We start from the raw sequence: 72,089 nt of genomic DNA on the forward strand, positions 1-72,089 counted from the left end.
CAATGACTTCCTCCCTGTCGTTGGACTGGTCTTGGTCTCGTTGCACCAAAACGGGTGCCTTTTCTTGATGCTCTCGCCTGCGCTTGCTCCCTTTGCACCAAAGAGGAAAGGAGGGCACTGCGCGGCTGGCACCCGCCTGGCGCCTTTGATCGTCATGGCTTGCGTCACGGGCACCTCGTGAGGTACCCCGCCTTGATCTCTCCGCCTCCTCGCGAGCCAGCCTGATGAGGCCGTGCCTGAGGAAGCTCCGTGTCGTCCGCCCCGCGAGGCTTGGCCCCTCGCGAGGGTCTTGGGTCTGTGTTGATGAAGATGGGCCGTGCTGGGCCCCCTTTTGAGCCACGCCGCAGGCCGCAGGCAGGCAAGTCTAGGGACCCCCATTCCCAGAACACCGACAGTAGCCCCCGGGCCCAAGGCGCGCCCGGACTTGGCCGTGCAGGGAGGCGAAAGGGCAAGAGCGAAGCGCCGCGGGCCCTAACAGCCTGTGGCCTTGGGTGCCGCGTGGCGGTTGACTGGACGTGGGCGCCTCAGCAACCGTGCGAGTTGATAAGGGAGCGGCATCTGCCTAGGCTTTGCTTTTTTTTGCTTTCTCCGGTTGCTGCTCAGATTCCCTTTCTTGCGCCTCTCCTTCCTTCCTCCAAAATTTCCAGATCTACTCCGCCCGCGTGACCTAGGAAGCCATGGCGCCTCGTCAGTCCCCGGCCGGAGCTTGGTACTCGTCTGCCCTGGACTCGCCGAACGTGTCGGAGGCGAGCCTCGCCCGGTTGCGCCGTATGGCGGCGGCGCAGGGCCTCGACGGGGGGAAGGTGTTCAAGGCTGGCTCCTCCACCCCCGAGGGCCAAGGGAGCACCTTCTATCCGTTCTTTGTAAGCGCCATTGCTGCTGGCCTGGTGCCTCCCTTCTCCGAGTTCTTCTTCTCTGTCCTCCGCCATTATAAGCTACAGGCTCTGCATCTCCACCCCAACTCCGTCCTTCTCCTGGCAATCTTCGCATATTACTGCGAGGCTCACGTAGGGGTGCAGCCCTCAGTGGCCTTGCTGCGCCACTACTTCTACCTCCAGACCTCTCGCGGTCCTGCTTCCGTGTGCGCGAGCTTCATCGCGTATGGTGGCGCCATTGCCATTTCGAACCCCGGGAAAAGGATTGAGGGCTTTAGGAGCAAGTGGGTCTTGGCAGATGCTGGGCGCATCCACCCTCGGCTAATCTTGCCCACGGAGCAACCCACAAGCTCCAGCGATTGGGGTCGAGCGAAGCTCGCGGACCCCCGCGCAAAGCTGGTGTTGGAGAAGATGGACGCGGATCTGAGGCTGGCGAACATGGCGGCGGTGAAGCTGACCGGCGCGTCGCTGCTGAGGGTATTCCTGGAGCACCAGCTGGCTCCGCTTCAGCAGTACTCACTTCCGATGTGGAGGCCCCATCCGAGCCCCGCGGCCTTGGCCGACGAAGATCTGGCTGCGGTCCTCCAATCTCTGGTCAGGGGCGATGTGGCGAGGTTGGAGGGCGCTCCTACGCCCTTGTTCCTCCGCGACGACTGGGAGCAGGTAGTGGAGTCCATGCCCGTTGTCGGTGTCAAATCCGGCGGATCTCGGGTAGGGGGTCCCGAACTATGCATCTAGGCGGATGGTAACAGGAGACAAGGGACACAATGTTTTACCCAGGTTCGGGCCCTCTTGATGGAGGTAAAACCCTACGTCCTGCTCAATTAATATTGATGATATGGGTAGTACAAGAGTAGATCTACCACGAGATCAAGGAGGCTAAACCCTAGAAGCTAGCCTATGGTATGATTGTATGTATATATTGTATATATATCGACTAGCCTGGCCTCGGTTTATATAATGCACTAGAGGCCTAGGATAACAAGAGTCCTAGCCGAATACGCCGGTGGGGAGAAGTCCTTGTCTTGATCGCCAAGTCTTGTGGAATCTTCCTTGTATGTGGTAGCCGTCCGAACTGGCCCATGAGTATACGGCCACGGGGGTCCTCAGCCCAATCTAATAGATCGCGACACGACGTGGTGAGTACCCCCTAGTCCAGGACACCGTCAGTAGCCCCCTGAACCGGTCTTCAAGTTAGGGACGCTACTCGATTCTTCCGAACTGTTCTTCATCTTCGGTTGCTGGTCTTGAAAACTGGTTCAACAAATCTTCTTTATCTTCGATCTTGAGGATCGCCGAAATGCATTCGAGGAGTTTGCACGTCGGGTATCCGAGGAGCCCCTTTAAGTTTCTGGCCTTTATCAATGCCTTGTTTATTTTTATGCCACACCTCGGGTTTGAAGTTGTTCCGGGAGGCAGGGTCCTCTTGCATCTGAGCTCCAATGCCGGACTGCATTCGAGGTATCTTTTGCAGCCGAGCACCAACGCCGGACCGCTTCCCAGCTCTAGCGCCGGAATGTATCCGAGCTCCAACGCCGGACTATGTATCCGAGCTCCAACGCCGGACTGTATATCCGAGCCCCAACGCCGAAATATATCCGAGCTCCAACACCGGACTGTGTCCAGGCTCCAATGCCGGACTATATCCGAGGTGTCATATCACCTTGGTTCAAAAAAGTTGAAGGAGTTTAGCCGAGCTTAATGCCGGAAATGCCCTCTATGGAGCCAGCCACTAGCGCCCGAGCTTTATGCCGGGCTGCTTCCGAGGTGGTGCACCACCCCGAATGTGGTCCGATTTTTGTGAATATTTTTTGTTGGTGCAATTTATTCTCTGCCGAGATATATAGCCAGTAGCCCTCAAGGTGTGTATCGGTCTAAAACCCAAGATGCACATGAAGGATGACATAAGACCGTTGATCCCAGTAGCCGCTGAGACTCAGGTTGATTTGCAAAATCGGCGTGAGGATCAAGTCCTAGCTCGGCAGAATACTTCGGGACACAAAAGCGGCGTGCTCAGTCCTCGAGACTCAGGTTGGGTGTGGCCGACCAACCTGAGGATCAAAATCTCCTCGGAAACTATATTGCACATAAAATTCTCTGCATTGGACAAGCAATGCAGTAGCCCCCGAGACACTGGTCGGGTGGCAACACCAGATCAGGGGATCAATGTGCCCCTTTAATATTTGTAAATAATAAGCCCGAAGCCTAGTAGCCCCCGAGCCTTAATGCGGGCACGGGTGGCCGAATTAAGGATCAATATCCATAGTAAAATCACAAATTATGTGTAATGACTCTATGTATCCAAGTACTTTACGTCATTAATGCTCGGATCCGCATTGTACAAAACTTTGTTGACCGACCATCGGCTTCCACCTCCTTGGCCAGTAGCCGGGGAGTGTTTGTCCTACTTTATAAAGCCTTTATGAGGGCAAAGATTTACAACAAACAAGGCAATCTGGCCATACAGTTTTATAAACAAAGGTACACAGAGGGATATGTTATATTACTGTTTAACAGAAGAAATGTCTTCCAAAGAAAATAGTCCCGCTATCGGTTCCTTTCTTTGGGTTGTCATGCTAAGCATGATCATTAAACCTCAGCTCTAATGTAAGAGCAAAATATCGAGGATTTAGTTTGGGAGGCCAGTTAATAGCCCCCGGTAGTGTTCAGCGACAGTCGAGGTCAAGCCGTAAACACTTCGGCCAATGTTATGAATGGCCCGTCATAGTCATCAGATCGCTGGCCAGTTTACGCTTATTGTGACAGTCAGTTTTTGGCTTTCTCCACTAAGGTACTTAACCATGTGAGCCGGAAGCACAATCGCAGTGGTTCTCCCTTTGCACGCCTAGCCGAACAAAACGGAACGTAGGAAGCAAGTGCAGGAGCCGGGAAACCCAACTATTGACCGAAGACACAATTCGAAACCGATGCATATATAGCAATATCTGAGAATGTTTTTGCCGAATCCCTAAAGGTGTCCGGCGTTGCACTGCGAGACTAATGCTGGAAAAGCACAAATAGTTTAAAAGTGCCAAAAAGCTTGGAAAACCAAGAAACGTTAGTAAAAACATGACGTCCAAACAAGATCAAGTGTTCGGTGCCAATCCGAAAATTGGTCTTAGAAAAAAAGAAGTGCTTCTGTCGTCCTTTAACATGACACATCCTATCTCAAGACTTCGAGCGGGTCAGCCTACGGCTTCAACCTCCTATCCCGAGGGCGGAGTACTTCTCATTAGGCCAGTTTAGCAAACTAAACTCTAGCGGCTTTGAGAGAGAAACTAGGCTCCCCAGCTAGTGACCGCACACTCGCGTCGAAAGAAGGAGTGATAAATAATAATAATAGAACTTTGCAACGACTGAGAAGAAGAACACTTATTATAAAACGTCTCAAATAAACTTAAGAGCCCCCAAGTGACTTGGGTAGAAGAATGATTGCATGTACCGAAGTACTTATATCATATCTATGTTCAACCGAACTTTAAACGCGTCTTAACCGACCGTTGGCTTCTCCCTCTTCGGTTAAGGACCGAAAAGTGTTATGTACTCCATCGGTCGAGAATATCGATGGTGTTTCCAATAACCAGGCAATCAGGCCATAAGGCTGTAATAGACAAAGCGCGCTCAGGGAACTTATGCTATATTACCACAAAGAGTAAGAAGCATCTTCGAAGAAAATAGTACCCCCACCGATACCTTTCTTCGGTGCTCATTGTTACTATGACACTTTTGCAATAGATTTTTTGTACTCATGAGTTCCGTTGTGTGCCGACCATCATTGAATAACTATAAGAGCGCTAGCTTTCGGCTTCACCTAGTCTGAGGTCCGGCTCGGGTGACCCGATCGTGACAATCACAGAGGTGCTCCCTTTACTCCCTAGCCGAACAATCAAGAACGTAGGGGTAAACACAGGAGCGAGGCAACCCAGCTTGCAAATTGCTTAAGTCAATGTGGTGCATATTGTGGCGTAATACACGAACAAGGAACGAAGCCGTACAAGTATAATCATATGCAACAGGAAAAGCTTCATAAAGGAAGCCCCCAAGTAAACGGGGTATTTGAATTTATGCATCACAAACAAAGTTTGGACAAGGAAATTTTTTAGAAGCAACTTTTTTCCAAAAAAGTATAATGCTTGGTCGAACCGAACGCAAGTTAGAAATTAAAGCTTTGAGCATGAAAGCGACTTAGCTGGTTAATGTGTTCGATATTGATGACGCGGTTCGAGCTTGACGCAGGGCAAGGTTCCATCCCTCAAGCCGGTCTCGAGGTGGCGGAGCGGAGAGCTTGACACGCCGAAGTGGTGACATAGCACGATCAATGCAGGCCGGCAGAGTGACGCCGAAGTCCCCGGATCATTTTCCTGTGCACAAAAAATGGTGCAAACCAGAGATAATAGTAATAATGATAATTAAAAAAATCGTTGCATAATAAATAATTTATGCAAAGTGAGTAATAAAAGAAATATGGCCTGGCGCCAAAGTCAAGTCGATGCAGGGCGTCGGCGTGATGCGGTAAAGACGTGGCAAAGCCTGAATTCGCAAGTCGGTCTGAGCTCCAAGTGCGGCGTTCGCCGGACTATGTACGGAAACTGACCGAACCACCATGCGACTGTCGTTAATGCAGCCACCATTTGATAGACCTGTGTACATATGACGGACAAACCAGAGTAATAATTCCTTGGGAAAAATGAACCCAAAAAAGCAAAAAATACTGGGATTAATAGCACCTGGTTTATTTGTTGTAGCAATCCGAAGGAAGGTGATTCCTAAAATTGGGACCCGCTCCGCACACCCATTGCCTGATGGGCGATAAAATGACGGCATGGCAATGCTGGTAAAGGTTGACTCGCCGAGGCAAAGCCCTCGGCCCAGCTAACGTGACGGAGCTGGTCGGCTAGTGACGCCGAAGTGTCCGAAGCAGGTTGATGAAGAGATGGCGAAGCCCCTGGTCCAGCCGAGATGTCGAAGCCTCGATGTCAGCCGATGAGTCGAAGTAGGTCGGCGTGATGGACACTAGCTTGAAGAAGTAATAGTGCGACCATGTCGATGCAGGTCGTGACGTGGTCGATGCCGGCTTGATGAAGTGACCGTGCGGCGATGCCGGTATGCCCACTCCGTGTAATCCGTAGGGCGGCGATGTTGGTGATGATTTATCCTTCGCGATGCCGGGCTCTTGTTCGGCTTGCCGAGATAATGATCCGAAGAAGTTGAGCTCGGCTCAACAAAGTGACGCCGTGTCTAGCGCAGGTCGGCAGCCGTGGAGTAATATTGCCGGACTGGTTTGACACCAGCATGATGTTGAAGATCATGTTCAAAAGATCTTACAGTTAGTGGGATGTGTTCGAGAACAAAACACAATACCCCATACAAAACTTCCTTCAAAAGGGATGTCTGAAATCCTGTTCATAAAAAAGATGAACTCGGGTCGGATTCGTTTTCGCGCAGAAAACAGATCCGAAAAGTGATGCACTAATCAGAAGGATCCCGGAGTTTGGACGGCCGGATCAAGCCAAAATTTTGAGAGGTGGTAGATATAGGAATTCCGCAGCCGATCAACGGTTGGATCTTCCAAAGGACGTCCGAGCTAGAAGCTGGACACCACACCCTAAACTCATCCAAATTCCCATCCAGATTTGACAGGGCTCTGGTATATCGTGGATTGCCAGAGATTCCTCCATCGGAACTCGACCAAATTTTCCAGGGTTGTTGTAGACTCAATTCCGCACAATTCCACCAAAGCGATCGTCAAAGCGATACTCGAGGAGGTGGTGGTGGCAGATACGAGTTCGCTGTCCAGAAAAACAGCACGGTCGCTTGAGGGCAATGTTGACGTTGAGCCCCCGAGCTCCATAGATGATTCCTCCGTGATCTTGATAGAGATCGGAGTTGATGATTGATGAAGGCCCTAGTCCGGACATGGTGATCCGAACACGGGGCGCAATTCTTGGTCGAACCAAGGTGACCAGTCGAGCTGGTGACGAAGATGCCGAAGTCGCAGTTGATCTGCAGGCGAGCCATCGATCCTTTTGTCGATCACACAGCGGAACTCTCAATGAAAGCACCAATGACGGTGTCAAAACCGGCGGATCTCGGGTAGGGGGTCCCGAACTGTGCGTCTAGGCGGATGGTAACAGGAGACAAGAGACAAAATGTTTTACCCAGGTTCGGGCCCTCTTGATGGAGGTAAAACCCTACGTCCTACTCGATTAATATTGATGATATGGGTAGTATAAGAGTAGATCTACCATGAGATCAAGGAGGCTAAACCCTAGAAGCTAGCCTATGGTATGATTGTATGTATATATTGTATATATATCGACTAGCCTGGCCTCGGTTTATATAATGCACCGGAGGCCTAGGATAACAAGAGTCCTAGCCGAATACGCCGGTGGGGAGAAGTCCTTATCTTGATCGCCAAGTCTTGTGGAATCTTCTTTGTATGCGGTAGCCGTCCGAACTGGCCCATGAGTATACGGCCACGGGGGTCCTCGGCCCAATCTAATAGATCGGGAGACGACGTGGTGAGTACCCCCTAGTCCAGGACACCGTCACCCGTCTTCAACGGGGACGGGCCCGTGCCCATGGAAACTCCCGGGGAATCGGTGGACATGTCCTCCGACGACTCCAATGAAGAGGAGGAAGGAGGGGGGGGGGGAAGGGCTTGACTCCGAGGCGACTGACGGAGAGTCGAGGGCTCCCCTCCCCCGGCGCAGGTCCCACGCTCTCCGCCTCTCTCCGAGCGATGACGACGAGGATGATGATGAGCAGGGCGGCGGGAGCTTGCCCCCGATCCCGAAGAAGGACAGGACCGGGCTGATCTCCCGCGGGTCTGCCCCGGCCCGAGGCGGACCGCAGACGCGCCTTCTGCTCCCGAGCTTCCCAAGGTTGACCCTTCCAGCCGGCTTTCAGGCTTCAAATTTGGCCGGAGGCTGCCTGAGCTCACTAGCGACGACCCGTAAGCGCTTGATTCTTGTCTTTATTTCTTGTTCTGCTACTGAGGCTTGACGTCCACATCTCTTGGACAGGCTGGCGGCCGCAGCAAAGAAGCCGAAGGGAGCTCCTGAGGTTCCATCCGTGGCAGTGCCTCTGCCTGCGAAGTAAGGTGACCGCGACGCACGGGCTTCTCCTGCCCGGTCGTCCTCGCGAGGCTTGGCTGAGCTAGCTGGGGCGAGCTCAGCCCCCATGGCCCAAGTGACTCCTGAGGTGCCTTTGCCCGCTGCCACCTCTACAGCCGTTGGGGCGCAGCAGGCTCCGCCTCAACATGCTGTGGTCGCGCTGCTGCCTTCTCCTCCTACTCCACCGCCTGCTGTCTCTCCGACTCCTCCTGCCGTTCTGGATCGTGCTGCCGCTGAGCTGGACCGGCTGCGACAGGATCTTCTTGGCGCCGACCCTCGCTTGGTGGCTTCAGGATGGATTCGCTCTGACGCTTCGATTTGGGCGGCGCTGGTCCAGGCCTCGACGGCTTGCGATGAGGAGAGGTAGGCCGTCCTTGAGGCGAAGGCTACTCGCGACGCAGCCCTGGGGGAGGTGGTCGACATCCGTGGTCGCTGCAATGCGCTGGAGGACGAGCTGCAAGGCCTGCGAGACCAGGTCGCGAAAGAGGCCCGCCTTCGCCAAGAGCAGGAAGAAGGCGTGAAGGCTCGCGAGGCGACCGTCAAGGAGAGGGAGGTCAAGCTCAGGAGGCGCCGTGACCGCCTAGGCGCGCTGGAGCAGGAGTTGGGGGCGAGGAAGGTCGAGCTGGACGACAAAGCCCAGGTTCTTGCCGAGGACCACGTGGCCTTCGCGGAGATGGAGGCGAAGCCTCGCTCCTCGCTGAGGACGCTTTACGACAGCGGCCTGGAGAGCCCGCTGGCTGGCGTCGAGGACGGTCCCGCCAAGCTGCTTCCCTTCCTGGTTCGCGCTCTTGAAGATGTCGCCCTTGGCCTTGGCCCCACGGCCGATGCCGAGGCGCGTGTCCTGTCCTCTACAGCGCTGGAGCGGGTCCTCACCCACATCTACCTTCGTGATCCGGGCGTCGACCTCGACAGCCTGCTGGAGCCAGTAAGCGGCGAGCGTGCCGCTGCCGCTGCCGAGGCCGTGAAGGGTGCATGGAGGCTCTACTGGGGAAGTTCCGGGCCTTCAGCACCAAGCCGAAGCAAGGCGCTGCCGACCCCGCTGCTCCATGAGGCAAACCCACTCCACGCTGCTCCACCACCGACAAGTGACTCCGTTGTGGCTCCTGTCCTGCCTTTAATTCCTGCACAGGTATCATGCCTCGGGGAGGCGTTTAAACTTGCGTTTGGCATTGAGATAATAGTGTGGACTGTAATATTTGCTTTTGAATTCCTTGAAATTTACGATTTTCCTTCCTACTTGCTTATGTTCTACGCCGGCAGAGCCCGGCCCCGCGCATACCTCAGCCGCTGTTAGCCCCGACCGGAAACCAGGACGGGACCAAGGAGTGAGGGGCTACATGACAAGTTAGGCTCCTGAGTCGCGATGCTCAGGAGTCCCCCTTGGCGCGCGAACAGCAAGTAGGGAGGTGTGATGTGGGTGGATCTACCGTTCTACGTCTGCAGAGCCCGGCCACGTGCATACCTCAACCGCCATTAGCCTTTCAGAACTAAGGAGTAAGGGGCTACGTGACCAGTTAGGCTCCTGAGTCGCGATGCTCAGGAGTCCCCCTTGACTCTCAAACGGCCTTCGTACCTTGGCTCCGCTCGGGGAGAGACGCGCGACGAACCAGGCCCGGGGGGGCCTGGCTGGGTGGCGTGCGTCTGGGCGTGACCCAGGCGCAGCCCCCGTGCCCAGCCCCCTCGCGCGGCACTCCCGAGGGGAGGCGTTACGATGAGGCTAGACACTGAGCTCTGGGCTCCCTATGGTTGATGCGGCCCGGGGGCCGCCCTCAGTTGTTTATCACCAGCGCGGAGCATAGCGCTTCTGTATGTGTACGGGCATAGCCGCTCCTCGGCAGTGTCGTCAGCCAGCACGGAGCATGGTGCTTCCACTGGTACGTGGGAGGGGGCTCCCCTACGGGAGGAGCCCCCGGGGCGTGTACAGCCCCGCCCTGACATGTGGCTGGCACGGTAGGGCCTGGCGAGGTGTATCTTGGCACCCGTGAGCCAACGCGGGACTCACGGGGCCCTACCTCTAGGCGGGTTGCGCCTGGCACTGGGCCTTATCTTGTGATGTGTCCCTGCAAATTTGGTTAGATGCCGGCACTCTACGTCCTCGGGTCCCGTCCCTCGAGCTGGTCTCAGTCGTCGCTGGTATGCCAGGTCGCGATGCCGTGGACAAGGCCCGAGGGTGAGGGCTGGAGAGCCAGTAAGAGACCTGAGTCGCGATGCTCAGGTACCCCCCTTTAACATGCAAGTGGTCGGCATGGATAAGAAGAGGTGCCGTGGACAGGCATCAAATAATCAAGCATGGTGGGTCGAACGCATAGCCGGGAATAAATGCAAAAGGGATACATGCCGCTGGGTCTGGCCTGAGTGACTTGGGGGATGATGCAGCCCGAGGGGCGCCCCCAACAAGGTAAGCTAACAACATGAAATAAAAGGGATACATGCCACAGGGACGGACCCACGCGTCCTGGGAATAATGCAGCCTTGGGGGGTGCCCCAGCTGGAAATGAAACTTGAAAGATGTCACCTGATGATGTTGAGGACGAAGGAGTGTTGGTGTAGCAGACTCGGTGGGCTGCGGAAGCCGATCCTCATGAGCCCCCAGGCCCAGGGGCCTCGGGAGGCTCCGGAGGCGCTGGTGGCTCCTCGCGGACCATCTCCATCTCCGCCAGGGCTGCGGAACGCCTGGCCTCTTGAGCCTCCATGATACCCCTCATGAGGCGCTGGTACGTGGCAACCGCATTCGGCAAGCCGTAAGGCATGTGAACGTAGCTGTGGGGTGGACCTTTGCAGCGCCCCACTCGCGAGGGCCAGAAGCGCTCCAGAGAGGCAACTCGATTGAGCCCTGGTATGTCGATGCAGACGTGCAGCCCACCATCCTCGCTTGGATGGGGAGCCATAGCTGGTAGGCGGCAGCCGCCTTTCATGACTCTTGACTCCTGTAGCTCCTGAATGGCCTTGCTGACGAACTCCTGAGGGTCTGGCGCTCCTTGCCTTACTCCTTCTTGAGGGAAACGTGTTTCGAAACACACCTCCATGTGGTGCCCAAGCGCCTCCCTCGTGACCTTAGCCAGGTCGGTGGCCCTCCAGGGGAGAGCCCCCGAACCTTGCCCGAGGAGGGCACCGGGCGCGCTTTCCTATGCGATGGAAGGAGGTTCCCCCTAGGCAGGCGCGGGCCCTGAGGGGCCTGCCTCATGAGGGGCCGGGCCGGATGATGTCTTCTTCTTCTTGGGGGCGGTCTCGGGAAGCCTCCTGCTCCCGCGATCCGGGTCTTCCAGTGATGCGGCCTGAAAGGCTCGTTCCAGGGAACACACCGCGTCCTTCTCTTCACAGGGCACCGTGATGACTCCGCCACTTCCTGGCATCTTGAGGACGTTGTAGTTGTGGTGAGTTACGGCCATGAACTTGGCCAGCGCTGGGTACCCAAGGATGGCGTTGTATGGCAGGCGAATGTGAGAGACGTCGAAGTCGATGAGCTCGGTGCGGTAGTTGTCGCGTGCCCCGAAGGTGACAGGGAGGCGGACCTGCCCAATCGGGACCGTGGAGCCGTCGGTGACTCTGGAGAAAGGCTTGGTTGGTTGAAGCTGGTTGTAGGGCACTTGGAGATTGTTGAATGTTTCCATGGACAGGACGTTGAGCCCTGCCCTGCCATCGATGAGGGTCCTGGTGACCACCATGTTGCTGATGATTGGGGAACAAAGCATCGGGAGGACTCCGACTGTGGCCGCACACTTGAGCTGATCTGCTGAGCTGAACGTGATGGCGCACGCCGACCACCTGAGAGGGCGCGTGGCTTCGAGCTTGGGGAGGACTGCACTCACTTCGCGGGCGAACTGCTTGAAGATGCATTGAGAGGCTGGGGCTTGAGCCCCGCCCAGGATGCAGGCGATCGTGCGCGGCTCCTGGAAGCCCCCAGCCCCCTCGTCCTGATGGCGGTCCTCGTTTCTCCTTGGCTGCGGCGGCAGCGGAGGGAGGCCTGCGTTGCCTTGTGGGCGATCCTCACGAGGCTGATCCCTCCAGTCTCCCTCACGAGGCGGGTCTTGCCAGCGATCCTCGCGAGGTAGATCGCGCCACCCTTGGCACGGGCAGCGGTCTTCCCAGCATCCTGCGTTCCTTCCTCCTCCTCGACCGTAGCCCCGGTCACCGCGGTCGGGGCGACGGCCGATCCTTCCTTCTCGCACGGCTCGGAGCTCTTGACATTCGTTGGTGTTGTGGGTGTGGAGGTCGTGGTACACACAGTACCGACTGCCCTTGGAAGATTCGGGCTGATCTCTGCCCCGCTTGGTGTCTGGTTCTGCCGTGAGCACAACATCCCCTTGCGCTTCACATCCTTGCCCTTGGGCTTCTTCTCTTCTGGGTCTGCGGCAGGCAGCTCGAGGAGGGAGAGATGCCCTTCCTCAGCCCTGGCGCACTTGGTTGCCAAGTTGAACAACTCCAAGGAAGTGCACATGTCTTCATGCATCGCCAGCTCCTCCTTCATCTTGACATCGCGCACGCCGTCGGAGAAGGCTGAGATGGTGGCCTCCTCGGTCACCTTGGGAATCTTGAGGCGTGCGTTGTTGAAGCGCTGGATGTACTTCTGCAGAGTCTCTCCGGGTTGTTGCTTGATGCGGCGCATGTCGCTCACGGCAGGTGGCCGGTCGCGAGTACCTTGGAAGTTGGCGATGAAGCGGGTGCGCATCTCGTCCCAGGAGGAGATCGTGCCTGGAGCCAGGTTCAGGAGCCAGGTGCGGGCCCCGTCCTTGAGCGCCATGGGAAACCAGTTCGCCATGACCTTCTCGTCTCCGTTGGCAGCTTCGATGCCCAGCTCATAGAGCTGGAGGAACTCCGCAGGGTTGGCCGTGCCGTCGTAACGAGGAGGCAGGTCTGGCTTGAACTTGCCGGGCCACGCGACGCTGCGTAGCTCGGTGGTGAAGGCACGACAGCCTGCTGTGGCCACGGGAGGCCTTGGGTGACGGAGAGCTTGGTCTTGCATGTCCCCATGCGCTGCAGCTGGGAGCAGCACGGGGTCTTGACGTGCGGGAGCAGGAGCATGGTCGCGACGTGCTGGAGCAGGGAGCGCTCGGGCAGCTTCTCGCGGGTGAGGGACTTCTTGACAGCTCTGCTCTTGCCGCGCTGGCACCTGACAGAGCGGGTTCCGCCCAGGGGCCACGCGCCTTGGAGCCATGGCGCCTTCTTGAGGAGGAGGCGGCTGGGGCGCCCTCGGAGCTTCTTTGCCCGTGCGGGGCGGGGTGCGGTGCAGCGGAACGGACGGCGCAGGAGAGCCCCCTGTAGCGCGGACGAGCTTGGCGATGCGGTCGAGCCATTCTTCGTAGACGTCGTCGACGGGATGGTAGCGCAGGAGCTCGTTTGCCGTGATGAGCGCAGCTTGAGCCTCCATGGGTGCGCGGAGCGCGCGGGACGAAGAACCAGCTGGGGTGAGCGAGGGAGTAGCGGTGCGGCCGTCTTGCCGCACGGACGGATGCTGAGACGACGCTTGCTGCTCGTCCCCCACCGGGCCGGTGGCGGCGTTGACGGCAGGTGGTGGGGAACGGCAAGGACGCCCGCCAACAGGAGCCGTCTGGGCGACGCGGGAAGCGAGAGCGGCCGGGCGCTCGGCGCGGGCCCGACGAGCGTCAGACATGGACGCGATGGTCGGAGGAGAACGGGGTGGTGGAAGACGAATTCCGGCGCACCCCTACCTGGCGCGCCAAATGTCGGATTTCGGGTTCCGGCAGACCCTTGAGGTTCGAACACTGGGGTGCGCACGGAGATTTCGCCTTCTACCTACCTGCACCCCTCCGCCTCGCTAAGATCTAAGCTATGTAAAGAACATCACAAGAGACATAGGGTTTATACTGGTTCGGGCCACCGTTGTGGTGTAATACCCTACTCCAGTGTGTGGTGTGGTGGATTGCCTCTTGGGCTGATGATGATGAGCAATACAAGGAAGAACAGCCTCACGAGGGTCTGTTCTTGGCTGAGGGGATGAACTGCTAGGAGGAGTTCAGTCACCCTTCTCTCTCTCTCTTCTCGATTCTCTCTTCTTGATTCCGATCGTAGCTAGTTTCTCTCTTGGCTTCTAGATTCTCCCTTCTTGATTGCCATCCTCCTTTCTTGATTCCGATCCTCCTTTCTTGATTCCGATTTCCATCCCCCTACCCTGGGGGTGGCTAGTCCTATTTATAGGCAATGGCCCTGGGCCTCTTCCCAAATATTGAGCGGGAAGGGCGCCAACAATTGGCCATTTTGAAGGGGAACATCTGGTACACTTATCCTGACTAAAGTTGGTCCTCGCCTGCCAAAGGCTCTGGTGGTGATGCTGGCTTGGGCTCCACAATGACTTCCTCCCTGCCGTTGGACTGGTCTTGGTCTCGTTGCACCGAAATGGGTGCCTTTGCTTGATGCTCTCGCCTGCGCTTGCTCCCTTTGCACCAAAGAGGAAAGGAGGACACTGCGCGCCTGGCGCCCGCCTGGCGCCTTTGGTCGTCATGGCTTGCGTCACGGGCACCTCGTGAAGTACCCCGCCTTGATCTCTCTGCCTTCTCGCGAGCCAGCCTGATGAGGCCGTGCCTGAGGAAGCTCCGTGTCGTCCGCCCCGCGAGGCTTGGCCCCTCGCGAGGGTCTTGGGTCTGTGTTGATGAAGATGGGCCATGTTGGGCCGCTTTTTGAGCCACGCCGTAGGCCGTAGGCAGGCAAGTCTGGGGAGCCCCGTTCCCAGAACGCCGACAGTAGCCCCCGGGCCCAAGGCGCGCCCGGACTTGGCCGTGCAGGGAGGAGAAAGGGCAAGAGCGAAGCGCCGCGGGCCCTAACAGCCTATGGCCTTGGGCGCCGCGTGGCGGTTGACTGGACATGGGTGCCTCAGCAACCGCGCGAGTTGATAAGGGAGCGGCATTTGCCTAGGCTTTGCTTTTTTTGCTTTCTCCGGTTGCTGCTCAGATCCCCTTTCTTGCGCCTCTCCTTCCTTCCTCCAAAATTTCCAGATCTACTCCGACCGCGTGACCTAGGAAGCCATGGCGCCTCGTCAGTCCCTGGCCTGAGTTTGGTACTCGTCTGCCCTGGACTCGCCGAACGTGTCGGAGGCGAGCCTCGCCCGGTTGCGCCGGATGGTGGCGGCGCAGGGCATCGACGGGGGGAAGGTGTTCAAGGCCAGCTCCGCCACCCCTGAGGGCCAAGGGAGCACCTTCTATCCGTTCTTTGTAAGCGCCATTGCTGCTAGCCTGGTGCCTCCCTTCTCCGAGTTCTTCTTCTCTGTCCTCCGCCATTATAAGCTACATGCTCTGCATCTCCACCCCAACTCCGTCCTTCTCCTTGCAATCTTCACCTATTACTGCGAGGCTCACGTAGGGGTGCAGCCCTCAGTGGCCTTGCTGCGCCACTACTTCTACCTACGGACCTCTCGCGGTCCTGCTTCCGCGTGCGCGAGCTTCATCGCGTACGATGGCACCATTGCCATTTCGAACCCCGGGAAAAGGATTGAGGGCTTCAGGAGCAAGTGGGTCTTGGCAGATGCTAGGTGCATCCACCCTCGGCTGATCTTGCCCACGGAGCAGCCCACGAGCTCCAGTGATTGGGGTCGAGCGGAGCTCGCGAACCCCCGCGCGAAGCTGGTGTTGGAGAAGATGGACGCGGATCTGATGCCGACCAACATGGCGGCGGCGAAGCTGACCGGCGCGTTGCTGCTGAGGGAATTCCTGGAGCACCAGCTGGCTCCGCTTCGGCAGTACCCACTTCCGATGTGGAGGCCCCATCCGAGCCCCGCGGCCTTGGCCGACGAAGATCTAGCTGCGGTCCTCCAATCTCTGGTCGGGGGCGATGTGGCGAGGTTGGAGGGCGCTCCTACGCCTTTGTTCCTCCGCGACGACTAGGAGCAGGTAGTGGAGTCCATGCCCATTTTCAACGGGGACGGGCCCGTGCCCATGGAAACTCCCGGGGAATCGGTGGACGTGTCCTCCGACGACTCCAGCGAATAGGAGGAAGGAGGGGAGCGGGAAAAAGGGCTTGACTCCGAGGCGACTGATGGAGAGTCGAGGGCTCCCCTCCCCCGGTGCAGGCCCCGCGCTCTCCGCCTCTCTCCGAGCGATGACGACGAGGATGATGACGAGCAGGGCGGCGGGAGCTTGCCCCCGATCACGAAGAAGGACAGGACCGGGCTGATCTCCCGCGGGTCTGCCCCGGCCCCGAGGCAGACCGCAGATGCGCCTTCCGCTCCCGAGCTTCCCAAGGTTGACCCTTCCAGCCGGCTTTCAGGCTTCAAATTTGGCCGGAGGCTGCCTAAGCTCACTGGAGACAACCCGTAAGTGCTTGATTCTTGTCTTTATTTCTTGTTCTGCTGCTGAGGCTTGACGTCCACATCTCTTGGACAGGCTGGTGCCCGCAGGAAAGAAGCCGAAGGGAGCTCCTGAGGTTCCATCCGTGGCAGCGCCTCTGCCCGCGAAGGAAGGTGACTGCGACGCACGGGCTTCTCCTGCCCGGTCGTCCTCGCGAGGCTTGGCTGAGCCGGCTGGGGCGAGCTCAGCCCCCATGGCCCAAGTGACTCCCGAGGTGCCTTTGCCCGCTGCCGCCTCTACAGCCGTTGGGGCGCAGTAGGCTCCGCCTCAGCATGCTGTGGTCGCGCTGCCGCCTTCTCCTCCTACTCCACCGCCTACTGTCTCTCCGACTCCTCCTGCCGTTCTAGATCGTGCTGCTGCTGAGCTGGACCGGCTGCGGCAGGATCTTCTTGGTGCCGACCCTCGCTTGGTGGCCGGGCACTTGGAGCTGGCTTTAGGATGGATTCGCTCTGACACTTTGATTCGGGCGGCGCTGGTCCAGGCCTCGACGGCTTGCGATGAGGAGAGGCAGGCCGTCCTAGAGGCGAAGGCTGCTCGCGACGCAGCCCTGGGGAAGGTGGTCGACGTCCGTGGTCGCTGCAAGGCACTGGAGGACGAGCTGCAAGGCCTGCGAGACCAGCTCGCGAAAGAGGCCCGCCTTCGCCAAGAGCAGGAAGAAGGCGTGAAGGCTCGTGAGGCGGCCGTCAAGGAGAGGGAGGTCAAGCTCAGGAGGCGTCATGACCGCCTAGGCGTGCTGGAGCAGGAGTTGGGGGCGAGGAAGGTCGAGCTGGACGACAAGGCCCAGGTTCTTGCTGAGGACCGCGTGGCCTTCGTGGAGATGGAGGCGAAGCCTCGCTCCTCGCTGAGGACGCTTTACGATAGCGTCCTGGAGAGCCCGCTGGCTGGCGCCAAGGACGGCCCCGCCAAGCTGCTTCCCTTCCTGGTTCGCGCTCTTGAAGATGTCGCCCTTGGCCTTGTCCCCACGGCCGAGGCCGAGGCGCGTGTCCTGTCTTCTGCAGTGCTTACGCGGGTCCTCACCTACATCTACCTTCGCGATCCCAGCGTCGACCTCGACAGCCTGCTGGAGCCAGTAAGCGGCGAGCGTGCCGCTGCTGCTGCCAAGGCCGTGAAGGGTCGCGCGGAGGCGCTGCTGGGGAAGTTCCGGGCCTTCAGCATCAAGCCGAAGCAAGGCGCTGCCGACCCCGCTGCTCCATGAGGCGAACCCACTCCGCGCTGCTCCACCGCCGACAAGTGACTCCGTTGTGGCTCCTGTCCTGCCTTTAATTCCTGCACATGTATCATGCCTCGGGGAGGCGTTTAAACTTGCGTTTGGCATTGAGATAATAGTGTGGACTGTAATATTTGCTTTTGAATTCCTTGAAATTTATGCTTTTCCTTCCTACTTGCTTATGTTCTACGCCGGCAGAGCCCGGCCCCGCGCATACCTCAGCCGCCGTTAGCCCCGACCGGAAACCAGGACGGGACCAAGGAGTGAGGTGCTACGTGACAAGTTAGGCTCCTGAGTCACGATGGTCAGGAGTCCCCCTTGGCGCGCGAACAGCAAGTAGGGAGGTGTGATGTGGGTGGATCTACCGTTCTACGTTTGCAGAGCCTGGCCACGCGCATACCTCAACCGCCGTTAGCCTTTCGAAACTAAGGAGTGAGGGGCTACGTGACTAGTTAGGCTCCTGAGTCGCGATGCTCAGGAGTCCCCCTTAATGCTCAAACGGCCTTCGTACCTTGGCTCCACTCGGGGAGAGATGCGCGACGAACCAGGCCCGGGGGGCCTGGCTGAGTGGCGTGCGTCTGGGCGTGACCCAGGTGCAGCCCCCGTGCCCAGCCCCCTCACGCGGCACACCCGAGGGGAGGCGTTACGATGAGGCTAGACACTGAGCTCTGGGCTCCCTAAGGTTGATGCGGCCCGGGGGCCGCCCTCAGTTGTTTATCACCAGTGCTGAGCATAGCGCTTCCGTATGTGTACGGGCATAGCCGCTCCTCGGCAGTGTCATTAGCGAGCGCGGAGCATGGTACTTCCACTAGTACGTGGGAGGGGGCTCCCCTCTGGGAGGAGCCCCTGGGGCGTGTACAGCCCCGCCCTGACACGTGGCTGGCACGGTAGGGCCTGGCGAGGTGTATCTGGGCACCCGTGAGCCAACGTGGGACTCACGGGGCCCTACCTCTAGGCGGGTTGCGCCTGGCACTGGGCCTTATCTTGTGATGTGTCCCTGCAAATTTGGTTAGATGCCGGCACTCTACGTCCTCGGGTCCCGGCCCTCGAGCTGGTCTCAGCCGTCGCTGGTATGCCAGGTCGCGATGCCGTGGACAAGGCCCGAGGGTGAGGGCTGGAGAGCCAGTAAGAGCCCTGAGTCGCGATGCTCAGGTACCCCCCCTTTAACGTGCAAGTGGTCGGCATGGAGAAGAAGAGGTGCTGTGGACAGGCATCAAATAATCAAGCATGGTGGGTCGAACGCATAGCTGGGAATAAACGCAAAAGGGATACATGCCGCTGGGTCTGGCCCGAGCGACTTGGGGGATGATGCATCCCGAGGGGCGCCCCCAACAAGGTAAGCTAACAACATGAAATAAAGGGGATACATGCCGAAGGGACGGACCCACGCGTCCTGGGAATAATGCAGCCGTGGGGGGCACTCCCAGCTGGAAATGAAACTTGAAAGATGTCACCTGATGATGTTGAGGACGAAGGAGTGTTGGTGTAGCAGACTCGGTGGGCTGCGGAAGCCGATCCTCACGAGCCCCCAGGCCCAGGGGCCTCGGGAGGCTCCGGAGGCGCTGGTGGCTCCTCGCGGACCATCTCCATCTCCGCCAGGGCTGCGGAACGCCTGGCCTCTTGAGCCTCCATGATACCCCTCATGAGGCGCTGGTACGTGGCAGCCGCGTTCGGCAAGCCGTAAGGCATGCGAACGTAGCTGTGGGGGTGGACCTTCACAGCGCCCCACTCGCGAGGGCCAGAGGCGCTCCAGAGAGGCGACTTGATTGAGCCCTGGTATGTCGATGCAGACGCGCAGCCCACCATCCTCGCCTGGATGGGGAGCCACAGCTGGTAGGCGGCGACCGCCATTCATGATTCTTGACTCCTGTAGCTCCTGAATGGCCTTGCTGACGAACTCCTGAGGGTCTGGCTTTCCTTGCCTTACTCCTTCTTGATGGAAACATGCTTCGAAACACGCCTCCATGTGGTGCCCAAGCGCCTCCCTCGTGACCTTAGCCAGGTCGGTGGCCCTCCAGGGGAGAGCCCTCGAACCTTGCCTGAGGAGGGCGCCAGGCGCGCTTTCCTATGCGATGGAAGGAGGTTCCCCCTGGGCAGGCGCGGGCCCTGAGGAGCCTGCCTCCTAAGGGGCCGGGCCGGACGATGTCTTCTTCTTCTTGGGGGCGGTCTCGGGAAGCCTCCTGCTCCCGCGATCCGGGTCTTCCAGTGATGCGTCCTGAAAGGCTCGTTCCAGGGAACACACCGCGTCCTTCTCTTCACAGGGTACTGTGATGACTCCGCCACTTCCTGGCATCTTGAGGATGTTGTAGCCGTGGTGAGTTACGGCCATGAACTTGGCCAGCGCTCGGTACCCAAGGATGGCGTTGTACGCAGGCGAATGTGAGTGAAAGCACAAGTGCTCCCTAGGTGGTTTTGATTATTGATGACAACATATCTCTTGTTGGACTAACATTTCTATCTAGCATGTTTCAGATAAGTTCAACAATGGAGTGGCATGGACTAAAGGTTGTGGGAACTCCTTCAAGATGCTAAGGACAAAGGATTGGCTAAAGCTTCAAGCTCAAGACTCTTCGTTTTACATTTTAGTGATCCAAGATCACATTGAGTCCATAGGAAAAGCCAATACTATCAAGGAGGGATGAGGTGTTGCTTAATGAGCCTCTTGCTTCATGTGCTTAGTGATATGCTCCAAAACCCTCAACTACTTTCCCATATCCACATATGACCTAAACCCTAAGCCAAACTCGGTCATACCGATTCTTTCTATCCGGCGCCACCGAGTTTCACTTGTCATAAGCCACTGCCAAAACCTAGCAATTCGGTTCTACCGATAGGGATCTCGGTCTCACCGAGATGGGATTGCAAACTCTCTGTTTCCCTTTCGTAACTTTTCGGTCTCACCGAAAGAGCAAATCGGTCCCACCGAGATTGCAGTGTAAACTCTTTGTTTCCTTTTTGTAACTTTTCGGTCTCACCGAAAGAGCAAACCGGTCCCACCGAGTTTACCTGACCAACTCTCTGGTTAGCTTATTACCAAACTCGGTATCACCGAGTTTGTGTAATCGGTCTCACCGAGATTACGTTATGCCCAAACCCTAACCATATCGGTCCTACCGAGTTGCATGTCAGTCCCACCAAAAATCTCTAACGGTCACTAGGTTTACCTTTTCGGTCCGACCGAGTTTTTTGATTCGGTCCCACCGAGATTGGAAAACTGTGTGTAACGGTTGGATTTTGTGTGGAGGCTATATATACTCCTCCACCTCCTCTTCATTCGTGGAGAGAGCCATCAGAACACATACACAATTCCAACTCATATGTTCTAAGAGAGAACCACCTACTCATGTGTTGAGACCAAGATATTCCATTCCTACCATATGAATCTTGATCTCTAGCCTTCCCCAAGTTGCTTTCCACTCAAATCTTCTTTCCACAAAATCCAAATCCAATGAGAGAGAGTTGAGTGTTGGGGAGACTATCATTTGAAGCACAAGAGCAAGGAGTTCATCATCAACACACCATTTGTTACTTCTTGGAGAGTGGTGTCTCCTAGATTGGCTAGGTGTCACTTGGGAGCCTCCGACAAGATTGTGGAGTTGAACCAAGGAGTTTGTAAGGGCAAGGAGATCGCCTACTTCGTGAAGATCTACCTCTAGTGAGGCAAGTCCTTCGTGGGCGATGGCCATGGTGGGATAGACAAGGTTGCTTCTTCGTGGACCCTTCGTGGGTGGTTGCTTCTTCGTGGACCCTTCATGGGTGGAGCCCTCCGTGGACTCGCGCAACCATTACCCTTCGTGGGTGGAGCCCTCCGTGGACTCGCGCAACCGTTACCCTTCGTGGGTTGAAGTCTCCATCAACGTGGATGTAGGATAGCACCACCTATCCGAACCACGGGAAAAACATCCGTGTCTCCAATTGCGTTTGAATTCTCCAAACCCTTCCCCTTACATTCTTGCAAGTTGCATGCTTTACATTCCGCTGCTCATATACTCTTTGCATGCTTGCTTGATATGTATTGTGTATGTTGAAATTGTGCCTAAAACTCCACTCAAACCAAAAAGGCCTAAAAATTGCAACTTTAGCACTAAGTGTCTAATCACCCCCCCTCTAGACACATCTACTTCTAGATCCTACAAGTGGTATCAAAGCTTTGGTCTCCATTGCCTTGGTTTAATCACCATTGGAGGAAGATGGATGTGTCTACCTTAGGGAGTCTTAGACATAGAGTGCCTATTCTTGATGGAGAGTATTTTCATGAGTGGAAAAATGAGATGCTTGTAATTTTCAATCAATATCATTTGAACAAGTATATTGCTAGCCCTTGTGCACCCCATATTGATCCTTTGCATCCTACCCTAGATGAAGATATTGACATGATTCGCAATCTTAGAACTACTGAGCTCATCATTAGAGGATTGCCCAAAAATTTGATTGCTAGTTTGCCTACTCTTAATTGTGCCTATACTATATGGAAATTTCTTGAGGAACGATTTCCCGATCATTCCTTGAAAACTTTGGATGAAATTCTCCATAAATCTATTGCCTTGAGTAAGATGAACTCTAGTGATCCTAGTTTTGGTAATTGTCTATTTGAACTTACCAATCTTAAGCATGCTAAAGGAGATGTTGGAATCATTAGTTATATCATATTCGAAGCTATAAGAATTCATAAAAGTGACCACTTTGATGATCATTTATCTAATGAATTACCCTCTCTAGGAAATGATGAGTCACAAGATCATGATGAACATGGATACTATGATGATGATGATGATAGTGACTTCGATCTTGATGATGCAATGAGACATTTTGGTCTTATGGCAAATCTTCGGGGATATGAATCAGGAGGAAAGGAATGGGTTCTTGATAGTGGATGTACTGATCATATGACCAGAGATGAAGAGATGTTTCGTGAGCTTGCTGAAAATGACGGCCCTCGAAAATATGTCACCTTTGGTGATAATTCAAAGGGTAAAGTGGTTGGCCTTGGTAAGGTGGCCATCTCACATGATAGTTCCATTCAAAATGTCATGCTCGTTGAATCTCTTGGCTACAACTTACTTACAGTATCTAGACTTGCTGATTTCGGTTTGAATGTCCTATTTACTGAGGTAGATTGCCAAGTATTTCGTCGAGACAATCATAAAATGGTATTTACGGGTATGCGTAGAGGTGATCTTTACATTGTCGATTTCTCTAAAAAGGCACAACCTAAAACTTGCTTTGTTGCTAAATCCTCAAAAGGTTGGTTGTGGCATAGACGACTAGGTCACGTTGGCATGAGAAACCTTGACAAGCTTATTAAAGGAAATCATATCCTTGGAGTTAACGATGTCATATTTGATAAGGATAGACTTTGCAGTGCTTGTCAAGCAGGTAAACAGGTTGGAGGAAGGCATCCCGTGAAGAACATCATGACCACAAGAAGGCCACTCGAGCTACTTCATATGGATCTTTTTGGTCCCAATGCCTACAAGAGTCTCGGTGGCAATTCTTTTGGTCTAGTTATAGTTGATGATTTTTCAAGATTTACGTGGGTGTTCTTTCTTAATCACAAGTCGCAGGTCCAGAAGATCTTCAGAAACTTCCCTAGGAAGGCCCAAAATCAGTTTGACGTGAAGATCAAGAAGGTTCGGAGTGACAACGGAACGGAGTTCAAGAACGCAAATGTGGACACCTTTCTTGATGAAGAAGGGATTTCACACGAGTTCTCGGCTACGTACACACCTCAACAAAATGGAGTTGTTGAGAGGAAGAACCGGACGCTCATCGAAATGGCAAGAACGATGCTTGACGAATACAAGACGCCGAAGCACTTTTGGGCAGAAGCGGTTGAGACAGCTTGTCACGCAACAAATCGCTTATATCTTCACAAGCTACTCGGCAAGATGGCATACGAGCTTCTCACCGGTAACAAACCCCAAGTTGGATACTTTCGAGTATTCGGCTCAAAGTGCTACATTCTTGATAAGCATCGTCGTTCAAAGTTTGCTCCTAAATCTCATGAAGGTTTTCTACTTGGTTATGGCTCAAACTCTCACACTTACCGTGTCTACAACAATTTCACCCGAAAGGTTGAAGAGATGGTAGATGTGAAGTTTGATGAATCTAATGGCTCGCAAGTAGAGCAATTGCCAATTGATGTAGGAGACAAAGACCCTTCAGAAGCAATCCAAGACTTGTCCATTGGCAAAATTCGTCCAACGAAGGTGAAGGAGAGTACTTCATCCGTCCAAGTGGAAGCTTCTACTTCACGACAAGGTGAACCAAGAATCGACACGGAAGCATCCACAAGTGGGACACACCAAGATGAAGAAGACAAGGAAATGCATCAAGACGAACATCAACAACCTCTTTCTCCACCACGACAAGAGAACGACGACGTCAACAATGAAGAAGGCCAAGAAGAAGAACAAGATGAAGAAGATGTTCAACGAAGACCCAAGAAAAAGCTCTCATGAGTTCGAGCAAGAATTGCCAAAGATCATCCCGTCGAGCAAATCCTCAATGATATACAAACCGGGAGAATCACTCGCTCAAAAACTCGTTTAGCTAACTTTTGTGAAAACTATTCATTCATCTCTAGCATTGAACCTATGAAGGTTGAAGAAGCATTGGAAGATCCGGATTGGATAAACTCTATGCATGAAGAGCTACACAATTTTGAGAGAAACCAAGTTTGGACATTGGTTGAGAAGCCCGACAACAACCACAACATCATTGGTACCAAATGGGTGTTTCGCAGCAAGAAAGATGAAGATGGACAAGTGGTTCGCAACAAAGCACGTCTCGTTGCCCAAGGGTACACACAAGTCGAAGGTATGGACTATGGTGAGACATATGCTCCCATTGCTAGACTTGAGTCCATTCGCATCTTACTTTCCTATGCTAATCACCATAATATCACCTTGTACCAAATGGACATTAAAAGTGCTTTTCTAAATGGTGAAATAGAGGAGGAAGTTTATGTCAAACAACCTCCCGGCTCTATCAATCCTAAGAAACCAAATCATGTTTACAAACTTCACAAAGCTCTTTATGGTCTTAAACAAGCTCCTAGAGCATGGTATAAATGCTTGACCAAGTTCCTTATTACAAGTGGTTTTGAAATTGGTAAAATTGATTCTACTCTTTTTACTAAAAGGGTTAATGGAGAACTATTTGTATGCCAAATTTATGTCGATGATATCATATTTGGTTCAACTAACCCTCTCTTTAGTGAAAAGTTTGGAAAGCTAATGTCAGAGAAGTTTGAGATGTCTATGATGAGTGAACTCAAATTCTTTCTCGGTTTGCAAATCAAGCAAAGTAAGGAAGGTACATTTGTCTCTCAAACGAAGTACACCAATGACTTATTCAAGAAGTTCAATATGCAAGAATGCAAAGGTATGTCTACACCCATGCCTACTAGTGGACATAATGATTTGACCAAAGATGGTGAACCGGTTGATCAAAAGGTTTATCGCTCTATGATTGGTTCATTGTTATACCTATGTGCTTCACGTCCCGATATTATGCTAAGTGTGTGCATGTGTGCACGATATCAAGCTGCTCCTAAAGAATGTCATCTTAAGGCTGTGAAAAGGATAGTGAGATACTTAATCCATACACCAAACTTTGGCATTTGGTATCCTAAGAGATCTTCTTTTGATCTCGTTGGCTATTCCGACTCGGATTATGCCGGAGACAAGGTTGATAGAAAGTCCACTTCGGGTACTTTTCAATTTCTTGGTAGATCTCTTGTGTCTTGGCCTTCCAAGAAACAAAACTCGGTATCCTTATCCACCGCCGAAGCGGAATACATTGCCGCTGGTTCATGTTGTGCTCAATTACTTTGGATGACCCAAGCTCTTAAAGATTATGGGATCTATGTGAAACATGTTCCACTACTTTGTGACAATGAAAGTGCTATCAAAATTGGTCATAATCCTGTACAACATTCTTGAACTAAGCATATTGAAGTTCGTCATCATTTCATTCGAGATCATGTTGCTAAGGGTGACATTGATCTTAAGCATGTTCGCACCGATAAGCAATTAGCGGATATATTTACTAAACCTCTTGATGAGAAAGTGTTTTGCAGGTTGAGAGGAGAATTGAACATCATTGATGCTTCGAACTTGGAGTAGAAACTCCATTGGATACATGCAAGACATGAGCTTATGACTAATCCATGATATATCTCTTATGATAACTATATTATGTCTTGGATATATTTGCACCTTGCATGTTGTCTAACCCATGTAGGTGCTTGGTTGAATCTAATTCCATGAGATTGCGACTCACTCACATCTTGAGCAATCTCTACATCACCAAGACTCTACACAATGGTGGTTGAAGACAAGGAAGCACAAAACCATTCAAACATATCCTTTGACAAATTCTATGTTGAGCTTCATGATTGTCATTTTTGGATACACAAGTGCTCTTCCTTGCAAGAACTAACCCATGTAGGTAGATGAACTCAAACTCCAAGTGGTGTTCCCAACTCTTGATGAGCTACATCAACCTTGAGCACCCACACAAGTTCAACTACATGAGCAAGAACCACACCACCACCCAAGGTATGTTATTCCATCTTAGAGAAGCTTTACTCCAAGACATGAGTCAAAGCAACTCAACAAGATGTGAATACATCAAGATGCTTAAACGAAAAATGGTAACCCCATTTTGAGCTTAAATGATGAGTATGACCTATGATCAAGCGTTCTCACTTGACTCCTAACTCAATATACTCTAACATAGGTGACTATGTCACCGCCCAACTCTAGATGAAGTTCTCTTGTGTTCTTTTCTGTGTTCTTGCATTTGTCTCATGCATGTTTATTTTCTTTCTCTTTTTCAAAAAAAGAGATCACATCAAAGCTTGTAGGAGAGAGAGATCACATCAAGGGAGAGAAAAAGTCTCAAGGACCAAACCTACAAGAGAGAAAGTATTAAGGGGGAGAGAGAGACTTCCAGGGGGAGAGAATACTCAAGGATCCCAGATGTCCCAGATGCTTGATGCTTGATGTTCAAGAGGAGAGATGTCACATGTCTTTTTTGGGGGAAAGACATGTATTTGCATTAAGTTCTATCCATTTGTATCTTTCAGCTCTGATTTTCTGTTCCCTATCTTCTCCCAATATCCCATGTAAGATTCTGGGGGAGCAAGAAAACCTAAGGGAAAGAAATTAGTCAAATTCATTGCATATCTTTATTCTTGGGGACATGTTGAATCCAATGTGGTACCTTGTACTCACTCTCTACATGTCATCCCAGTCTTGGTATTCTTGTGGTTTATTTTGTTTGCTTTGGCTAGTGGATGTACCTGTGTTATCTAACTTTGTTTGTGCAGGTTCATTCCATCCTAAGCCAACTCGAGACCACAAGGTAAGTATATGCATCAAAATCATGAGTATGAGGAGTTCTTGCTTATGTACATACTATTTGCAAGAAGGACTCATGAGCATGAAGGTATTTTCCTTGATAATCTTTTGCTCTGATGCATATGGCCAAGATACATGTAACACATTGCCTACTCTGTCATGGTTATGCTCTCACATGCCTCTATATTTCATATTTACATGAGTGCATACATGTAGGGGGAGCCTATGCTTGTTACATGTCCTTCCAAAGCTTTACTTGTTGTTCTTTATATCTTTATCTAAAGCTTTGATGTATGTTGCCATCAATTACCAAAAAGGGGGAGATTGAAAGCACAAGTGCTCCATAGGTGGTTTTGATAATTGATGACAACATATCTCTTGTTGGACTAACATTTCTATCTAGCATGTTTCAGATAAGTTCAACAATGGAGTGGCATGGACTAAAGGTTGTGGGAACTCCTTCAAGATGCTAAGGACAAAGGATTGGCTAAAGCTTCAAGCTCAAGACTCTTCATTTTACATTTTAGTGATCCAAGATCACATTGAGTCCATAGGAAAAGCCAATACTATCAAGGAGGGATGAGGTGTTGCTTAATGAGCCTCTTGCTTCATGTGCTTAGTGATATGCTCCAAAACCCTCAACTACTTTCCCATATCCACATATGACCTAAACCCTAAGCCAAACTCGGTCATACCAATTCTTTCTATCCGGCGCCACCGAGTTTCACTTGTCATAAGCCACTGCCAAAACCTAGCAATTCGGTTCTACCGATAGGGATCTCGGTCTCACCGAGATGGGATTGCAAACTCTCTGTTTCCCTTTCGTAACTTTTCGGTCTCACCGAAAGAGCGAATCGGTCCCACCGAGATTGTAGTGTAAACTCTTTGTTTCCTTTTTGTAACTTTTCGGTCTCACCGAAAGAGCAAATCTGTCCCACCGAGTTTACCTGACTAACTCTCTGGTTAGCTTATTACCAAACTCGGTCTCAAAGAGTTTGTGTAATTGGTCTCACCGAGATTATGTTATGCCCAAACGCTAACCATATCGGTCCTACCGAGTTGCATGTCAGTCCCACCGAAAATCTCTAACGGTCACTAGGTTTACCTTTTCGGTCCGACCGAGTTTTTTGATTCGGTCCCACCGAGATTGGAAAACTGTGTGTAACGGTTGGATTTTGTGTGGAGGCTATATATACCCCTCCACCTTCTCTTCATTCGTGGAGAGAGCCATCAGAACACATACACAATTCCAACTCACATGTTCTGAGAGAGAACCACCTACTCATGTGTTGAGACCAAGATACTCCATTCCTACCATATGAATCTTGATCTCTAGCCTTCCCCAAGTTGCTTTCCACTCAAATCTTCTTTCCACAAAATCCAAATCCTATGAGAGAGAGTTGAGTGTTGGGGAGACTATCATTTGAAGCACAAGAGCAAGGAGTTCATCATCAACACACCATTTGTTACTTCTTGGAGAGTGGTGTCTCCTAGATTGGCTAGGTGTCACTTGGGAGCCTCCGACAAGATTGTGGAGTTGAACCAAGGAGTTTGTAAGGGCAAGGAGATCGCCTACTTCGTGAACATCTACCTCTAGTGAGGCAAGTCCTTCGTGGGCGATGGCCATGGTGGGATAGACAAGGTTGCTTCTTCGTGGACCCTTCGTGGGTGGTTGCTTCTTCGTGGATCCTTCATGGGTGGAGCCCTCCGTGGACTCGCGCAACCATTACCCTTCGTGGGTGGAGCCCTCCGTGGACTCGCGCAACCGTTACCCTTCGTGGGTTGAAGTCTCCATCAACGTGGATGTAGGATAGCACCACCTATCCGAACCACGGGAAAAACATCCGTGTCTCCAATTGCGTTTGAATTCTCCAAACCCTTCCCCTTACATTCTTGCAAGTTGCATGCTTTACATTCCGCTGCTCATATACTCTTTGCATGCTTGCTTGATATGTATTGTGTATGTTGAAATTGTGCCTAAAACTCCACTCAAACCAAAAAGGCCTAAAAATTGCAACTTTAGCACTAAGTGTCTAATCACCCCCCCTCTAGACACATCTACTTCTAGATCCTACATTGAGAGACGTCGAAGTCGATGAGCTCGATGCGGTAGTTGTCGTGTGCCCCGAAGGTGACAGGGAGGCGGACCTGCCCAATCGGGACCGTGGAGCCGTCGGTGACTCCGGAGAAAGGCTTGGTTGGCTGAAGCTGGTTGTAGGGCACTTGGAGATTGTTGAATGTTTCCATGAACAGGATGTTGAGCCCTGCCCCGCCATCGATGAGGGTCCTGGTGACCACCACGTTGCTGATGATTGGGGAACAAAGCATCGGGAGTACTCCGGCTGTGGCCGCACACTTGAGCTGATCTGCTGAGCTGAACGTGATGGCACACGCCGACCACCTGAGAGGGCGCGAGGCTTCGAGCTTGGGGAGGACTGCACTCACTTCACGGGCGAACTGCTTGAAGATGCGTTGAGAGGCTGGGGCTTGAGCCCCGCCCAGGATGCAGGCGATCGCGCGCGGCTCCTGGAAGCCCCCAGCCCCCTCGTCCTGATGGCGGTCCTCGTTTCTCCTTGGCTACGGCGGCAGCGGAGGGAGGCCTACATTGCCTTGCGGGTCCCTCCAGTCTCCCTCACGAGGCGGGTCTTGCCAGCGATCCTCGCGAGGTCGATCGTGCCACCCTTGGCGCGGGCAGCGGTCTTCCCAGCGTCCTGTGTTCCTTCCTCCTCCTCGACCGTAGCCCCGGTCACCGCGGTCGGGGCGACGGCCGATCCTTCCTTCTCGCACGGCTCGGAGCTCTTGACATTCGTTGGTGTTGTGGGTGTGGAGGTCGTGGTACACACAGTACCGACTACCCTTGGAAGATTTGGGTTGATCTCTGCCCCGCTTGGTGTCTGGTTCTGCCACGAGCACGACAGCCCCCTTGCGCTTCACATCCTTGGCCTTGGGCTTCTTCTCTTCTGGGTCTGCGGCAGGCAGCTCGAGGAGGGAGAGACACCCTTCCTCAACCCTGGCGCACTTGATTGCCAAGTTGAACAACTCCAAGGAAGTGCACAGGTCTTCATGCATCGCCAGCTCCTCCTTCATCTTGACATCGCGCATGCCGTCGGAGAAGGCTGAGATGATGGCTCCTCGGTCACCTTGGGAATCTTGAGGCATGCGTTGTTGAAGCGCTGGATGTACTTATGTAGAGTCTCTCTGGGTTGTTGCTTGATGCGGCGCATATCGCTCACGGCGGGTGGCCGGTCGCGAGTACCTTGGAAGTTGGCGATGAAGCGGGTGCGCATCTTGTCCCAGGAGGAGATCGTGCCTGGATCCAGGTTCAGGAGCCAGGTGCAGGCCCCGTCCTTGAGCGCCATGGGAAACCAGTTCGCCATGACCTTCTCGTCTCCGTTGGCAGCTTCGATGCCCAGCTCATAGAGCTGGAGGAACTCCGCAGGGTCGGCCGTGCCGTCGTAACGAGGAGGCAGGTCTGGCTTGAACTTGCCGAGCCACGCGACGCTGCGTAGCTCGGTGGTGAAGGCACGTCAGCCTGCTGTGGCCACGGGAGGCCTTGGGTGATGGAGAGCTTGGTCTTGCATGTCCCCACGCGCTGCAACTGGGAGCAGCGCGGGGTCTTGACGTGCAGGAGCAGGAGCATGGTCGCGACGTGCTGGAGCAGGGAGCGCCCGGGCAGCTTCTCGCGAGCGAGGGACTTCTTGGCAGCTCTACTCTTGCCGCGCTGGCACCTGACGGAGCGGGTTCCGCGCAGGGGCCACGCGCCTTGGAGCCATGGCGCCTTCTTGAGGAGAAGGCGGTTGGGGCGCCCCCGGAGCTTCGTCGCCCGCGCGGGGTGGGGTGCGGTGCAGCGGAACGGACGGTGCAGGAGAGCCCCTACAGCACGGACGAGCTCGGCGACGCGGTCGAGCCATTCTTCGTAGACGTCGTCGACGGGACGGTAGCGCAGGAGCTCGTTTGCCGTGATGAGCACAGCTCGAGCCTCCATGGGAGCGCGGAGCACGCGGGACGAAGAACCAGCTGGGGTGAGCGAGGGAGTAGCGGTGCGGCCGTCTTGCTCCACGGATGGATGCTGAGACGACGCTTGCTGCTCGTCCCCCACCGGGCCGGTGGCGGCGTTGACGGCAGGTGGCGGGGAACGGTGAGGACGCCCGCCGACAGGAGCCGTCTGGGCGACGCGGGAAGCGAGAGCGGCCCGGCGCTCGGCGCGGGCCCGACGAGCGTCAGACATGGACGCGATGGTCGGAGGAGAACGGGGCGGTGGAAGACAAATTCCGGCGCACCCCTACCTGGCGCGCCAAATGTCGGATTTCGGGTTCCGGCAGACCCTTGAGGTTCGAACACTGGGGTGCGCGCGGAGATTTCACCTTCTACCTACCTGCACCCCTCTGCCTCGCTAAGATCTAAGCTATGGAAAGAACAGCACAAGAGACACAGGGTTTGTACTGGTTCGAGCCACCGTTGTGGTGTAATACCCTACTCCAGTGTGTGGTGTGGTGGATTGCCTCTTGGGCTGATGATGATGAGCAGTACAAGGAAGAACAGCCTCGCGAGGGTCTGTTCTTGGCTGAGGGGATGAACTGCTAGGAGGAGTTCAGTCACCCTTCTCTCTCTCTCTCTCTCTCTCTCTCTCTCTCTCTCTCTCTCTCTCTCTTCTTGATTCCGATCCTAGCTAGTTTATCTCTTGGCTTCTAGATTCTCTCTTCTTGATTTCGATCCTAGCTAGTTTCTCTCTTGGCTTCTAGATTCTCCCTTCTTGATTGCCATCCTCCTTTCTTGATTCCGATCCTCCTTTCTTGATTCCGATTTCCATCCCCCTACCCTGGGGGTGGCTAGTCCTATTTATAGGCAAAGGCCCTGGGCCTCTTCCCAAATATTGAGCGGGAAGGGCGCCAACAATTGGCCATTTTGAAGGGGACCATCTGGTACACTTATCCTGACTAAAGTTGGTTCTCGCCTGCCAAAGGCTCTGGTGGTGACACTGGCTTGGGATCGACAATGACTTCCTCCCTGCCGTTGGACTGGTCTTGGTCTCGTTGCACCGAAACGGGTGCCTTTGCTTGATGCTCTCGCCTGCGCTTGCTCCCTTTGCACCAAAGAGGAAAGGAGGACACTGCGCGCCTGGCGCCCGCCTGGCGCCTTTGGTCGTCATGGCTTGCGTCACGGGCACCTCGTGAGGTACCCCGCCTTGATCTCTCCGCCTCCTCGCAAGCCAGCCTGATGAGGCCGTGCTTGAGGAAGCTCCATGTCGTCCGCCCCGCGAGGCTTGGCCCCTCGCGAGGGTCTTGGGTCTGTGTTGATGAAGATGGGCCGTGCTGGGCCCCCTTTTGAGCCACGCCGCAGACCGCAGGCAGGCAAGTCTGGGGACCCCCGTTCCTAGAACGCCGACAACAACCAATGTCTAAGGCCAGAGCATCCACTCAAGCATCTTTGGAATCTGAACCCAAAGAGCCTGCTGCAGAAGGAAAGAAAAGGAAGGAAAGGGTCAAGAAGACCATGGCCAGAGTGATTGGAAAGGCTTCCGTGATGGAAGAAGAAGAGGAAGAAGAGGTTGCTGCACCAGCACCCAAGGCACATAAGCTTATGGGTGATTCTATCAGGACAGGGGCTGCATCATCAAAGCCCAAAGAAGAACCCAAAGCTGCCTCCAAGCCCAAGACTGCACCAAAGAGAAATACCAGAAACATACCAGCCGCTGAGAAGAACAAGGCCCCAGTGCCTGAGACTGTTGCTGAAGAAGAAGATGAAGAGCACGTTCTGAGAAAATTGAAGCCAAAAATTCCAGACCACAATGATGCTCATCCTGTGGCTGAGAACATGAAGATCAGGAGAGACTCAGGACTGAGGAAATGGAGAGAGACAGACCCATATGCTACAAGGAGAAGGACTGCTGTTGATTACAGGTTCCACACAAAGGAACATCAAGATTTCTATGAGACAGTGCTGCTGGCAAGAAGCCTATAGTGTGTGATATGAGGTGGGTCAACTGGACCTACATGAAGGAAAATGAGGAACACTATCCTGGTGTGTTTGACAACTTCCATGCTTGTGGAGTTGCAGACTTTGTTGGGCAGAAGCTCACAAAGTGGAATGAGGAGCTCATAATGCAATTCTACTCCACAGCACACTTCTATCCAGATGGCAGGATAGTATGGATGTCTGAAGGTACAAGGTACCAATCAACTATTGAGGAATGGGCCAATCTGATCAATGCTCCAAAGGAAAGTGAAGATGACTTGGATGTTTATGCCAAGAAAAAGATGGATCACAATTCTATGTCACAGATGTACAAGGAGATTCTTGAAGATGCTCTTGAGACTTTCAAGTTTGGGTCAGTCCATTTTCTTCTATGAGGACTGCCAACGATCAACTGGATCCTAAGGCACACTCTTTTGCCCAAGTCAGGTGACCACAACATGATCAGAGGGCATGCAATTAACTTGCTACATATATTTGATGTGCCACAGAAGTTCAAGGTCATGAGCCTTATAGTTGAGACTATCAAGAGGACAGCAACTGACTAGAAAAGAAGTTGTGGATATGCCCCACAGATCCAGGAGTTGATAAACTCAAAGATGGGCACAGGCACATACTTGTTGGATAAGGAACACTTGCCCATCTACCCAGACTTCGAGGACAATCAAGTTGTGATGAATGAGAATGAACCATCATCAGTACAAGCTCAAGCAAAGAAGGAGAAGGCAAAGATGGAGAAGGCTACCAAGATGCCAACTCAAGAGGAGGCATGTGAGTACTTTTTGAAAAGCAAGCATGACCAGCTTGGTTACTTGATAGCATCATCTCTGAGGATTGAGAAGAGGTTGGCCACCCTAACTCAAAACCAGAAGAGCCTAGAAAGAATTGTGGAACAAAAATTCTATGATTTATATGTCAAAGTAACTAAGATTCAGTCTGTTGTGGAGTAGCTACAGGATGACATGCAGGAGAGGAAGGGCAAGACAACCACTGATGCATTTGCCAGAGTGCCTCGAGCTCAGAGATCTGCTGTAGTGCCTGTACCAGACACTAGAGCCACTTCATCTACACCAGCTACAGCTTCAGTGCCACCAGCTCTAGCACCTACCCCATCATCTCCATCTACTTCGACTGAAGCCTTTGTCCTTGGAGTTCTCTGGACACCACCACCTGAAGACCAAGCCTGAGAGACATTTTAGTGCTATGCATTTTCTATGAACTTTTTGGTAACTTGTTGCCAAAGGGGGAGAAAAATGTATAGATCATAGGCTTCGAGAGAGAGCATTGCTTTTTATTCTCTCTTGCTTTGGTGGTTGAACTTTGTTTATCTTTTGATTGCTTGAGATACTATGCTATTATATTGAGACATTGATGATCATGTGGTTGATCATAAGCTACACTTATGCTTGTTAGATGATATTATCTTACTTATCCTTATATGATCATTCACTTTGCTTGGTGATGAGTGCATGTATTTAATTCTTATCATTTTGAGCGCTCCACCAAGATGTATGTGACATGGAAGAGTAACCCATGATCCTAACTCATTGTGCATTTGCAGTCCAAAGCAAATCTTAAGATATGCACAAATTTAGGGGGAGCTCTTGCTTTTCACATACTTCTCAAAGTGACGATATCTTTCACTCTTATTATCATTTGTCGAAGCTTTGATCTATATGTTGTCATCAATTACCAAAAAAGGGGGAGATTGAAAGTGCAACTATCCGTGGGTGGTTTTGGTAATTCCTAACAACTTATAGCTCATTGAGCTAACATTATCCCAAGATTAATATTTCAGGAAAAGCTCAATGAATGGCATGGCATGGATGAGGAAAGTGGATCCCTCAAAATTCTAAGGACAAAAAGTTTGGCTCAAGCTTCAAGATCAAGACTCTACATTTTATATTTTATTGATCCAAGATCACATTGAGTCTATAGGAAAAGCCAATACTATCAAGGAGGGATGAGGTGCTGCTTAATGGCTTGCTTGCTCAAAGTGCTTAGTGATATGCTCCAAAACCCTCAACTACCTTCCCACATCCACATATGACCTAAACCAAAAGTCAAACTCGGCCCCACCGATTTTTTCTATCCGGCGCCACCGAGTTTCAAATGTCATAGCCACTGCCACAAACCCTAGCAATTCGGTTTCACCCATAGGGATCTCGGTCTCACCGAGATGGGATTGTAATCTCTCTGTTTCCCTTCGTAACGTTTCGGTCTTACCGAGATGAGCGATCGGTCCCACCGAGATTGCAATGTAAACTCTCTGTTTCCCTTTTGTAACATTTAGGTCTCACCGAGATGAGCGAATCGGTCCCACCGAGTTTACCTGACCAACTCTCTGGTTATCTTATTACAAAAATCGGTCCCACCGAGTTTGTGTAATCGGTCACACCGAGATTACGTTATGCCCTAACCCTAACCATATCGGTCCTACCGAGTTGCATCTCAGTCCCACTGAAAATCCTAACGGTCACTAGGTTTGCTGAATTGGTCCAACCGAGTTTAACCATTCGGTCCCACGAGTTTGGCAAATTGTGTGTAACGGTTAGATTCTGTGTGGAGGCTATATATACCCCTCCACCCACTCTTCATTCGTGGAGAGAGCCATCAGAACATACCTACACTTCCAATACACATTTTCTGAGAGAGAACCACCTACACTTGTGTTGAGGTCAAGAAATTCCATTCCAACCATATGAATCTTGATCTCTAGCCTTTCCCAAGTTGCTTTCCACTCAAATCTTCTTTCCACCAAATACAAATCCTGTGAGAGAGAGTTGAGTGTTGGGGAGACGATCATTTGAAGCACAAGAGCAAGGAGTTCATCATCAACACACCATTTGTTACTTCTTGGAGAGTGGTGTTTCCTAGATTGGCTAGGTGTCACTTGGGAGCCTCCGACAAGATTGTGGAGTTGAACCAAGGAGTTTGTAAGGTCAAGGAGATCGCCTACTTCGTGAAGATCTACCGCTAGTGAGGCAAGTCCTTCATGGGCGACGGCCATGATGGAATAGACAAGGTTGCTTCTTCGTGGACCCTTCGTGGGTGGAGCCCTCCGTGGACTCGTGCAACCGTTACCCTCCGTGGGTTGAATTCTCCATCAACGTGGATGTACGATAGCACCACCTATCGGAACCACGACAAAAACATTCGTGTCTCCAATTGCGTTTGAATCCTCCAAACCCTTCCCTTTACATTCTTGCAAGTTGCATGATTTACTTTCCGCTGCTCATATACTCTTTTGCATGCTTGCTTGAATTGTGTGGAGATTGCTTGACTTGTGCTAAGATAGCTAAAATCTGCCAAGAACTAAAATTGGGAAAAGGCTAGATTTTTATTTGGTCAACTAGTCTAATCACCCCCCTCTAGACATACTTTCAATCCTACAACTTTTCTTGTAGAGCTCTCCGTCGTGAACCTTGTAGGCCTTCGAGCACCGGACAATGCGGCGAGCCTCATTCTAGTCTTCGGGGAGCTCCTTCATATTAATGTAGGCCAAGAATGGTTCGGTTCATGGAGCAATTACTGCCATAATTAGATGGGCCGACGGTGTTACTTCGGTGGCTGAGCCCCCGATACTATCGGTGTGTTCGGGATTTGGAGTTGTATTCGGATCTGGACTATTGTTGCCACCCTCCCCTTACCATACCACAGATGGCTTGAAAAGCCTTTCCAGAAAGATGTTGGGTGGGACGGGGTCGTGCTTAGCGCCGATGCGTGCAAGGACGTCCGCCGCTTGGTTACTTTCTCGGGCGACATGATGAAATTCAAGCCCCTCGAACCGAGCCGACATTTTTAATACGGCATTACGATAAGCTGCCATCTTTGGATCTTTGATGTCAAATTCGCCATTTATTTGAGATATGGCGAGGTTTGAGTCCCCGCGCACCTCCAGGCGTTGTATGCCCATGGATACGGCCATCCGAAGACCATGCAGTAGGGCCTCGTATTCGGCTGCATTGCTAGAGTCTGTGTATAATATCTGGAGTACATACTGGACGACGTCTCCAGTGTGGGATGTTAACATGACTCCCGCTCCCAGCCCTGCCAACATTTTGGAGCCGTCAAAATACATAACCCAATTGGAATATGCGCCGTACTCTTTAGCGAGTTCGACCTCTGTCCATTCGGCGATGAAGTCAGCCAGTACTTGGGATTTGATGGCTCGTCGTGGCTTGTATGTTATGTCGAATGGAAGTAGCTATATGGCCCATTTGGCGATCTGTCCCATGGCATCACAGTTGTTTATTATGTCATTGAGTGGGACCTCAGAAGCCACCATGATGGAACACTCCTGGAAGTAGTGTCGTAGCTTGCAGGTTGCCATGAAGACCGCGTATGCTATCTTTTGGTAGTGGGGGTACCGGGATTTGCATGGCGTGAGCACATTTGATACGTAGTATACTAGTTTTTGGAGCGAAAATTTGTGTCCATCCTGTTCTTGTTCGACAACGAGCACGGCGCTCACCACCTGATGTGTTGTCGATATGTATAACAACATGGGCTCGCCAGTGTTTGGTGCGGCCAGGATTGAGTTGCTTGCTAGGAGGGCCTATATTTTCTCCAGTCCTACAGTCGTTGCATCTGTCCATTCGAAGTTATCAGTGCACCGTAAGAGGCGATAGAGTGGTAGTGCCTTTTCTCCTAATCTGGAGATAAAGCGGCATAGCGTTGCTACGCATCCAGCTAGCTTTTGGAACTGTTTGAGGTCTGTTGGTGTAGCCAACTGTGACAGAGCTCGGACTTTAGCTGGATTTTCTTCGATTCCCCTATTGGGAAGGATGAAGCCCAGCAGTTTTCCAGCGGGGACGCCGAAGACACACTTTTCCGGGTTGAGCTTAATGTCATACGCCCGGAGGTTGTCGAATGTAAGACGTAAGTCGTCTATTAGTGTTTCGATGTGCCTAGTTGATGACGACATCATCGACGTAAGCTTCTACCGTTTTGCTGTTCTGTTTCTCCAGGCATGTTTGAATCATGCGTTGGTATGTGGCGCCGACGTTCTTGAGCCCAAAGGGCATGGTGTTGAAGCAAAATGGCCCATATGGGGTGATAAATGCTCTTGCGGCTTGATCAGACTCCTTCATTTTGATTTGATGGTATCCGGAATATGCATCGAGGAAACACAGTGAGTCGTGTCTTGCGGTGGCTTCAATGATTTGATCAATGCGGGGGAGGGGGAAGGGATCCTTAGGGCAAGCCTTGTTGAGGTCTTTGAAATCGACACATAGGCGCCAGGATTTGTCCTTATTTGGTACCATCACCAGGTTTGCCAGCCAGTCCGGATGTTTGATTTCTCTAATGAATCCGGCCTCGATGAGTTTAGCCAGCCCCTCCCCCATGGCTTGTCGCTTGGGTTCGGAAAAGTGCTGCAATGTTTGCTTAACCGGTTTAAATCCCTTTAATATATTGAGGCTATGTTTGGCCAGCTCGCATGGGATCCCTGGCATATCTGAAGAGTGTCAGGCGAATATGTCCCAGTTTTCGCGTAGGAATTCTCGTAGTGCGGTGTCAACTGTTGGGTTGAGTTGAGCTCTGATAGATGCTGTCTTCTTGGGGTCCGTTGGGTGGACCTGTAATCTGACTATTTCTTCTGCTGGTTTGAAGGATGTGGGTTTAGGGCGTTTGTCGAGAATCACGTCGTCCCAGTCCACCGTGGAGCGTAGTGCGGTTAATTCTTCGGCCGCGAGGGCTTCGGATAGCGCCTCCAGGGCCAGGGATGCAGTTTTGTTTTCAGCGCGGAGTGCTATGTCCAGATCACTAACGAGAGTGATTATACCGTTTGGTCCGGGCATTTTAAGCTTCATATACCCATAATGGGGTATGGCCTGAAAGTGTGTAAAAGCATCCCGCCCCAACAGGGCGTGATATCCACTGCTGAAAGGGGCCACTTGGAAAGTTATTTCTTCGGACTGATAGTTCTCCGGTGTAACACCGTCGATGCGACTATATCTCCCACGTGTCGAGGCACGACTTAGAGGCATAATCGCATGGAAGGCATATGTCGCAAGTTAGGCAATCTTCACAACATCCCATGTAATATAAATCATAAAGGGGAGATAACATAATTGGCTTACACTCGCCACGTCAATCAAGTACATAAATAACATTACATCATTCAAACACTCATGGCCCGACTACGGCGCCAAAATAAAAGAGAACCCAACATGCGACACGGTCCCGTTCACCCCTAACTGGGCACCACTACTGATCATCAGGAAAGGAAATATAGTAACGTTGAGAGTCTTCGTCGAACTCCCACTTGAGCTCATATGCGTCTCCTGGAGCGGAATCATCAGGCCCTGCATCTGGTGTAAGAGTAATCCGTGAGCCATAGGGACTCAGTAATCTCGCACCCTCGCGATCAAGACTATTTAAGCTTTTAGGTATGGCAAGGTAAATATATGTGGAGCTGCAGCAAGCGACTAGCAAATATTGTGGCTAACTTATTCGCAAAAGAGAGCAAGAAGAGGAGGCAAAGCGCGAGCGAGAAACTAGAGAGCAACCTGCGCAAACATTACTCCAACACCGTGTCCACTTCCCGGACTCCGCCGAGAAGAGGCCATCACGGTAACACACTCAGTTGATTCATTTTAATTAAGTTAAGGTTCAAGTTATCTACAACCGGACATTAACAAATTCCCATCTGCCCATAACCGCGGGCACGGCTTTCGAAAGTTCAAATCCCTACAGGGGAGTCCCAACTTAGCCCATGACAAGCTCTCACGGTCAACGAAGGAATAGACCTCCTCCCAAGACGTTCCGGTCAGACTCGGTATCTCGGTTCTTCAAGACATTTCGACAGGTTAAAACAAGACCAGCAACACCGCCCGAATGTGCCGACAAATCCGATAGGAGCTGCACATATCTCGTTCTCAGGGCACACTCAGATGAGCTCTCCATACAACTAAAACCAAACCTCGAGTTTCCCCGAGGGGGCGCTGCACAGGACTCTAGTTTGGACCAACACTCAGAGGAGCACTGGCCCAGGGGGGCTAAAATAAGATGACCCTCGGGCTCCGGAAACCCAGGGGAAAAGAGGCTAGGTGGCAAATGGTAAAACCAAGGTTGGGCATTGCTAGAAAAGCTTTAATCAAGGCGAACTATCAAGGGGTTCCCATTATAACCCAACCGCGTAAGGAACGCAAAATCCGGGAACATAACACCGATATGACGGAAACTAGGGCGGCAAGAGTGGAACAAAACACTAGGCGAGAGGCCGAGCCTTCCACCCTTTACCAAGTATATAGATGCATTAAGATAACAAGATAATATAATGATATCCCAACAAGTAAATAAATGTTCCAACAAGGAACAGCCTTCAATCTTCACCTGCAACTAGCAACGCTATAAGAGGGGCTGAGCAAAGCGGTAACATAGCCAATCAATGGTTTGCTAGGACATGGTGGGTTAGAGGTTTGACATGGCAATTTGGGAGGCTTGAAAGAAAGTGGTAGGCATCGTAGCAATGGCATAGCAAAAGAGCGAGCAAACTAGCATAGCAAAGATAGTAGTGATTTCGAGGGTATGATCATCTTGCCTGCACAGTTGTCAGAGTTGACTGGATCCTCGAAAGCAAACTCAACGGGCTCCTCGTTAGCGAACTCGTCTCCCGGCTCTACCCAAACAAGACAAACAAGCAACAAGGATACAATCAACCACGTGCAAGGATCAAACAAAATGATGCAATGATGATATGCTATGCGGGATGCATATGCAAGATATGACAGGAAATGCACGAACCTGGCCTCAACTTGGAAATCCAAGTGTGCCACTGGAAAGATGAGATGAAATCGCTTGAAAACGATATAAGATCATCGGAATCGGAGTTACGATTTGGAAATGGCAAGCGATTCAAAAATGACACCGGTCTGCGATTTACAGCAAGTAGCCAACTAAATGCAATGAGATGAACATGCTACAGCACCCAAACATGGCATAAAAATACATGACAGGGATGCATTCAAGATGCTTAACAAAAGTCTAGCACTGAGCTACGGCCAATTCATCCATTAACAGGTTCAAACAAACATGGCAAAAATGCATATGGTAAACAGATCTCAGACTTAGTGAAATTAACACTTGTCTGGAATTTCAGATCAGGTAGCTCTCTTCAGAGCAACAAAACTACATGCTACAGGACCTGAACATGGCAAAGTAAAGCATGGCATGGAGCTACTCAAAGAGCTTAACAAAAGTCCCTTAGTGACCTTGAGCCAAAAGGGATCAGAAAATACAATTGCAAGCATGTGAACATAGCAAAAACATAATCAGTTTTCAGACTCAGTGAAAACTGGAACATGCTGAAACATAACTCAAGTAGGCATGTTCACGAGCTCGATGCACTCACTTCGGTGCAAGTCATGGAAAGACAAGCATACACCCATCAAGAAGGCACAAAATGCAAGCTAGACATGGCAAGAACAATAACATAGCATGCACGGATCAACTACAACATCATCGGCAAAATTGCAAACAAGTTGACAATCTGCCCAGATTCACAAAGTAGCAAAAGTAGAGCTTGATTGACTCAAGCTAGGGTGCTCCATAATTGCAAACAAAGACATGGATGGATAGAGCACTACAATATTAGCAAAACTCCCTTACTGATCATCCTCAAAAGAGGCACAGATCACTAGGAAACAACATGAACATATGGCATCATGAGATAAACAGATCAAGGACTTAGTGGAAATGCTAAGTCCCTGAAAACAGAATTAGCAAGTGCACCACTTTGCAAGCTTGCACTAGTCACCACACACATCACAAAAATACATGGGTTGCACCTCTAGAAAGATGACAAAACCCTTAACAAAACATATGTAGAACTCATGGGCATATCATGCACACATTAATCATGGCAAAAATGACAAAAAGGCTAAATGGAGCCGCAGATCTGACAATTATCTCAAGTAGCCCTCTTCTAACAGCATTTCGGGCATCAAGATGAACTCAAATGAAAATGATGCAATGGAATGAAATGATGTACTCTCTGAGGTGAACATTTTGATATGCTATATGCATGAATCCGAGCTACGGATGCAAAGTTATGAGGCTAAGAACATGGCAACATGGATCTGCAATTCCGGGACTTAGACGGAAAAAAAATCACCCCGAGATCTAGGGTTTGACCCGGCGCAGAAATCGAGGCGGGGCCGGCGAGGCACTGTTACCGGTGACGACGAGGACGGCGGCGGCCGGAGGAGGAGATGGCCGGGGTGGTGGGGCGCGGCCGGGCGGCGGAGGCGGCGCGGCCGGGCACCGGGCGGCGAGGCGGACCGCGGCGGCCGGCGTGGAGGCGGCTTGGCGGCGGCGGCGGCGAGGCGCGGGCGGCGGGGAGCGAAGGAGGCGGCGGCGGCTTGGCTACGGGCCGCGGGGTCGGCTGCGGGCCTCCCGGGACGGAGCGGTGGGCTGCGGCGCAGGCCAGTGAGGAGGTGACACGTGGCGGCGGCGGGGCGGACCGGACGTGTTCGGCACCGTCGGACGTGTCCGGCGGCGGCGGATCTGAGATTTAGGGTTAGGGACGAGGGAGAGATCCGGATTTTCGGGATGGGGTGTATATATAGGCATAAAGGGATCTAGGAGAGTCCAAATGAGGTGCGGTTTTCGGCCACGCGATCGTGATCAAACGCTCTAGATGATGGAGCAGGTTTAGGTGGGTTTTGGGCCAAATTGGAAGGGTGTTGGGCTGCAACACACACGAGGCCTTTTCGATCCCTCGGCTAACCGTTGGAGTATCAAACGAAGTCCAAATGGTACGAAACTTGACAGGCGGTCTACCGGTAGTAAACCAAGGCCGCTTGGCAAGTCTCGGTCTAATCCGGAAATGTTTAAACCCCACACACAAAAGAAAGCTAGAAATGGCCACCGGAGGAGAACGAAGCGCCGGAATGCAAAACGGACAACGGGGAAAATGCTCGAATGGATGAGACGAACACGTATGCAAACGCAATGCACATGATGACATGATATGAGATGCATGACAACGATAACAACACACGGAGACAAAGACCTGAACCCGAGAAAAATACAATAACTTAACGCCGGAAACGGCAAGAGTTGGAGTACAAATCGGGAAAGTTACATCCGGCGTGCCGAATACTACGTCAAGTGTGATTTTGCCTACGCACTGCGCCTCCCGAATGGGAATAATTCCTCGGAAGGTTGTGTTACTTCGCTTGATGCGGCTCTTGTCTATTTCCATTTTATGGAGTGTGTCCTCATAAATGAGGTTTAGGCCGCCGCCGCCGTCCATGAGGACCTTGGTAAGTCGAAACCCGTCCACGATGGGACTGAGGACTAACGCAGCTGGCGCTCGTACTGTTCTGTACTTTGGTTCGTCACCGGCGTTGAATGTTATAGCCGTGTCATTCCAGGGGTTTATTGCAACAATTTTGGCAGACTTCGACGAGCTCGCAAAGCGCCCTTTTGCGCTTGTTGTTTGAAGCGAATGTCTCAAAGACCGTCAATACTCTTGAGTTATCGTCCTCTGGGGGATGCCGTTCTGGGTTGTCCTTGATAAGGATGTCCTCGCCGCTCTTGGCTACCTGTCATAGTATCCAACATGCTCTAAGGCTGTAGGTTGCCACGATATCTAGTGTTGTATGTATTTTGCATGGGCCATCGAGCCACCTCACCAGAATGGTGCCGTGCCGCATAGCGGTTTTGTGTTTCTTGACTGTTGGACTGGGCGTGTCATGAGGGTGCGCCCTTTTCTCCTGTAGGGGGAGTTGATTTGGGACTGATGGTTCCCAGTGAGCTGCCTCAGTTTTCCAGGCGCTCTCATCGCGCTGTACTTTTGTATGATGGTTGCTAAGTCAACGAATTTCAGTATGCGTCGGCGATTGATGGCGTTGAGGATTCCTTCATCCATGCAATTGTTGCAGAATGCTGATATTGCGTCCTTGTCAAGGCAATCTTTTACCTTGTCCTTGACAAGGAGGAATCTATCCCTGAAGTGGTGGACCGTTTCCTCAGACTGCTGTTTTATGCTGATGAGAGCGTCTATGTCTAGGTGGGTGGGTGGAATTAAATCCGAACCCCGACCTGACCGATTATCCAGAGTCTGACGACCTTCCAGGCTTAAAAGTCCGGGTTCCAGAATATCTCTGATTGTTTAGGACCGCCGTCCGGTGCTATGTTCGGAGGGCTAGTCGCATCCTTTCGCGAGTGAGTATCCGGCTCTTCCTGATCGGCGATATGAACATAGTCCGTCTTCGGTATAGAAGAAGACTCGCCGTCCTGCTCCACAACTACAGCAATCTGGTGGGTGACCAGTAGGGTCTCGATTTCTCCTTGATCGGTTTTAGGCCCGATCAGATCGTAGTCTGTGGCTATTCCCAAAGCGGCGATGCAATCTAGGAGTTTGTTCCAAGACGAAAAATCTATCGGATCCATCTGCTTGGAGTGCTCGGAGTTGATGCAAAGGGGGTTTCCGATGGCCTGAGAGGTCATTGTCGGCTCAAAGGCCGAACGGGCGATCATAGTAAGGCCGCCCAGCCGGAGGGTTTGGCTTGGGGCCAGAGCTCCCCCGGAGGTGATGTTGTCTTTAAGAACAAGGCGAGCCATCGAGCCTTTCGTCGATGGCATAGTGGAACTCTCAATGAAAGCACCAATGTCGGTGTCAAAACCGGCGGATCTCGGGTAGGGGGTCCCGAACTGTGCGTCTAGGATCGATGGTAACAGGAGATGGGGGACACGATGTTTACCCAGGTTCCGGCCCTCTCTATGGAGGTAATACCCTACTTCCTGCTTGATTGATCTTGATGAATATGAGTATTACAAGAGTTTATCTACCATGAGATCGTAATGGCTAAACCCTAGAATCCTAGCCTGTATGACTATGGTAATGAGTATATCTTTTTCGGACTAACTACTCCGGTTTATATAGACACCGGGGGGATCTAGGGTTTACATAGAGTTAGTTACATAAGAAGGAATCTTCATAGTCGGTCGCCAAGCTTGCCCTCCACACCAAGTAGAGTCCAATCCGGACACGGGTACAGTCTTCGGCCTTCATGTCTTCATGGCCCATCAGTCCTGCCCAATGGATAACAGACCGGACGCCCGAGGACCCCTTAGTCCACGACTCCCTCAACCGTCATGGCAAACTAATAGGAATCACCCTTGAGGTTCACACTTGAGGGGTTGCACGACAGAGTCGTGTCGGGAGTGGTGAAGGAGGAATCACCCTCGATGACCACGACCGAATATCTACAGTACAGAGATATCATCAGGAGTGATGTATGAGGTATCACCCTCGGCACTCGATAGTAATTCTATAGAGCCGAGCAACAAAAAGGGGTATGATGTGATGTGAGTTGTCGGGCTCTGGTCGTCGATCACGTTGATCGAGTCATCGATGATGAAACAGGGGCGACAAGGACAAGGTGGGGGTCACTGATGGGTCACTATCCAACCTATGCTAAGCAGTTTAGAATAAGCAGGTAAGGTACAACAACAGGTTACAAAAGCAGGCTATGCATCAGAATAGAGCAATCAATAATAGTAGCAAAATCTAATGCAAGCATGAGAGATAATGGAATGGGAGATACCGGAGTGATCAAAGGGGGGGGTCTTTTGCCAGGAAGCTCTGCTGAAACGGAAGGAGGGTCGTCGACGGCGTAGTCGATCACAGGGACATCAACAATGGTCTTGGGGTCTATCAGAGAGAAGAAGGGGAAGAAACAATAAATACAAGCAAATAGATGCATGACATGACAACAAGCACAACTAGAGGTGTTCTAACGCAGTGTTAAACAATACCGGCAATGGGGGAAAATGTCCAGGAATGTTTTCCCGAAGTTTGGCATTTTTGGACAGACGAAATGGAGGGGGACGGTTCCATGTTCGCTATGCTAGGGGCATGTGACAGATGAACGGAGAGCGTATTCGGATTCATTTCGTCGTTCTGAGCAACTTTCATATATAAAACTTTTTCATCGGAGTTATGGATTATTTTATATTTATTTCCAGAGATTTAACCATTTTCTAAAATTGCTTTAATTAACAAATTCGAATAATAATTAGAAAAGGGCTGGGTACACCTAGTGTAGTGCACCCAGTGGTGCACCAGGAGCTGACAGGTGGGGTTAGATGGCCCAGTTGACCCAGTCAACAAAGATTGGTCAACATAATGAATAGTGTGTGCGAGTCCCGCATGTCAGTGTCGCATGTGTTATTTCAGTTTTAACTTCTTTTAGTTAGCAGTGGGGCCCATATGTAATAGACAGATGCCTTTATTTTAACAGGGGGGTTGTGTAAAAATAGGGATTAGGCCCCTAATTAAACAGGGACCCAAGCCGGCCACGGTTGGGCTCGCGCGCGCGGCCGCTCAGAGGAGCACCGGTGGCCAGCTCGCAGCCCACCGGGGTTGGGAGGGAAATAGGGAGCGGCCGGCAGCGGGCGGGGCCAGCGGCGAGCGTGCACTGCAGCGACGCAGCAAGCAGGCAGCAACATCAGCTAGCAAGGAGTAGCGGCAATGTAGCAGCAGCAGCAAGCCATGGGAGCTAGCAGCAGCACATCAGCAACTGGAGCAAGCGGGTCATGGCGCCGCGAGCAGGCGAGCACGGGCAAGGGCAACAGTAGGAGGTGCACAACGGTGGGCGTCGACAGGAGCAAGCGGCAGCAGAGGCAACACACACGTGTACGCGGAAGCTCGGATGAGATCCAACCATGGCGTGCAGCGGCTTAAAAGTAACGGGTCGAAGGCGAGATCAAGGGGAATCAGAAGAGGAGCTCACCACAGAGCTCGTGGAGGAGGTTAGGGAGCGCGGGGTTGCCGGAACACGGCAAATTCGACGATGAACAACGTCGGCCGTGGCAGAGAAGTCGACGAAGCACTTGATGATGCGGTGCGTCCCCGCTCGATTCAGAGTACCCAGGCGAAGTAGACGTTGATGGAAACGCTCTTGGACAAGTTGGCGTGGCATGGGACGGCTCCATAGCATGAGATCGACGACGTGTGTGGTGGTGGGGGCTCGGGCGTGTGCGGGGGCAAGAGCTACGGCGCGAGGGAGAGGGGGAGCGGCTAGGGTTCGGCCGAGGGGGTCGAGAGGTACTTGTAGGTCACCGGGGAGGTAGTGGATGGTCGGCACATGGTCGATCCGCAACGTGGACGAGCGCACGAAGGCCAGCGCGTCCTCTGTGAATAGAGGTTGAAGGCAATCGGTGGAAGTTGGACTGGGCCTGCACTGTTGACTTAAGGCCCAGTCCAACAGGTAAGCTTCCACTTACATTTCATTATATATATATTCTGTTATTTCAATTTTAGCCATTGATTTCTTATTAAATGAGTGTCCAAATGTATTTTCTAAATATTAAACTTGGTACATTAATTCTTTGGAATATTCTGAGGTTGCTCAAAAAGTTTGAGGCCAGCTAGAAAAGTTTATAATTATGTTTGCATTTACTGGACCGCTTTATATGTTTTGTTGGGGAATGTAGCATGCAATTTCAAAAAAATTCCTACGATCATAGACTGAAAGTGGAAACGTTAGGTTCACACGGTTGATGTAGTCGAACGTATTCACGACCCAACCAATCTAGTACCGAACGTACGACACCTCCAAGTTCAGCACACATTCATCTTGATGACGTCCCTCGAACTCTTGATCCAGCAGAGGGTCGAGGGAGAGTTTCGTCAGCACGACGGCATGGTGACGGTGATGGTGATGTGATCCGCGCAGGGCTTCACCTAAGCACTACGACGTTATGATCGGAGGAGTAAACTGTGGACGGGGGCACCGCACAGGGCTAAGAGAATAACTGACGTGCTTTGGGGTGCCCCCTACCCCCGTATATAAAGGAGGAGGGGAGGAGGCGGCCGACTGGCCTAGAGGGGCGCGCTATGGGGGGAGTCCTACTAGTAGGATCCCCCTTTCCTTTTACGGAGTGGGAAAGGGGGAAAGGGAGAAAGTGAGAGAGGGAGAGGGAGTAGGAGAGGGAAAGGGGGAGCCGCCCCCTCCCCTAGTCCAATTCGGACTCCCATGGGGGGCACCCCTTGTGGGTTGTCCCCTCTCTCTCCCGTGGCCCATGAGGCCCATGACTTCCCCCGGGGGGTTCTGGTAACCCTCGGTACTCCGGAAAAATACCCGAACCACTCGAAACCATTTCGGTGTCCGAATACCATCTTCCAATATATCAATCTTTACCTCTCGACCATTTCAAGACTCCTTGTCATGTCCGTGATCTCATCCGGGACTCCGAACAAACTTCGGTCACCAAAATGCATAACTCATAATACAAATCGTAATCGAACGTTAAGCATGCGGGCCCTACGGGTTCGAGAACTATGTAGACATGACCGAGACACATGTCTGGTCAATAACCAATAGCGGAAACTAGATGATCATATTGGTTCCTACATATTCTACGAAGATCTTTATCAGTCAAACCGCAATGATAACATACGTTATTCCCTTTGTCATCGGTATGTTACTTGCCCGAGATTCGATCGTCGGTATAATCATACCTAGTTCAATCTCGTTACTGGCAAGTCTCTTTCCTCATTCCGTAATGCATCATCCCGCAACTAACTCATTAATCACATTGCTTGCAAGGCTTATAGTGATGTGCATTACCGAGAGGGCCCAGAGATACCTCTCCGATACTCGGAGTGACAAATCATAATCTTGATCTATGCCAACCCAACAAACACCTTCGGAGACACCTATAGAGCATCTTTATAATCACCCAGTTACGTTGTGACGTTTTATAGAACACAAAGTGTTCCTTCGGTATTCAGGAGTTGCATAATCTCATAGTTAGATGAATATGTATAAGTCATGAAGAAAGCAATAGCAATAAAACTTAACGATCATTATGCTAAGATAACGGATGGGACTTGTCCATCACATCATTCTCTAATGATGTGATCCTGTTCATCAAATGACAACACATGTCTATGGTGTAGGAAATGTAACCATCTTTGATTAACGAGCTAGTTAAGTAGAGGCATACTAGGGACACTTTGTTTTATCTATGTATCCACACATGTATCAAGTTTCCGGTTAATACAATTCTAGCATGAATAATAAACATTTATCATGATATAAGGAAATATAAATAACAACTTTATTATTGCCTCTAGGGCATATTTCCTTCAGTCTCCCACTTGCACTAGAGTCAATAATCTAGATTAGATTGTAACGATTCTAACACCCATGGAGTCTTGGTGCTGATCATGTTTTGCTCGTGGAAGAGGCTTAGTCAATGGGTCTGCAACATTCAGATCCATATGTATTTTGCAAATCTCTATGTTTCCCTCCTTGACTTGATCGCGGATGGAGTTGAAGCGTCTCTTGATGTGTTTGGTTCTTTTGTGAAATTTGTATTCCTTTGCTAAGGCAATTGCTCCAGTATTGTCACAAAAGATTTTCATTGGACCCGATGCACTAGGTATTACACCTTGATCGGATATGAACTCCTTCATCCAGACTCCTTCATTTGCTACTTCCGAAGCAGCTATGTATTCTGCTTCACACGTAGATCCCGCCACGACGCTCTGCTTGGAACTGCACCATCTGACAGCTCCACCATTCAATATAAATATGTATCCGGTTCGCGACTTAGAGTTATCCAGATCAGTGTCAAAGCTAGCATTGACATAACCATTTACGACAAGCTCTTTGTCACCTCCATAAATGAGAAACATATCCTTAGTCCTTTTTAGGTATTTCAGGATGTTCTTGATCGTTGTCTAGTGATCCACTCCTGGATTACTTTGGTACCTCCCTACTAAACTTATAGCAAGGCACACATAAGGTCTGGTACACAACATTGCATACATGATAGAACCTATGCTGAAGCATAGGGAATGACTTTCATTTTATCTCTATCTTCAGCAGTGGTTGGGCATTGAGTCTGACTCAACTTCACACCTTGTAACACAGGCAAGAACCCTTTCTTTGACTGATCCATTTTGAACTTCTTCAAAACTTTATCAAGGTATGTGCTTTGTGAAAGTCCAGTTAAGCCTCTTGATCTATCTCTATAGATCTTGATGCCCAATATATAAGGAGCTTCACCGAGGTCTTTCATTTAAAAATTCTTATTCAAGTATCCTTTTATGTTATCTAGAAACTCTGTATTATTTCCAATCAACAATATGTCATCCACATATAATATAGAAATACTACAGAGCTCCCACTCACTTTCTTGTAAATACAGGCTTCTCCAAAAGTCTATATAAAACCATATGCTTTGATCACACTACAAAGCATATATTCCAACTCCGAGAGGCTTGCACTAGTCCATAAATGGATCGCTGGAGCTTGCACAATTTGTTAGCACCTTTAGGATTGACAAAACCTTCTGGTTGCATTATATACAACTCTTCTTTAAGAAATCCATTAAGGAATGCAGTTTTGACATCCATTTGCCAAATTTCATAATCTTAAAATGCGGCAATTGCTAACATGATTCGGATAGACTTAATGATCGCTACGGGCGAGAAGGTCTCATTGTAGTCAACTCCTTGAACTTGTCGAAAACCTTTCGCAAGAAGTCGAGCTTTGTAGACAGTAACATTACCATCAGCGTCAGTCTTTTTCTTGAAGATCCATTTATTCTCTATGGCTTGCCAATCATCGGGAAATTCAACCGAAGTCCACACCTTGTTCTCATACATGCATCCCATCTCAGATTTCATGGCCTCATCCATTTCGCGGAATCTAGGCTCATCATCGCTTCCTCATAGTTCGTAGGTTCATCATGGTCTACTAACATGACTTCCAGAATAGGATTACCGTACCACTCTGGCGCGGACCGTACTCTGGTTAACCTACGAGGTTCGATAGTAACTTAATCTGAAGTTTCATGATCATCATCATTAACTTCCTCACTAATTGGTGTAGGCATCACTGGAACTGATTTCTGTGATGAACCATTTTCCAATTTGAGAGAAGGTACAACTACCTCATCAAGTTCTACTTTCCTCCCACTCACTTCTTTCAAGAGAAGCTCCTTCTCTAGAAAGGATCCATTTTTAGCAACAAATATCTTGCCTTCGGATCTGTGATAGAAGGTGTACCCAACAATTTCTCTTGGGTATCCTTTGAAGACACATTTCTCTGATTTGGGTTCGAGCTTACCAGGTTGAAGCTTTTTCGCATAAACATCGCAGCCCCAAACTTTAAGAAACGACAACTTAGGTTTCTTGCCAAACCACAGTTCATATGATGTTGTTTCAATGTATTTAGATGGTGCCCTATTTAACGTGAATGTATCCGTCTCTAAGGCATAACCCCAAAACGATATTGGTAAATCGGTAAGAGACATCATAGATCGCACCATATCTAGTAAAGTACGGTTATGACGTTCGGCACACCATTACGCTGTGGTGTTCCAGGTGGCGTGAGTTGCGAAACTATTCCACATTGTTTCAAATGAAGACCAAACTCGTAACTCAAATATTCCCCTCTGCGATCAGATCGTAGAAACTTCATTTTCTTGTTACGATGATTTTCCACTTCACTCATAAATTCTTTGTACTTTTCAAATGTTTGAGACTTATGTTTCATTAAGTAGATATACCCATATCTGTTCAAATGATCTGTGAAGGTTAGAAAATAACGATACCCGTCGCGAGCCTAAACACTCATAGGACCGCATACATCAGTATGTATTATTTCCAATAAGTCAGTGGCTCGCTCCATTGTTCCGAAGAACAGAGTCTTAGTCATCTTGCCCATGAGGCATGGTTCGCAAGCATCAAGTGATTCCAAAAGCCCATAAGCACGGAGTTTCTTCATGCGCTTTACACCAATATGACCTAAACGGTAGTGCCCTTGCACTATCATTATTAACTTTGCATCTTTTGGCTTCAATATTATGAATATGTGTATCACTACAATCGAGATTTAACAAAAGTAGACCACTCATCAAGGGTGCATGACCATAAAAGATATTACTCATATAAATAGAACAACCATTATTCTCTGATTTAAAGGAATAACCGTCTCTCATCAAACAAGATCCAAATATAATGTTCATGCCTAACGCTGGCACCAAATAACAATTACTCCGGTCTAAAACTAATCCCGAAGGTAGATTAGAGGTAGAGTGCCGACGGCAATCACATCGACTGTAACGCCCCGAGACCGACGCTCCAGGCGGCTTCCATGTTTTTCGTTGTTGTCATGTGTTTCGTTTGTTTGTTGCTTTCATCATGTCATCATTTGCACTGCATCATGTCATCATGTGATTTATTTTTGAAAAACTCAACCAAATAAATTGCATGGATCTTCGGTCCATTTAAACCGAGGGAATTCACATGGGGATTCTCTTTATAACAATCCTCCCAATATTAGGGAGCTATAATAAATATTCCATTCTTTTGGAATTAACCATAACACACGTGCAAAAATATTTCCCATGCCTATTCCTCTTTGAGTTTGACCTTCAAATCTTGTCCACAATTCTTTATCTCTTTTATCGAGGTTCCTCTAAAAAATCGAACATTTTTGGACCTTCTTTTTACCAAGTCCTAGTTCAAACCCATTTGAATTAAATTCAAATGAGTTTGAATTTACATCTTTCAATCTTGGCCTTTTCTATTTTCTTGGAACAAACTCATTTTTTATGAGTCCGGGAAACTTAACCGCATGTCCAAATTCTTCCTCTAACCTTGTGTTCTCACTTTTCCTTTCTCTTAATTCTTTGTTATTGAAAATAAAAAAGGAAATAGGGGAGAGGGAGAAGAGAGTCCAGCCCAGCTGGGCCTCTCATCGGCCCAACCTCCCCTTAGGCCCATGGCCTCTTGGGCCTGACTTCCAGGCCGGCCCATCCATCTCTAGGCCCAGCCGACGCCCTTCCTAACCCTAGCCACCAAGGAGCCCGATTCCTCTCTTCCTCTCTCTCTCTCTCTCTCTCTCTCTCTCTCTCTCTCTCTCTCTCTCTGTCTCTCGCTATCCCTAACTCCCTCGCTTCCCATCTCTCTCCCGATAGCGCCGCTACCAACGCACGCAAGAGGAGCCCCTGCGCTCGATTCCTCAGCGCCGCCAGCCTCCAGGAGCTCCCCCCCGCGTCCTTGTTCCGTTGTGCCCGCACCGCTTCTGGCCCTCCTGATGCCGCCTCCACCACCAGATCAGGCCGCCTCTGCCGCCCTTTCCCGTTCCCGGCCGGGCCCTATTGAGGGAGTCCTGGATTAGGGGGTCTCTGTGTTGGGGAACGTAGCATAAATTCAAAATTTTCCTACGTGTCACCAAGATCAATCTATGGAGTCATCTAGCAACGAGGGAGGATTGGATCTACATACCCTTGTAGATCGCTAAGCGGAAGCGTTCAAGAGAACGGGGTTGAAGGAGTCGTACTCATCGTGATCCAAATCACCGGAGATTCTAGTGCCGAATGGACGGCACCTCCGCGTTCAACACACGTACAACCCGGTGACGTCTCCCACGCCTTGATCCAGCAAGGAGAGAGGGAGAGGTTGAGGAAGACTCCATCCAACAGCAGCACAACGGCGTGGTGGTGATGGAGGAGCGTGGTAGTCCAGCGGGGCTTCGCCAAGCACCACGGGAGAGGAGGAGGAGGAGAGGCAGGGCTGCACCAATAGAGGGAGAAGTTCTCATGTGTATGGCAGCCCCAAACCTCAACTATATATAGGGGGAAGGGGGGGCTGCGCCCCCTTTAGGGTTTCCCACCCCAAGGGGTGCGGCCAGCCCTAGATCCCATCTAAGGGGGGCGGCCAAGGGGGGAGGAGTGCCTCCCAAGTCAAGTGGAGGCCTCCCCCTTTAGGGTTTCCCCTCTCCCATGCGCATGGGCCTTGGGGGGCTGGTTCCCCTGGCCCATTAAGGCTAGGGCGCCCCCTTACAGCCCATGCTGCTGTATTGGACGTGGTGGAACAATTTCCGGACCCCTGGACCCCTCCGGAATCCTCCGGAACCTTCTGGAAGCTTCCCGATACAATACCGAAAAAACCCGAACTTTTTCCGGAACCCGAACAACAACTTTCCATATATAAATCTTTACCTCCGGACCATTCCGGAACTCCTCGTGACGTCCGGGATCTCATCCGGGACTCTGAACAACATTCGGTAACCACATACAAACTTCCTTTATAACCTTAGCGTCATCGAACCTTAAGTGTGTAGACCCTACGGGTTTGGGAGACATGTAGACATGACCGAGACGTTCTCCGGTCAATAACCAACAGCGGGATCTAGATACCCATGTTGGCTCCCACATGTTCCACGATGATCTCATCGAATGAACCACGATGTCAAGGACTCAATCGATCCCGTATACAATTCCCTTTGTCTAGCGGTATTTTACTTGCCCGAGATTCGATCGTCGGTATACCGATACCTTGTTCAATCTCGTTACCGGCAAGTCTCTTTACTCGTTCCGTAACACATCATCCCGTGATCAACCCCTTGGTCACATTGTGCACATTATGATGATGTCCTACCGACTGGGCCCAGAGATACCTCTCCGTTTTACACGGAGTGACAAATCCCAGTCTTGATTCGTGCCAACCCAACAGACACTTTCGGAGATACCTGTAATGCACCTTTATAGCCACCCAGTTACGTTGTGACGTTTGGTACACCCAAAGCACTCCTACGGTATCCGGGAGTTGCACAATCTCATGGTCTAAGGAAAAGATACTTGACATTAGAAAAGCTTTAGCATACGAACTACACGATCTTTGTGCTAGGCTTAGGATTGGGTCTTGTCCATCACATCATTCTCCTAATGATGTGATCCCGTTATCAATGACATCCAATGTCCATGGTCAGGAAACCGTAACCATCTATTGATCAACGAGCTAGTCAACTAGAGGCTTACTAGGGACATGGTGTTGTCTATGTATCCACACATGTATCTGAGTTTCCTATCAATACAATTATAGCATGGATAATAAACGATTATCATGAACAAGGAAATATAATAATAACTAATTTATTATTGCCTCTAGGGCATATTTCCAACAGTCTCCCACTTGCACTAGAGTCAATAATCTAGTTCACATCGCCATGTGATTAACACTCACAGGTCACATCGCCATGTGATCAACATCCAAAGAGTTTACTAGTGTCATTAAACTAGTTCACATCATCATGTGATTAAGACTCAATGAGTTCTGGGGTTTGATCATGTTTTGCTTGTGAGAGAGGTTTTAGTCAACGGGTCTGCAACAATCAGATCCGTATGTGCTTTACAAATCTCTATGTCATCTCCTAGATGCAGCTAGCACGCTCTATTTGGAGCTATTCCAAATAACTGTTCTACTTGGAGCTATTCTAAATTGTTGCTCCATTATACGTATCCGGTATCTCTACTCAGAGCTATCCGGATAGGTGTTAAGCTTGCATCGACGTAACCCTTTACGACAAACTCTTTAACCACCTCCATAATCGGGAAAATTCCTTAGTCCACTAGTTACTAAGGATAACTTTGACCGCTGTCCTGTGATCCATTCATGGATCACTCTTGTACCCCTTGACTGACTCATGGCAAGGCACACTTCAGGTGCGGTACACAGCATAGCATACTGAAGAGCCTACGTCTTAAGCATAGGGGACGACCTTCGTCCTTTCTCTCTATTCTGCCGTGGTCGAGCTTTAAGTCTTAACTTCGTACCTTACAATTCAGGCAAGAACTCCTTCTTTGACTGGTCCATCTTGAACACCTTCAAGATTATGTCAAGGTATGTGCTCATTTGAAAGTACCATTAAGTGTTTTGATCTATCCTTATAGATCTTGATGCTCAATGCTCAAGTAGCTTAATCCAGGCTTTCCATTGAAAAACACTTTCAAAATAACCCTATATGCTTTCCAGAAATTCTACGTCATTTCTGATCAACAATATGTCAACAACATATACTCATCAGAAATTCTATAGTGCTCCCACTCACTTCTTTGGAAATACAAGTTTCTCATAAATTTTGTATAAACCCAAAATCTTTGATCATCTCATCAAAGCGCACATTCCAACTCCAAGATGCTTACTCCAGTCCTTAGAAGGATCGCTGGAGCCAGCATACCTTTTAACATCCTTAGGATCAACAAAACCTTTCTGATTGTATCGCATACAACCTTTCTTTACGACTGGTAAGGAAACTCGTTTTGACATCCATCTGCCAGATTTCATAAACGCAGCTTGTGCTAATGTGATTCCGACGGACTTAAGCATCGCTACGGATGAGAAAATCTCATCGTAGTCAACTCCTTGAACTTGTGAAAAACTCTTCGCCACAAGTCGAGCTTCATGGATGGTGACATTACCATCCACGTCCGTCTTCTTCTTAAAAGATCCATTTATCAAATGGCTTGCCGATCATTGGCAAGTCCGCCAAAGTCCATGCTTTGTTCTGATACATGGATCCTATCTCGGATTTCATGGTTTCTTAACCATTTGTCGGAATTTGGGCCCACCATCGCTTCCCCATAGCTCGTAGGTTCATTGTTGTCTAGCAACATGACCTTCAAGACAGGATCACCGTACCACTCTGAAGTAGTACGCATCCTTATCACCCTACGAGGTACGGCAGTGACTTGATCCGAAACTTCATGATCACTATCATAAGCTTCTACTTCAATTGGTGTAGGTGCCACATGAACAACTTCCTGTGCCCTGATACACACTGGTTGAAGTGATGGTTCAATAACCTCATCAAGTCTCCACCATCCTCCCACTCAACTTTTCGAGAGAAACCTTTCCTCGAGAAAGGACCCGATTCAAGAAACAATCCATATTGCTTTCGGATCTGAATTAGGAGGTATACCCAACTGTTTTGGGTGTCCTATGAAGATGCATTTTATCCGCTTTGGGTTCGAGCTTATCAATCCTGAAACTTTTTCACATAAGCGTCGCAGCCCCAAACCTTTAAGAAACGACAACTTAGGTTTCTCTAAACCATAATTCATACGGTATCATCTCAACGGAATTATGTGGTGCCCTATTTAAAGTGAATGTGGTTGTCTCTAATGCCTAACCCATGAACAATAGTGGTAATTCGATAAGAGACATCATGGTACGCACCATATCCAATAGGGTGCAACTATGATGTTCGGACACACCATCACACTATGGTGTTCCAGGCGGTATTAATTGCGAAACAATTTCCACAATGTCTTAATTGCGTGCCAAAACTCGTAACTCAGATATTCATCTCTATGATCATATCATAGACATTTTATCCTCTTGTCACAATGATCTTCTACTTCACTCTGAAATTACTTGAACCATTCAATAATTCAGACTTGTGTTTCATCAAGAAAATATTCTCAACATCTACTCGAATCATCTGTGAAGTAAGAACATAACGATATTCACTGCATGCCTCAGCACTCATTGGACTGCACACATCAAAATGTGTTACTTCCAACGAGTTGCTATCTTGTTCCGTCTTACTAAAACGAGGCTTTCAGTCATCTTGCCCATGTGGTATGATTTGCATGTCTCAAGTGATTCAATATCAAGTGAGTTCAAACGGTCCATTTGCATGGAGTTTCTTCATGCATATATACCAATAGACATGGTTCGCATGTCTCAAACTTTTCAAAAATGAGTGAGTCCAAAGATCCATCAACATGGAGCTTCTTCATGCATTTTATACCGATATGACTTACGTGGCAGTGCCACAAGTAGGTGGTACTATCATTACTATCTTTTGGCATGAACATGTGTATCACTACGATCGAGATTTCAATGAACCATTCATTTTAGGTGCAAGACCATTGAAGGTATTATTCAAATAAATAGAGTAACCATTATTCTCTTTAAATGAATAACCGTATTGCGATAGTCATAATCCAATCATGTCTATGCTCAACGCAAACACCAAATAACAATTATTCAGGTTTTAACATCAATCTCGATGGTAGAGGGAGCGTGCGATGCTTGATCATATCAACATTGGAAACACTTCCAACACATATCGTCAGCTCACCTTTAGCTAGTCTCCGTTTATTCCGTAGCTTTTATTTCGAGTTACTAACACTTAGCAACCGAACCGGTATCTAATACCCTGGTGCTACTAGGAGTACTAGTAAAGTACACATTAACATAATGTATATCCAATATACTTCTATCGACCTTGCCAGCCTTCTCATCTACCAAGTATCTAGGGTAATTCCGCTCCAGTGGTTGTTCCCCTTATTGCAGAAGCACTTAGTCTCGGGTTTGGGTTCAACCTCGGGTTTCTTCACTGGTGCAGCAGCTGATTTGCCGTTTCATGAAGTATCCCTTCTTGCCCTTGCCCTTCTTGAAACTAGTGGTTTCACCAACCATCAACAATTGATGCTCCTTCTTGATTTCTACTTTCGCGGTGTCAAACATCGTGAATACCTCAAGGATCATCATATCTATCCCTGATATGTTATAGTTCATCACAAAGCTCTAGCAGCTTGGTGGCAATGACTTTTGGAGAAACATCACTATCTCATCTGGAAGATTAACTCCCACTCGATTCAAGTGATTGTTGCACTCAGACAATCTGAGCACAAGCTCAACGATTGAGCTTTTCTCCCTTAGTTTGTAGGCTAAGAAAATCGTCGGAGGTCTCATACCTCTTGACGTGGGCACGAGCCTGAAATCCCAATTTCAGCCCTTGAAACATCTCATATGTTCCGCGACATTTCGAAAAACGTCTTTAGTGCCTCAACTCTAAACCGTTTAACTGAACTATCACGTAGTTATCAAAACATGTATGTCCGATGTTCGTAACATCCACAAACGACGTTTTGGGGTTCAGCACACTGAGCGGTGCATTAAGGACATAAGCTTTCTACTGTCCGCATAATCGCTACTTTCAACTTTCAACTATATTTTCTCTAGGAACATATCTAAACAGTAGAACTAAAGCACGAGCTACGACATAATTTGCAAAAGGTCTTTTGACTATGTTCAGGATAATTAAGTTCATCTTATGAACTCCCACTCAGATAGACATCCCTCTGGTCATCTAAGTGATTACATGATCCGAGTCAACTAGGCCGTGTCCGATCATCACGTGAGACGGACTAGTCATCATCGGTGAACATCTTCATGTTGATCGTATCTACTATACGACTCATGCTCGACCTTTCGGTCTCCGTGTTCCGAGGCCATGTCTGCACATGCTAGGCTCGTCAAGTTAACCCTAAGTGTTTTCGCTGTGTAAAACTGTCTTACACCCGTTGTATGTGAACGCAAGAATCCATCACACCCGATCATCACGTGGTGCTTAGAAGCGACGAACTGTAGCAATGGTGCACAGTTAGGGGAGAACACTTCTTGAAATTTTGTAAGGGATCATCTTATTTACTACCTCGTCCTAAGTAAACAAGATGCATAATCATAATAAACATCACATGCAATTATATAGTTGTGACATGATATGGCCAATATCATATAGCTCCATTGATCTCCATCTTCGGGGCTCCATGATCATCTTGTCACCGGCTTGACACCATGATCTCCATCATCATGATCTCCATCATCGTGTCTTCATGAAGTTGTCACGCCAACGACTACTTCTACTTCTATGGCTAACGCGTTTAGCAATAAAGTAAAGTAAGTTACATGGCGTTCTTCAATGACACGCAGGTCATACAATAAATAAAGACAACTCCTATGGCTCCTGCCGGTTGTCATACTCATCGACATGCAAGTCGTGAATCCTATTACAAGAACATGATCAATCTCATACATCACATATCATTCATCACATTCTTCTTGGCCATATCACATCACATAGCATACCCTGCAAAAACAAGTTAGACGTCCTCTAATTGTTGTTTGCATGTTTTACGTGGCTGCTATGGGTTTCTAGCAAGAACGTTTCTTACCTACGCAAAACCACAATGTGATATGCCTATTGCTATTTACCCTTCATAAGGACCCTTTTCATTGAATCCGTTCCGACTAAAGTGGGAGAGACTGGCACCCGCTAGCCACCTTATGCACCAAGTGCATGTCAATCGGTGGAACCTGTCTCACATAAGAGTACGTGTAAGGTCGGTCCGGGCCGCTTCATCCCACAATACCGTCGAAACAAGATTGGACTAGTAACGGTAAGCATATTGAACAAAATCAACGCCCACAACTACTTTCTGTTCTACTCGTGCAAAGAATCTACGCAATAGACCTAGCTCATGATGCCACTGTTGGGGAACGTAGCATAAATTCAAAATTTTCCTACGTGTCACCAAGATCAATCTATGGAGTCATCTAGCAACGAGGGAGTATTGGATCTACATACCCTTGTAGATCGCTAAGCGGAAGCGTTCAAGAGAACGGGGTTGAAGGAGTCGTACTCATCGTGATCCAAATCACCGGAGATCCTAGTGCCGAACGGACGGCACCTCCGCGTTCAACACACGTACAGCCCGGTGACGTCTCCCATGCCTTGATCCAGCAAGGAGAGAGGGAGAGGTTGAGGAAGACTCCATCCAACAGCAGCACAACGGCGTGGTGGTGATGGAGGAGCGTGGTAGTCCAGCAGGGCTTCGCCAAGCACCACGGGAGAGGAGGAGGAGGAGAGGCAGGGCTGCACCAATAGAGGGAGAAGTTCTCATGTGTATGGCAGCCCCAAACCTCAACTATATATAGGGGGAAGGGGGGGCTGCGCCCCCTTTAGGGTTTCCCACCCCAAGGGGTGCGGCCAGCCCTAGATCCCATCTAAGGGGGCGGCCAAGGGGGGAGGAGTGCCTCCCAAGTCAAGTGGAGGCCTCCCCCTTTAGGGTTTCCCCTCTCCCATGCGCATGGGCCTTGGGGGGCTGGTTCCCCTGGCCCATTAAGGCTAGGGAGCCCCCTTACAGCCCATGCTGCTGTATTGGACGTGGTGGAACAATTTCCGGACCTCCGGACCCCTCCGGAATCCTCCGGAACCTTCTGGAAGCTTCCCGGTACAATACCGAAAAAACCCGAACTTTTTCCGGAACCCGAACAACAACTTTCCATATATAAATCTTTACCTCCGGACCATTCCGGAACTCCTCGTGACGTCCGGGATCTCATCCGGGACTCCGAACAACATTCGGTAACCACATACAAACTTCCTTTATAACCCTAGCGTCATCGAACCTTAAGTGTGTAGACCCTACGGGTTTGGGAGACATGTAGACATGACCGAGACGTTCTCCGGTCAATAACCAACAGCGGGATCTGGATACCCATGTTGGCTCCCACATGTTCCACGATGATCTCATCGGATGAACCACGATGTCAAGGACTCAATCGATCCCGTATACAATTCCCTTTGTCTAGCGGTATTTTACTTGCCCGAGATTCGATCGTCGGTATACCGATACCTTGTTCAATCTCGTTACCGGCAAGTCTCTTTACTCGTTCCATAACACATCATCCCGTGATCAACCCCTTGGTCACATTGTGCACATTATGATGATGTCCTACCGAGTGGGCCCAGAGATACCTCTCCGTTTTACACGGAGTGACAAATCCCAGTCTCGATTCGTGCCAACCCAACAGACACTTTCGGAGATACCTGTAATGCACCTTTATAGCCACCCAGTTACGTTGTGACGTTTGGTACACCCAAAACACTCCTACGGTATCCGGGAGTTGCACAATCTCATGGTCTAAGGAAAAGATACTTGACATTAGAAAAGCTTTAGCATACGAACTACACGATCTTTGTGCTAGGCTTAGGATTGGGTCTTGTCCATCACATCATTCTCCTAATGATGTGATCCCGTTATCAATGACATCCAATGTCCATGGTCAGGAAACCGTAACCATCTATTGATCAACAAGCTAGTCAACTAGAGGCTTACTAGAGACATGGTGTTGTCTATGTATCCACACATGTATCTGAGTTTCCTATCAATACAATTATAGCATGGATAATAAACGATTATCATGAACAAGGAAATATAATAATAACTAATTTATTATTGCCTCTGGGGCATATTTCCAACACTCTGGACAGCCAGACTATATCCTTTGGTCGGAATATTGGACTATGAAGATACAAGATTGAAGACTTCGTCCCGTGTCCGGATGGGACTCTCCTTGGCGTGGAAGGAAAGCTAGGCAATACGGATGTGTATATCTCCTCCCTTGTAACCGAGCTTGTGTAACCCTAGCCCCCTACGATGTCTATATAAACCGGAGGGTTTAGGCCGTAATTGATGGCGCGGTTGGGTTACCCATACCCGTATTGATGAGAATCCCATGATAAGGGTACACAATCTCTGCTTCGACTAGACGTGTCAAGAAAACCGCCTCGCGATATGTGCGGTGCTTGTTGAGGAAAACGGTTCGAATAATGACCGAGCCACGACATGATGTGATGTTGCTAAACATGTCAACAGATTAGATTCGTGGAAATATTATTCTCTCTACGGTGGGGTGTGGAACTTGTTTTGCAGAGCTGGCCACTATCCTTGTGTTCAAAAATCTTCCAGGGAGTATTTGGAGAAGAACCCGCCTTGCAATGCCGAAGACAATACTGCGCGTCGGACTCATCATCATTGAAGCCTGGTTCAGGGGCTACTGAGGGAGTCCTGGATTAGGGGGTCTCTAGACAGACGGACTGTATCCTTTGGCCGGACTGTTGGACTATGAAGATACAAGATTGAAGACTTCGTCCCGTGTCCGGATGGGACTCTCCTTGGCATGGAAGGCAAGCTAGGCAATACGGATGTGTATATCTCCTCCCTTGTAACCGACCTTGTGTAACCCTAGCCCCCTCCGATGTTTATATAAACTAGAGGGTTTAGTCCATAGGACAACATACAATCATACCATAGGCTAGCTTATAGGGTTAGCCTCTACGATCTCGTGGTAGATCAACTCTTGTAATACTCATATCATCAAGAACAATCAAGAAGGACGTAGGGTATTACCTCCATCAAGAGGGCCCAAACCTAGGTAAACAACGTGTCCCCTGCCTCCTGTTACCATCCGCCTTAGACGCACAGTTCAGGACCCCCTACCCGAGATCCGCCGGTTTTGACACCGACACCTGTCCACACCTCCGGCGCGCCAAGCTCACCGGCTCCGCCTCTTGCAGCCTCCGCTCGATCGGGAGAGGAGCTCCCGATCCTTGTGCCGCTCGTCCCCGTCATTTTGGCCAAAGCTCGTTGGGGCCCTAGCACCGGTCGCCGTCGTCCTCACCCTGCGAACTCACCATGGCGCCGCTGCACCGCTGTAGCTGCTGCTATGCTCGCTGCCGCACCTCCCGTCGGCCCCTGCCGATGCCTCGGCGCTCATGCCCGCCAAGTCCGTCGCCGCCTCTTGCCTCGTCCATCTCCGCTATGCACATGGCGCCGAAGACGAGCAGCTCTGTCCACCTCCCTGCGCCTCACATGCTGCAGGCCTCTATCGCGAGCGCCTCATCGAGGCCGTGGTTTTCCTGGGGCCGACCATTCCTTTCGTGTGCACGACCAGCTGACCTCGTCTCCCTCCATTCCGCTGCTGCACTAGAACTTGCCAAGTGCCATGACGCCCTGGATACGTTAAGGTCAACTTCATCGCCAAGAACGACTACATGATGACCCTGGATATGGGATTGCAAAATGCCAAGTACCCATCAGTTTAGCAAGACCGGCAAGTACGAATACCGCACCGGGTCGACAAGTTCAGTGATCACCAAGTACCCTCTCCAGATCGCCGAGTTCGTCTACGAAATGTGTACCACTATGCCGGAGACCTCAGATCCATCAAGTTCCATCCCGAACGTGTACGACTGCTTCGACAACACCCCGTGAACGTCTACTTCCCCTACGTCCCATCGAACCCGAACCGTCTCAAACACACGCTCTGAAGGTATAACCGCCGAGAACGACCGCCCGTGGATGAATGCATGTGTTGTATGAGATGCTTGTTAGATGTTGTATCCGCCCATGAACGATTGTCTTTGTCACTCGTTTCCATGCCACTAACCCGTGGGAACCCGGCATCCGGGATCACCCCACCATCCTTGCTTGACACGCTCACATCTACCTCCTTTTGCACCAGTATCTTCGTGAGCTACCAGATCATCGGAATGTTGTCGTGGCACCATTTCCGTTGTCGTTGCCGTGGAACCCCTTTCGTTTCCATCACGATGACAAATGCTTCATAACCTGCTCATGTCAACATTTTCATAAAAATTGCATAAAACTTGCATATGTCATCTGCATCATGATAATAACATTTAAAATGTTTAAAATTGTTGTTTGCATTAAATTGCTATTTGCACATGAGGATTTACCAGAATTGTTGTTTGATATTTCCGGCCTCATTTAAAAGGCCTGACTGTGTATTTTTACTCATGTTTCACCTCTTGCCATGTTAATCAACATTTAATGTTGTTGGGTACATAAACGAGATCGAACTAAATAACTTGAATGTGGTGTTTTGTCAATATGTTGCATATTGAGCTCCACTTAATTTGTAGTAATGTTTGTTGCACTTTGCCATGCCATGCCTCTTTAAACTGGACATGCATCATACTTGATTGTGCATCATGCCATGTTTATGTGATGGTTGTTTACTATGTTGCTTGCTTCTTTCCAGGTTGCTTCTCTCGTTAGCTTCGGTTTTGTTCTGGAGTTGTGAGGATTCGTTCGACTACGTTCGTTTGTTTTCTTCATGGACTCGTTCTTCTTCTTCCTTGCGGGATCTCAGGCAATATGACCATACCCTCGATATCACTTCTATCTTTGCTTGCTAGTTGTTCGCTCTATCGCTATGTCGCGCTACCTACCACTTGTTATATCATGCCTCCCATTTTGCCATGTCAAGCCTCTAACCCACCTTCCTAGCAAACCGTTGTTTGGCTATGTTACCGCTTTTGCTCAGCCCCTCTTATAGCGTTGTTAGTTGCAGGTGAAGTTGAAGTTTGTTCCATGTTTAGAACATGGATATGTTGGGATATCATAATATTTTTAATTAATGCATCTATATAATTGGTAAAGGGTGGAAGGCTCAACCTTATGCCTAGTGTTTTGTTCCACTCTTTCTACCTTAGTTTCCATCATACCGGTGTTATGTTCCTTGATTTTGCGTTCCTTACGCGGTTGGGTGTTATGGGAACCCCTTGACAGTTCGCTTTGAATAAAACTCCTCCAGCAAGGCCCAACCTTGGCTTTACATTTCGCTAACAACCTATACCTTTCCCTTGGGTCGGCCAACCCGAGGGTCATCTTTATTTTAACCCCCCGGGCCAGTGCTTCTCCAAGTGTTGGTCCGAACCGAGTAGACTGCGGGGCCACCTCAGGGGAACTTGAGGTTTGGTTTTACTCGTAGGATGTCTCATCCGGTGTTGCCCTGAGAACGAGATATGTGCTGCTCCTATCGTGATTGTCGGCACATCGGGCGGTCTTGCTGGTCTTGTTTTAGCATTGTCGAAATGTCCTGTAACCGGGATTCCAAAATTGATCAGGTCTTTCCGGGAGAAGGAATATCCTTCGTTGACCGTGAGAGCTTGTGATGGGTTAAGTTGGGACACCCCTGCAGGGTATAAACTTTTGAGAGCTGTGCCCGCGGTTATGTGGCAAATGGGAATTTGTTAATATCTGGTTGTAGGGAACTTGACACTTGAATTAATTAAAATGCATCAACCATGTGTGTAGCCGTGACGGTCTCTTTTCGGTGGAGTCGGGGAAGTGAACACGGTCTTGTGTTATGTATGAACGTAAGTAGTTTCAGGATCACTTCTTGATCACTTCTAGCTTCACGATCGTTGTGTTGCTTCTCTTCTCGCTCTTATTTTCATATGTTAGCCACCATATTTGCTTAGTGCTTGCTGCAGCTCCACCTCATTACCCTACCCTACCCATAAGCTTAAATAGTCTTGATCTCGCGGGTGTGAGATTGCTGAGTCCTCGTGGCTCACGGATACTTCCAAACAGTTGCAGGTGCCGATGATACCAGTGTAGGTGACGCAACCGAGCTCAAGTGGGAGCTCGATGAAGATCTTGGTCGTTGTTATTTGTCTTTGCCGGATGATCAGTAGTGGAGGCTAGTTAGGACGATCGGGGATCTAGCAATTGGGGTTGTCTTCTTTTATTTTGGTTCCGTAGTCGGACCTTGATTGTACTCTAGATGATGTATGTTTAACTTGTTATTTGTGTGAAGTGGCGATTGTAAGCCAACTCTTTATCCATTTCTTATTCAGTACATGGGATTGTGTGAAGATTACCCCACTTGCGACTAAACCACCATGCGGTTATGCCTCTAAGTCGTGCCTCAACACGTGGGAGATATAGCCACATCATGGGTGTTACAATTTGGTAATCAGAGCCATCCCCAACTTAGGAGCCCCCTGCTTGATCAAACCGCTGACGTTATTGAGTCTTGAACAAAATGTTTTGAGTCTTAGTATTATATATCGGAGAGTAGGATTCTTTTTACTCCTCAGTCCCTTCGTCACTCTGGTGAGGCCTCCTGACGTAGAAGTTTTGACTCTCCTCTCCTCAAATTTCACTAATTTTTTTAGGATCACGCAGGTATCTTGGAATCGTTCCGATATTCTTGTGACGATAACTTTGTTCTTGGTGCCTCTTGACATTTAGGGGTTGTGGCAGTGTCCCGGGGAGTTGAGCTCCGAGGTGTTGTCATCACAATTTTATCGTTGCAGTTCTGGAATACCTGAGTTCACCGACATCGAAAATCTCTTTTATGCATTTGTTGGTGAGATAACCTCGATGCCACCCAGTACTGGGGTGGGAGTTCGGGAGTATTCCTATAACTTGTATAACAGATGCTTTTTGAAGGTTGAGGTACATGATTTCCGAAGGTTTCTTGGTTATGTGTTGAAGGATGGATACAGCTGGATGTAGGGATTGTTAGTTTGGGTGAGATATTATGCTTCCCCTGTATCCCCAACACCTGATTGCATAACCAGCAAGTTTTGGGAGTTTTATAGGTGGGAATTCAAGTAGCTCCTAGAATATCTTTCCAACAGACACATGATATGATATGGGATTGGGTAAATCTCTATCATATGTATTTGTTTCCGGCTTATTTTGCAAGCCAATCCTTTGTTTTGTTTTGAGTTGTGGTATTCGAGTTGCTTCTATGTCTAATGTTGATTCCATACCTTTCCTAAGCGGTGTTCTCATATTTCTATGGGAGTACTAATCCTTCTTGATCATCGAGATTGTCATGTCAATTCTTTCCAACCAATGCGGTTCTCTTCAAGATGATCCTATCATTTTCCCATTTGCAAGATCCAATCTCAGTTTTCCTCAACGGTGTTTGTTTCATCCGTCCCAAGTTGCCTTTGTTTTTCTCGCCCTCCCACACTTTTTCTTCAAGGACTCAGATTTCTTATTCAAGTATCCTTTTATTGATGGGAAGTATCTCCATTCTTTTCCGTCAATATCCTTATCCGGTGATTCTCAGGAAGATACTAATGGAGCTTCAAGTTTATTATTCTTCGTTATTTTTTCTTCTCCGGTGGATCCAATTCAAGCTTTCAGTGTTGATCATATTCTTTTCCTTGTTTTAAATGTGTTCTCAAGCCAGTGCACCTCTTAATCATTCACTTCTCGCTATTCATTTGTTCTGGAGTGATGAAGATATCTAGAAGATTCGTGTTTCCACTCTACATTCGTTCATGCTCTTTCGAGGTTGTAATCTCATTCAAGCCATTTAATTTAACCGGTGTCGGAGTAATGGGCCACGGGTAGGCCAACCCGAGTCCCATAACCTTTCAAGACATCGGGGCAGGCTGCGCCCCTCAAGACCCCAGGGCGAAGAGTCGTCTCCTGAGGAGTCGACGGCAGAGCGGCCGACTGCCCGCTCACGACCGAGTTCCAGGGACGACTTCCAGAGAAGCCGGATTTGGGGAGTCGGACGGCGACTCCAGCAAACCCATGACCTCATCAAAGGGGACGAGGCAGAGGCGTGGCTACAGGGAAGCCCACTCCCACCCCTTACCAAGGGCAGGCATGGCCACAGCACGCCGTACCCGGGAAGATCTCTGTGCGGCGTGGCACTGCTGCCCGGCCGGCCCTGACATCAGCACCACAGTACCAAGTCCTGCGCCCACGACGGCTTGTCTGTACGGCCTGGAGACAGCGGGGCCCACCAGTCAGCAAGACCTTGGGAGACGGCGGGATAACCGCCAGTCGGACCCGTCGGGAGTCGGCACGGGGGAGTCGACCGAGCCCTCCCCCGGGGCCCATGCGCCATTAATCAAGATGAGATGGGGAGTGGCCACAGTGATCGCCCGCCAGGCGGCGGGGCTGTTGCCATGACCCTATGACCAAGCCTGCGTCATCAGAAGCACGGCTACAGTAATCAGCGGCCGGCAAGACCCGCCCGCGGCGGACACGGCCTGTCGGCTCCGTACCAGACCAGTTGGCGGGGCCCACCAGTTGGCGAGCCCCAACAGTCGACGGAGAAGTCGGAGGTCGGAGGCACTGACCGCTTGGCCCGCGCCCAGTCAAATTACCATTGTACCCCTGGGGGGGTAGGCCTATATAAATCCCCCAGGGCACCCATGCAAGGGGTTGGATCCCAGTAGTTCTAGACCATACCAGACAGAAGGAGAGAGCTAGCCTTGCCCTCTTCTACCACCAGAAACAGCTCAAGGAGCCACCATGTAAACACTTGGCCATAGTGATCATGCGGAGACCCCGCAGAGCAGCAGTAGGGGTATTATCTCCCCGGAGAGCCCCGAAGCTGGGTAAGATTCGCCGTCGTGCATGTCTTCGCCTCATCCCGTTTCCAGGCACCGGCAACGTTCTACTCGCCCCCACCATGATAAGCCATCCATTGGCATATGTCGCACCAAACCCCCGACATTTGGCGCCCACCGTGGGGCTTGGTGCACCGCCGTCCGGAGATCTGTTCTGGACGGGAACCCTTTTCCTCCCTGGCGAGCGCAGCCAGCTAGGCACGCCATGCGAAGTCTGCATTGACGCGCTGCGCGGCATTGAGATCACCTGCGCAGCCAGCTCCTTGGCCGAACTTGTCGGTGAGGTCCGCCTCTCTGACGAACCTGCGTCCGACATAGGCGCGGGCAGCCCCGAAAACCTCCTCGCGGGCCTCCTCGATCAACTCCACGTTTCCGGCGAGCCTGCCGTAGACTTGAAGTCCGTAGGCTCCACCAACCCGATGCTGGTCGACTCCGACACCGCGTCGATCGACGCATTCCCCACCAACGTGGTGGTCTATGACTAACCTCTCCCCCACGCAAAGAGCGACGGAAGCACCGTCACTGAGGTGCTAGTCATCAGTCATGACGAGTTCCCTGGCGGAGGAGCGCTCGACTCACTCGGCGCAGCGCTGCAAGACCTGACTGCGCCCATTTCGGAAGATGCTGACGCGGAGACGTTAGAAGCGCGCCGCCTTCAGCTCGTTGAAGGCACGAAGAAGCTGGCCAGCATGAGACGCTTGTCAGAAGCTTACCAGCGGGAGATGGATCGCACCGTTGGCGGCTCGCCGGCCCCGGCAGGGCCTAGCCGCCTTGGCGCGGTCCAGCAGCGCGGCATAGCCATTGCCAGCCTATTTGGTGCTAGCCGCCCCGTGTACGCTACACCGGCGGAGAACATCCGAGCCACCCAGGCAGCGGCGGATGAGCTGGACAATTTCGAGGGCGAAGAACGCCGCCTCATGATGGAGCGAGTCCAGCGGCTCCTCGATGCGGCCGCCACGTAGAACGAGGCCGGCTGCAGCATGGAGGCGCCGCAGCGGCCAAACGACGACCTGCACCAAGATCAAGACGTGACGTCTCGGACACCGACTGGTGGCGCCCGAGGAAGAAAGGACAAGGAGTCGGCTATCAGCCACAGTCAGACTCGCATTACCATAGAGCGCGACCGAGATGGCCGCCCGAGAGCAGTGGAACGACGGGACGACTATCCGCCTCCCCCTCCCCGCAAGGAGAGGCGAGTCTCCCTGCCGCCTATTGACCATCCGACTCTCGTTGACCGCCTTGGCCGCCGAGAGGGAGTTGGAGAGAATGACGCCCGCCACCGGATCGACCGACTTCACCGGTCCCTGGCGCTGGAAGAAGAAGATGAGCTGGGTCCGCCTTGTTTCGGGCCCCGCATTCGGGACGAGCCCTTTCCGAGAGGGTTCACGCTCCCAAGAGACACGCCCAAGTATACCGGCTCCGTGAAGCCGGAAGACTGGCTAGTCGACTATTCCACGACTGTCAGCATAGCAAACGGCAACAAGCGTGTCGTCGTAAAGTACGTTCCGCTCATGCTCCAGGGCACGGCCCGGACATGGCTGAACAACCTAAAGCCCCGCAGCATCAACAGCTGGGTCGACTTCACTGAAGCATTCGTCCGCAACTTCACCAGCACGTACAAGCGTCCTCCCAAGCCTCGTCAGCTCTCCTTTGTGTGCAAGGTCCTGACGAGTCGACTCGCGACTACCTCACGCGTTGGGCTGAGCTCCGGAACTCCTGCGAGGGCGTGCACGAGGTGCAGGCCATCGAGTACTTCACAGCCGGGTGCCGAGAAGGCACCCTCCTCAAGCACAAGCTCCTCTGCGACGAGCCAGAAACCCTCGACGAGCTGCTGATCCTAGCAGACAAGTACGCCACGGCCGACTCCTCCATGAAGGTGGAAATTCAAATCAGCACGACTGGCAAAGTAGCTTCTCACGCTCCAAGAACTCCGGCGGTAGACGCCGGCCGGCGACAACAGCAGGGCGACAACAAGCGCAAGGCCCCGCAGCCGGCTTCCGGCAGCCGGCAGTTCGCGATCGTTGAAGCCCAGCAGCCAGAAGAGCAGCCTCCGCCCAAGCGACAGAAAGGCGGTAAGCCGAACTGGTTGACGGCTTTCTCCTATGAGCAGACCTTGGATGGACCTTGCAAGTTCCACAGCGGCGCGAAGCCGTCGAATCACACCACCCGGAAGTGCCTCTGGCTCACCAGGATCGCCAAGGGAGACGGCCTCCTGCCACCCCTGCCTGCTGGGCAGCAGCCTCCGCCTCCGCCCCAGTAGCCGGCAGTCAGGCCAGTCGGCGCAGTACAAGACGAATACCCTGAAGAGCATGGAGCCTATGTGGTGTTCACCAGTGTGGCTGATGATCGACGCAGCAGGCGGCTGCAACAACAAGAGGTGAACGCAGTAGCCTCAGAGACGCCAGAGTTCATGCACTGGTCTGAGAAGCCCATCAGCTGGAGCAGGGCTGACCACCCAGAAGTGATGCCGAGTCCGAGCTCCTACGCCTTGGTCCTGGACGCCACCTTTGCCACGGACAAACGGGCCGCGCGTTTCTCGCGAGTTCTGATAGACGGGGGCAGCAGCATCAATATCCTGTACAAGGACACCATGGAGAAGTTAGGAATCAAGCAAAGACAGCTTCAGAACAGCCGGACTGTGTTCCATGGCATTGTTCCTGGGCTTTCCTGCTCACCAATCGGCAAGATCCTGATTGACGTCCTCTTTGGGGACAAAGATCACTTCCGAAGAGAGTCTGTTTGGTTTGAGGTGGTGGACCTTGAGAGCCCATACCATGCGCTACTTGGCCGACCCGCCTTGGCCAAGTTCATGGTGGTCCCCCACTACGCCTACCTCAAGATGAAGATGCCCAGTTCCAGGGGAATTCTGACTGTGGCCGGCGACTACCGGAATTCATCCGCTTGCGCGGCCGAGAGCAGTCGGCTGGCCGAGTCCCTGGTGATCGTAGCCGAGAAGCGACTCCTTGAACGAGTTGTGGCGATGGCCGGCAAGCAGCCGGAGATATCTCCCGACCCAAAGGAGTCGGAAGCCGAAGGTTCGTTCAAGCCGGCCAAAGAGACAAAGAAAATACCCTTGGATCCAGAGCACCCGGAGAGGTACTCTGTCATAGGTGCGAACCTCGACAGCAAATAGGAAGGCGAGCTCGTCAATTTCCTCTGTGAGAATCGGGACATCTTCGCATGGTCCCCCAAAGACATGCCGGGTGTACCGACAGATTTCGCCGAGCACAAGTTACACGTCCAATCTGATGCAAAGCCGGTCAGGCAGCCCCTGCGCCGCTTATCAGAAGAGAAGAGAAGAGTTGTGGAGAAGAGATAGCCTGACTCCTAGTAGCCGGCTTCATTATGGAAGTTTTCTTCTCGGAGTGGCTGGCAAATCCGGTCCTGGTGCTAAAGAAGAACAAGCAATGACGAATGTGTATTGACTACACGAGCCTCAACAAGGCCTGCCCCAAGGACCCATTTGCTCTACCAAGAATTGACCAGGTGATAGACTCCACAGCCGGATGCGAGTTGTTGAGTTTATTGGATGCATACTCAGGATATCACCAGATCAAGCTGAACCCGGCTGACAGATTGAAGACCGCCTTCATCACGCCGTTTGGAGCATTCTGCTACCTCACCATGACGTTCGGCTTAAGGAATGCCGGCGCCACCTTTCAG

The sequence above is a fragment of the Triticum dicoccoides genome, chromosome 3A (genome assembly GCF_002162155.2).
Source record: "Triticum dicoccoides isolate Atlit2015 ecotype Zavitan chromosome 3A, WEW_v2.0, whole genome shotgun sequence".
In the NCBI taxonomy this organism is placed as follows: Eukaryota; Viridiplantae; Streptophyta; class Magnoliopsida; order Poales; family Poaceae; genus Triticum; species Triticum dicoccoides.